General features: G+C 36.1%; 4 protein-coding genes across 4 annotated transcripts; all 4 read left to right on the top strand.

The window, feature by feature from the left end:
* The first annotated feature begins 19,177 nt into the window (after positions 1-19,177).
* Positions 19,178-19,659, top strand: LOC111878179 (histone H4). The gene has a single exon (XM_023874692.3). It carries the CDS (start codon positions 19,235-19,237, stop codon positions 19,544-19,546), a length of 312 nt encoding a protein of 103 aa, XP_023730460.1. The 5' UTR covers positions 19,178-19,234; the 3' UTR covers positions 19,547-19,659.
* A 24,886-nt stretch (positions 19,660-44,545) lies between these two features.
* On the top strand, positions 44,546-45,019 carry LOC111878180 (histone H4). Its single transcript, XM_023874693.3, has one exon. The coding sequence runs from the start codon at positions 44,596-44,598 to the stop codon at positions 44,905-44,907; it is 312 nt and encodes a 103-aa protein (XP_023730461.1). The 5' UTR covers positions 44,546-44,595; the 3' UTR covers positions 44,908-45,019.
* Positions 45,020-58,313: 13,294 nt separating this feature from the next.
* LOC111878178 (histone H4) lies at positions 58,314-58,800 on the top strand. Its single transcript, XM_023874691.3, has one exon. The coding sequence runs from the start codon at positions 58,372-58,374 to the stop codon at positions 58,681-58,683; it is 312 nt and encodes a 103-aa protein (XP_023730459.1). The 5' UTR covers positions 58,314-58,371; the 3' UTR covers positions 58,684-58,800.
* A 4,011-nt stretch (positions 58,801-62,811) lies between these two features.
* LOC111878177 (histone H4) lies at positions 62,812-63,301 on the top strand. Its single transcript, XM_023874690.3, has one exon. The coding sequence runs from the start codon at positions 62,870-62,872 to the stop codon at positions 63,179-63,181; it is 312 nt and encodes a 103-aa protein (XP_023730458.2). The 5' UTR covers positions 62,812-62,869; the 3' UTR covers positions 63,182-63,301.
* The last annotated feature ends 8,788 nt before the right edge of the window (positions 63,302-72,089 follow it).

Below are 72,089 nucleotides of genomic sequence, written 5' to 3'. Positions count from 1 at the left end.
CAATCCTTTAGTAGACAAGTTAATTCAAACAGTGATCAAGTGATTAAATTAACAAGTTTCCTAGTGTTCAGTTCGTATCAAGTAAGACTTATAATAATAATTAATCAAATTGGTTTAATTCAATCAATTCATGTATGGTTGTTCATCACACATGCTCACACATTGATTTACATATTTTATAGTTAACCCTAGTTTCATATTCACTATTCCTAGGCATGTAATCTTATATTCATAAAACTATATGAATCAAGTAATCAAGAAGATATTCATGCAACTCAATCACTTATTTGTTAACTAAAAACATTTATCATCAATACATAAGGATCTTTAATAAGCTTAACAAGATGAATAACCAAATTAATATCAATTCAACCACTCAATCAAACCATATTCATAAGATTATCTCATCCAAACAGAAGTAAAAAGCTTTTAGCTCATATCTAAAGCAAGTAATAACCTAAAATCAAAATCTAATGATTCAAACATGGTTCAAAACAAAGATTAAGAAAAGAAGAATGATTATTTGCCTTTGATTCTCTTCTAAATTGTTTCTTAGGTTACAATCTCGAAAATAGCAGCTCCAAGAACCCTTCTGATCTTCAAAAGTCGCAGCTAGCCTCCACAAAAAGTTAGGGTTCGAATGAGAAGAGTTTCTATATATAAATTCTGAAAACAGCGTCAACTCGACGAGTTTTCACTAAAAACTCTTCGAGTTTTTTCGATAATCCGCATATACAACGTGTACGGCAAGGCATCCTTAAATCGAGAATATTCCAACCAACTCGTCGAGTTTACTTGGAATCAACATTTTCTCAAAACACGAAAGTCGTCCGAAATTGTGTCTAGTTTTCAGAACATTTTGAATATCGTCAATCGGAGTTATGGTTCATGAGATATGGAGAAAACACTAACGATGGGTCAAACTGTCCAGCAACATCCTTCTTTCTTCAGTCTTCGATCTCCAAGCTTCCAATCACTCAAATCCTCTTCCTTTTTCACCTGAGCATGTCTTTTATTGCTGAAATTGAAATATTAAGCTAATTAGGTACCTTTTGTCCATTAAATGATATAATATCAACAATAATTAATAAGATAATGAATGGTTTCTATGACTAAATAAGCCCATATCAAAATACCCCACACTTGACTTTTGCTTGCCCCCAAGCAAAACCGAATTTTAGCACGCTAATATCACATAAGACAATCCCAATTAAACCCAACCATTATGCCAAGACCGCAACGCATGTATTTGTGTCTAAAATTTTTCCTAAGGACCCCCCCTCAATTCTAAATACTTACAATCCTCATAAACACTCGCCCACTTCTTTTGAACAACGCTCATTTTATGCATCCCTCCGAATCCATCCTCAGAAAACTTTCTTAACCTCAAGTCATTTTTGGTTAAATCCCCAAGCATACATACGATAAAATAACCTAGAAAAGAAAATTACAATAAAAATAAATACTACTTTTGATTGAATCTTCTATACGTTGTAGCTTTTCTTCATGATACTCTTCTTTGTCTTCATAGCTTTGTAGATTCTTTATTCAAACATTTCATCACTCTTTTTTTTTGCAACTTTTTTTTTCTTTTCTTTTCTTCTTTTTTTTTCTTTTTTCAACGCACTTTTTCCACTCAAAACTAAAAACCTAGAAAAACATATGCTTAAGCAAGGGAATTTAACTTCATCCTTTATTGGTTAAAGGCATTAGTCTCGTGTGCAATGACTACTTGAGCTTTCCTGGATACATTTCAAGTACATGATGCTAAACATATTGCGATCCTCAAACTAAGCGAGGTTGTGTTTTTGTCCCATGATTTCACTAGAATAAAGGGGGCCACAAATGCACTATAACGTATATTGGCTCAACTAAACATTTGGGTCCTCATAAAATCATCAAACACAATACTAGCATGGAATACTAATTGCTTTCCCAAAATTTTCTAAATTAGGCCCTAGCAATTTTTATGCAAATTTTTAAAAATTAAACCTAGGATTCTAATATAACTAATGTAATCAACCCCCTACCCCACACTTAATTTATGCAATGTCCCCATTGCATGTTATGCATGATATAGAACATAAAAGTAAAGAGAGAATTGGAACAGAATCCCCTGGGATAGAAGTTGCGAGGTTGATATTCTTCTTTTGAGCTCCTTCTTCAGCTGACTTTGGACATGGGAACAGCTCATCCATGCCTTGGGTGTCAAATCTCGTATGGTTACGCTCCAAAATATAGAGGAAAAAGATCTTGGAAATGCTCGGAAATAAAGAATGATAGCATAGCCAATTGCCTTCGTAGAATGTAATCAAATCACCAACTCAAAGGTAAGAGAAAGAGAAACTCGTCGAGTTGGGTCGCTGAAACTGGCACAGTCGGGTTTTTCCAAAAGAACTCGTCAAGTTTATATAGGGAACTCGAGGAGTTTTATGCACTGAGTGAACAAAATATACTCCAACTTCAGTTTCGTTTCTGGATTTTAAGGGAATGATTACAGCAATATTCCCCCTCATTTTTCTTCAGTAAAAGTTCATCCTTTCAGCCATTTATTCACCGGACTCGTAATTAGACTCAATTCTCCCACTCTTCTCGTTTTAGACTCGATCTCACATTTATTCCTCACGCTTTAACAATTTGATCGATTCTCGCCCTAACTTCTGCAAAGATCAAAATCAAAAACCAAATAATAAAAAGGAAAACAATCATTAAATTAAAATCCTACACTACCCTAATATACTAGAAGTTCAAAAAGAAAAAGAAAAGCAAACTCTAATGACGTGTTGCCTCCCGCAAGCGCTTCTTTTTGTGCGAGTCTTTAGCTGGACTCTCAACTTAATAAACTTCCAATAAACTCAATGCCAATCCATCTTCTTTTTGTGCGAGTCTTTAGTTGGACTCTCAACTTAATAAACTTCCAATAAACTCAATGCCAATCCATCTGTTGCATTGAATATCTTCTTTGGTGGACCAATTTGTAAAATTTGGCTCTTTGTGTCTATAATTGGCCAAACGAGCTTGAATATATAAAACCCAAGAATCTTGATAAGGGTTGGGACCGGTTGGATACTAATCAGAAATGGATCGCGTTTCAGAACTTTCTCCAAAGTTGGAATCGTCACCCCATCCTTCGAAACACAAACTGGGAAAATAGGTGGCCATGTCGTGATAATGGTCAAACCACGGCTTGGTTCCTGCAACTCAGCTTGTTCTTGTTCTTCATCTGACCCTTCTGCTAGCAATCTTTCCAGCTCCTCCAAATTTCTTTCTGGATTAAATTCTTCATCTTTTAACTCTAGCTCTTGTGACTCAGATTTCTCTTGTTCGTTAGACAAGATGTTATCTAACCATCTTCCAAATTTCATCAAATCTTCATCTGAGTCATATTCTTCATCTTCTTGCTCAATTTCCTGTGCTACTTCCTCAAGAAAAGCATCAAAAGCATCGAGACTTGGAAAATACATAATAATATGAATAAAAATTAAAATAGAAAACGTGTAACTTTATATGAGATAAATCTCACACAAAGGATCGATAACACTAGAAAATAAAATTAACTATTAGAACCGTTCCCCGGCAACGGCGCCAAAAACTTGATGTGTGTAAAACGCACTAGTTTTAATCCTATTACTTCAAACACAAATTAAACACACGAAAGGCAGTGAACCTATCGATTAATAGTATAGTTTAAGCAAGTAGGGTATCGAACACAGGGAACGGTAACAATCAAATTAAGTACTAGTATTACCTAATTAAAAACAATTAATAAAAGAGGGGGTTTCTCTAGTTTTGCAAGACTAGAAACTTAATCAATCAATTAACTTTCAAACAAAGACAATTAACAACTAAGAAGAACAAGAAAGGACAACTAGATTCAATGATAAAAGAGACTTTTGCTTAGATTCGATTCACTTATTCCTATGGTTGATTTCGTGGCAGGTGCAATGAATTAATATGTCAATGGTTACCGATTCCTAATGTGATTGGGTTCATGTTCATTATTACCAATCCTTTAGTAGACAAGTTAATTCAAACAGTGATCAAGTGACTAAATTAACAAGTTTCCTAGTGTTCAGTTCGTATCAAGTAAGACTTATAATAATAATTAATCAAATTGGTTTAATTCAATCAATTCATGTATGGTTGTTCATCACACATGCTCACACATTGATTTACATATTTTATAGTTAACCCTAGTTTCATATTCACTATTCCTAGGCATGCAATCTTATATTCATAAAACTATATGAATCAAGTAATCAAGAAGATATTCATGCAACTCAATCACTTATTTGTTAACTAAAAACATTTATCATCAATACATAAGGATCTGTAATAAGCTTAACAAGATGAATAACCAAATTAATATCAATTCAACCACTCAATCAAACCATACTCATAAGATTATCTCATCCAAACAGAAGTAAAAAGCTTTTAGCTCATATCTAAAGCAAGTAATAACCTAAAATCAAAATCTAATGATTCAAACATGGTTCAAAACAAAGATTAAAAAAAGAAGAGTGATTATTTGCCTTTGATTCTCTTCTAAATTGTTTCTTAGGTTACAATCTCGAAAATAGCAGCTCCAAGAACCCTTCTAATCTTCAAAAGTCGCAACTAGCCTCCACAAAAAGTTAGGGTTCGAATGAGAAGAGTTTTTATATATAAATTTTGAAAACAGCGTCAACTCGACGAGTTTTCACCAAAAACTCGTCGAGGTTTTTCGATAATCCGCATATACAACGTGTACGGCAAGGCATCCTTAAATCGAGAATATTCCAACCAACTCGTCGAGTTTTTGGTAAAAACTCGTCGAGTTTACTTGGAATCAACATTTTCTCAAAACACGAAAGTCATCCAAATTTGTGTCTAGTTTTCAGAACATTTTGAATCTCGTCAATTGGAGTTACGTTTCATGAGATATGGAGAAAACACTAACGATGGGTCAAACTGTCCAGCAACATCCTTCTTTCTTCAGTCTTCGATCTCCAAGCTTCCAATCACTCAAATCCTATTCCTTTTTCACCCGAGCATGTCTTTTATTGCTGAAATTGAAATATTAAGCTAATTAAGTATCTTTTGTCCATTAAATGATATAATATCAACAATAATTAATAAGATAATGAATGATTTCTATGACTAAATAAGCCCATATCAATACTTCATTCCAATTCTACAAGCTTAGATTGAGATTTTAATCAACTTTAGTCAAGAATATATATGAATGTTAGGTTGGAATGGTTCAACATAAGGAATTTCTATATATGTTGTTTTCTCAAAATTCGATTATGATTACGGCATCCCTCTTCGTAGTTCGAATTATGAGAACATGGAAAATAAAAATTTTATAGCATGAATCGTATCCCATATGCTTCGGATATAGGATCGATTGCATGTGTTATAATATTCATCCATTCTAAATTTTCCTAATGCTTAGGGCGTTAAGAAGGGAAAAGGGATTAGAACTGGATATGACTAAGATGATTAAGAAATTGTCGAGAACAATTTGGGGTTTTCCAAAGTTTGGTTACTCATGGACAATTGGAAGTATAGAGTAAGGATCATATTGACATATTTTGGAAAGAGGCAACTCTTGTTCAAAAGTGATGGTCAAGATGGGAATATGGAATTGTTTCCATAAGTGGAAGTTATTCTTTGAATCTGTGTAAGATTAAAGAACTTAATGCAAAGAAGGATGTTCAAAGGAATGTACTTTGAATTTGAGACTTCATCTCCATGGAATTGCTTTCCATTGGAATACTTTGTAATTTTTGTTGCCAAGTCTTTGTGACTTGTGTGAATATCATTACAAGAGGATCATTGCATAGATTACGGTAAATGACAAGAACTTGGTATTCTTACATTTACAATAAGGATTGGGATTGTGAAATGAGAATCATTGAAGTCATGTTCAATTGATATACATTTCACAAAGAGATGACCATATGTAAACATAGTATGCATACTTGGAGTATGACATAACTATTGTTTAGAGAAACATATTATGCATGCTTGGAGCATGGCATCACTACTGTTTCAATTCAAGTATTAAGTTGATTAATCGAAACATGAATAATGAGTGATCAATATGGTGCTTAGATAAAAGGTGTTTTATTTACGCTCAAAGTGTTGAGGCCATATAGGACTAGTATTATTTTGTGTTTCATTTTGCATGTTTTGACTTCCAGAATAATTAGGTGATGTGTGTGAAACAAACTAGTTTTAATTCTACTAACTTAGACACAAAATAAACACACGAAAGGCAGTGTACCTATCGATTAGTAATATAGTTCAAGCAAGTAGGGTATCGAACACAGGGAACGGTAAACAATTAAAATAAATGCTAATATTATCTAAATAAAACAAGTAAAAAAAAGAGTTTTCTCTAGTTTTGCAAGACTAGAAACTTAAATACTTTACTAACACGCAAACTAAGCAACTAATAGCTAAGAAAACAAAGATCAACTAAATTCAATGATTAAAAAGGCCTTTTGTTTAGGTTCGAATCATTTGTTCCCATGGGTGATTTTATGGTAAATATATCGGATTAATTCTTCATTGGTTACCGACTAAAGTGATTAGATTCACATTCGCTATAGCTAATCCTTAGAAAACATATTAATTCAAGCAATGGCCAGTTGTCTAAATTATTGAATTTCCTAGTTTGTTGATTCGGGTTTAGAAAGACTTGTAATTAGCTAATCAAATTGGTGATTCAATTAACCTCTTGTTGATGGTGTATCACACAAACTCACACATTAACTTACCTATCTTCAAGTTAATTATAGTTTCACATTTGTTATTCCTAGACATACAACTGTGTGGTCACGTAAATCATATGAAATTAGCAACTAAGAGATGTTCATACAACTTAATTACTAATTTATTAACAGAAGAATAGTTATTGTTAACACATAAGGTTCTTTAACAAGCTTAATAAAACATAATCACCAATTAAAATTAATCCTAATCAAATAATCAATCCATGTTCACAAATTCATCTACCTAAACAGAAGTTATGAGTTTTTAGCTCATGATTACAGCAGAAACAAGCTCAAAAACGAAATCAATTGGTAAAAACATAGTTCAAACAAGAGATTAGGTAAAGAGTAAACTTGATTTTGCCTTGATTCTCCTTAAAATTGAATGTAGGGTTGATTCCCTTGCTTCCCACGCTCCAGCAGCACCTTTAGTCGACAATTGGCCTCCAAGGGTTTCTCTATATCCTAGGGTATCGATCTGAAAGTCCCTTTATATAGATTTTCACAAAACAGAGGCTACTCGGCGAGTCCAGTGACCTACTCGTCACTTAAAATCCCATGTACAGCAAGGCAAAGTCAAGAATCGCGAAACTTCTGACCAACTCAGCGAGTTGATGGCCTACTCGCCGAGTACGTTTGGAATCAGCATTTTCTCAAAACACGAAAGTCGTCCGAAATTGTGTCTAGTTTTCAGAACATTTTGAATCTCGTCAATCGGAGTTACGGTTCATGAGATATGGCCAAAACACTGACAAGGGGTCAAGTTGTCCAGCAACATCCTTCTTTCTTCAAAATCCAAGATCCAAGCTTCCAATCGCTAGTTCCGCTTCCTTTTCCTTCCGAGCATATCTTTATTGCTGAAAATGAAATATTTAAGCTAATTAAGCACCTTTGGTTCATTATTTGAGATAAAATTAACGTAAAGTATTAAGATCATGCATGATTTTTATGACTAAATATGTCCATATCAAAATACCCCACACTTGACTTTTGCTTGCCCCCAAGCAAAACTGAATTTTAGTACACTAATATTACATAAGACAATCCCAATCGAACCCAGCCATTATGCCAAGACCGCAACGCATGCATTTGTGTCTAAAATTTTTCCTAAGGAACCCCCCATACTCTAAATACTCACAATCCTCATAAACATTCGCTCACTTTTTTCGAACAATGCTCATTTTATGCATCCCTCCGAATCCATCCGCAGAAAACCTCCTAACCTCAAGGTATTTTTGGTTGATCAACCCAAACATACATAATCTAGACAATTACAATTTATGATACCACTATGGAGCTCTTTTCGAATTTTTCACTTCTTTGACATTTGATCTTTAATTTTTGGGTATCTTCAACTTTTGAATTTCTTCAGAATTTTTGATCTTTGAACTTCATACTTTAACTTTGATGCTCCAAAAATTCTTCAATTAGTCAGTCGTCATAAATCAGAAATTGGGAAACAACAAATGGACAGAGAGAATGATTATAATCCATGCCTCAGTCCATATGATATCTAGAATGGAGGAATATATGATCACTTATCTAATGGACAAGTCGTTGACAGAGGTCAGAGTTCATCGACAAGGTCAGAGATCGACAGAAGCTTTTGAGAGCTACGATTGCTAGTCGGGTTCTGAAGTCATACTTGAAATAATAGTTTTAGACTTATCCAAGTAGGATACTGTTGGATTAATGTCTAAGTCCATAACTATAATTGGTAAGACTTGACCCGACCCGGCATGGTCCATTTGGGTTGCATGGAATCACGCACTTAGATAAACTAAAATGAGAGAAATAACACTTAAGGTTTATTAATATATTATAAGTTCTCATATACTAATAAGATTATTTAATTAGTATTGATCAATAATTAATTTAGAATTAATTATGTGATCAAAAGAAGACTAATTAAATATATGGGTTGATTGTGTAAATCATCCATACTTATATAGTGGGCTAATGCTCCATGGATTATCAAGTTGGGCTAAAACCCATTGGATGCTCCATGGTATATTTGAACCCATGGATCCATGGAAATGGATAGCCATGACAATTAGGGTCTACCCTAGTTGTAACACACTATATAATGATCTCTTTCTTGGGAAAATCTGGAGTATGATATGCATAGAGGGCAAGCCGATTCTTGAAGTGTTCTAATTTCTCTCTAAGTTATTCCAAGTGCTTATGGTGTTGTGTGAACCATTTGAGGTGTCACACTTGGGGCACTAGGAACTCAAGCTTCATGAAGACAAGCACCAACAAAAAGTATGTTATTCTAACTTGCGTTATTCAAAGTTTTGTATGCTAGAATAGAACAATACCTTGGAAAGTTGATATTTGCATGTATAATAGAGAAAACATAGATCCAAGGTATTTAGGGTTGCATGTACACTTAGGAGTGTTAGATTGCTCAAAACCCAACACCACTAGCCTTGACATATACACAAGATACATCTTCACTCCTCGAAAAGCCAAACTCTTTGACCTTCTCATTGAAGCAAAGGTTCCATCTGCGAGGTGCTTGCTTTAATCCATAGATGGATTTCCCAAGCTTACACACTCTATTATGGTACTTTGTACTGACAAAACCCTCTAGCTTACTCATGTAAACATCCTCAGCCAACTTTCCATTGAGGAAAGCGGTTTTGGCATCCATTTGCCATATTTCATAAACATGAAATGCAACAATGGCTAACATAACCCTAATAGACTTAATCTTCGCTACTGGTGAAAAGGTCTCATCATAATCAACTCCTGGAGTTTGAGAAAATCCCTTTGCAACCCGTCGCGCCTTATAAGTGTGTACATTACCATCCATGTCGGTCTTCTTCTTGAAGATCCATTTGCACTCGACTGTCTTGCGACCTGGTACATTGTCAACCATGTCCTATTGCCAGAACAGAGGCAGAAGTAGTAGTAGGAGTAGACACAACCGATTTGCCTTTAAGGTTGCTTTCTGCAGTCCTTAAAAGGTCTTGGAGCTTGCTAAGAGTGACCTCCTCCTTGTTCATATGATAGGTCATACGAAACTGATCATAACAAGAAGGTAAGGAGCGTAGAATTATATATATGACCAACTCTTCATCAAAATTGACATTCAATTTCAGCAAGCGATCCACATATCTCTGCATCTTCTGCAACTGGGCCGTGATGGGTTCACCATCCTTCATTTTGGTTGTGATCATGGAGGCAATGATCTCATACCTTTCCTGCTGAGCACTTTGATGGTATCTTTCCATCAAATCATGATACATTTCATAGGTATAGTAGTCCTCGTATGACTTTTGCAGCTCAACAGTCATGGTTGCAATCATAAGACACGACACCTTTGTCGCATCCCTCTCATGAGTGGTGTGTTCAATGATTTGTTCAGGATTAGCAGTGGTGACATCAATCTCATTTAGCTCTTTATCAAAGACATATTCTTTGTCCTCATAACAAATAGCCATTCTGATGTTACGAATCCAATCATTGAAATTCGAGCCATAAAAAATACCCTCCCACAAAGGTTCGTTAGGGAGAAAGAGCCTAAAGGAATTGGTGTGGAAGCATTGTTTGGGTTAGACATCTGAAAAAGAAGAAGAACAAAGTTTAGATTAGATGAAAAATCCTTAATATTACACCCAATATGAAAATATTAAGGCTAGACCCAACACAATATTCTACAATTACGAATAGGGATGCCGTAATCCAATTGCATAATATTTGAAGGTAGGTAAATGACAATTTTCATAGGGTGCCTCCGGAAAGGCAGATTGAGTTCCGGATTAATCTGGTTCCTGATACGGCTCTGATAGCCAAAACACCGTAGTTTTTAATTTTTTAAAAGAGCTTCGATGATTTAGTTGTTAAAAAAAATGATACATTTTATTTACAAGACGTCTTATATGATAAATAGACATGTTTGCATTTAAAACATGTATGACAAAACTAATCGGAGACTTAGTTTTTAATTGTGCAAAAGTCTATGTAAAAAACAATTGTTATTCTTAAAAATATAAAAATCACATAAAAACCAAATGAAAAAAAAAACTCTAAAAATCCAAAAGCTAAAAGCTCACAAAAGTTATCAAATGTTGTGCGACAAACACAAGTTTATAATAAACTAGGTGTAAAACCCGTGTATTACACGGGATGAATTAAAAAGAAATTAAATATTGAAGTGTAAACAATAAATATTTTTTCAAACAAAATTTTCAAATAAGAAATAAAGAAATGTATTAATTACAATTTAATATCATATTTATGACATTAATATTTTACATATATGAATATATAAATATTATGTGGCTTTTCAATTTTAAAATTTGAAAAATCTAAGAATTGACATGTGAATATTATTTTTTAACACCGTAAATTTCAAAACAAATTTTCTTTTGAAAAATTATAATTCTCGGTACATATTTCACAAAACATCATTATTAAATCATAAAAACATAACTCCATGTTTAATAAAATGATAATCCAGGATCCTCTTAACTCTTTCTCTGGTGTGTACAATCAAGCCGGTGCCGTGTCACAACTAGCATTTTGCTAGGAAATTCTACTCTTATACAATCATTCACCTAGTGTAATAACTTGTACTCTAAGTGAATACTCTACTTCATACTCATTCAAATACATCTCATATGTTCAACTAAGGGTTGGAAACCCTAGAAATTCATGTTCAAATTCGTTATGGACTATGAATTCTTTATTGGACCTTATTGGGCCGATAATTCCTCCCTTTGATCTACATTGGGCCGTGAACACACTTAAGGGCCCAATGGGCCGAAATTTTTCTTTTTTTTGAGCTTCATAACTTCAAACCAAGTCAAGAAAGGAGCCCAAAACCATTCTATCATTTTGTCAAGCCCATTCTAGGCCCAACTTATATAAAAAAAAATGAATAAATCTAACTAATTCATACAAAGACACCTCATTATGGACTATAGGATCTCTAGGCACATTACCCACCATGTAACAATAAATCCCATGCTTCCATGCTACCACACTTCTACATAATCTCCTTCTTTCCCTATTCTTCATACTCTCGGCCACCACCACCATCATTTAACTTTCAAAGATCTCTTCCATTTTACTCTCAAACTCAAGGAAATTTACTCACCTTTTTCCCTTCAAAATTTCGAGTAATACAAGTGTGAATCAAGAGGATCATTGCAAGTTTTTCTCTAACTTGGTAAGTTATTGTCAAACAAAAGTATATTCTTTCATCTTAACATGAAAAACTCCTTCTCACATGGTTTTATTCCATGATCACACCTTAGAAGCTTCATAAACTCGAGATCCACAACAAAGGTGTGCTAAGACCCAAAAATCTCTTCATTTAGTCATCAAAATCCGAAATCTTCAAACAAGGTGAGCTTCATACCCCCTATTTTTCGGTTTTTATATGTTTTGTGGGGGGAGAATACAAGCAAATGTGTAGATTTATGAGTTTATGTATGCTTTGTGTGATTTCTGTGTTTATTTACATGTTCTTAAGTGATTATGGTGTTGGATCTAGTAAAAAAGAACTCAAAACCGAGATCTACATTATGTTGAATGAAATAAGTATAAATTACATTATTTCATACAAATCAACTCTAGAAAAATAACCAAGTTGGTTAATATGAACTTCTTTGGGCTAAAATCTCATCTTTGGACTTTAAATGTTAAAAATATTAAGTTAAAGGGCCCAAAATGACAAAATACAAATTCTGATGGTTGAGATGAGTCAAAACAGTTTCAAGAGTGTATTTTCTGGAAATTTACTCTTTTGAAGGATTAAAATGTGAATTTTTAAGCATAATGGGCCAAAAAAATGAACTTTTCGGCCCAATAAAGCCCAAATTGCGAGATTTTCAAATTAGAGGGGCTGAAACTGTACTTTTCTGTAAAACAGGGGACTACTAGTGCTCCAAGTCCTTTTCAAGGGTTAAAAATACTTTTCATATTTAAAAGGGACCAAAGATGCAAAAAATTTCTATTTTGGGCCAAAAGTGTAAAGATTGCGAAAATAAAGGTTTCAGCCGAGAAAACTTCATTTTGAGGGACTAAAACTGTTTTTCAAATAACTTTGAGCTGAAAAATACCTTTTCTACAAGTTTTGATACTAAAGTGTCAAGAAAAATGGTTTAAGGACTAAAATAGAAATTCTTTTATACAAAGGGTCAAAAGTGTAAATTTATCCAAAAGAAAAGGGGCTGCAAAAAGTAAATTTCTAATGTTTTAAACAATAAACCCGACATGATGAAATACTAGTACCTCGACTATCGGTGAAATATAATACAACTTCAACACCAAAATCGTTATCAAACGAATTGATTCGGTCTCGAATCAATAACGAATCCGAAATTAATAACACGACAATACTTCAATACACACGCGGAAATTTCGGGAAGTCAAATACACATGTGGGAATACACCATACGTCGATACACCATCTTTGGGCCCGAAAGTTTCAAATCATGTTTGTTGGGCCTAGCTAGCCCAATGACATGATCTTTAGGCCCGAAGGAAACTCGCTTACATGTAGTTGGGTCTTTTATGACCTAATTACGTGTAAAAGGACCTTTACAGGCTTTGTGCTGTTGGGCCCCAAGGGTCCTCTGGTACTGCTAGTAAAGTCGAGAATTCACCAAACGAATTGATTCGGTCTCGAATCAATAATGAATCAAAAATCTATACACGACGATACTACAATACACACGCTGAAATTACGGGAAGTCAATACACACGCGGGAATTCACCAGACGTCGATACACCATCTTTGGGCCCGAAAGTTTCAAATCGTGTTTGTTGGGCCTAGCTAGCCCAATGACATGATCTTTAGGCCCGAAGGAAACTCGCTTACATGTTGTTGGGTCTTATATGACCTAAATCCATGTAAAAGGACTTTCACTGGCTTTTGTGCTGTTGGACCCCAAGGGTCTTTTGGTACTGCTAGCAAAGTCAAGAATTCACCAATGCGATTCGGGCCAAGGGCCTTTCGCATTCACGATAGCCTTGAACGACTTATGGAAATAGCGGGGGCTTCGCGCCCTCTTTTCTCCTCGGTTATGGGGCTATGAGAAGTTAGGGTGGTTGGATTAAGTGAATAGTACAGACGACGCCTAAGGGATCGTTTGTATAGTCGTAAACTAGTCGTTTTCATTAATGCGTGTTTATAACAAATCACAACCCATAATTAATCCAATGTCACCTGGAATTATCGAATACACACGTCACAACGGTATAACAAAATATAAAACGCGTAATTCAAAGTATTAGGAAAACATCAGGTTTTCCTAGGGTTTTCAATTCATACACCTACAAGATGCATACCAGGTCTAACAATTTTTTTTTTCATTTATAGAAACAAACAAGCATACTTACGGATCTTCACACTTTTTACACGATACTCTTTTCAGAAAATATCGGATTTTCTGGTGGTTTTCAAAACAATACAAAACATTATATTTCAAACATTACTTATGAACTCACCAACATTTCATATGTTGACGTTTTTCAAAATACTTGTATTCTCATGTAACAGGTAAATCGAAGGGAAAAATGTACTCAGTGATGTCTTGTTGTTTGTTTAACTAATATCGAACAATCTACCTTTTGGGAATGTAATGTTATGAAACAATATACTAAATGTAAACACTACCAGTTGTACTGTTTCAATGCATGGTGATGAATGATGTTATGTTTCATGTATATTCACTGTGATGGTATTCAATTGAGTCACAACAGCCCTCGGACGTTTCCGCCGTCTGGTTCGGGGGTGTGACATGTCGTCCCGCGATCCAAATAAGAAAACCTGAAACACATAACACGGTAAGCACGAAGCTTAGTGAATTCCCCAAAATACCACATATAACACATATTAGCCACTCGAGACTATAACTCTGTGGACCCTCTGGTCCTAACTCTGTGAACCTTCTGGTTCTAACTTTGTAAACTCTGGAACATACACAACATAAATCACATAGAAATAATGCAGTGTATCACATCATAAAAATAACATACAAAATGCTCTGTCACATAACTCTAATTACAACTCTAGGTAAAGTATAGTGAGAAGACTCACATCGGATGAAGAACAACTCCTATAATCACTGCTGCTACGTACCGGACTCTAACTCTGTGCCAAACCCACAATAAATCTCAATTATGAGCTAAGTCCAACCTCTTACTCATTGGGTCTAAAGATAGACCACCTAACAGCCCATTAATACCCTAAGCCCTTTGGCCCCACCAAAGCCCAATAATAAATGGGTCCTCACACGGCCCAATTGTTGGGTTTTGAGCATTCTAACACTTCCTAAGTGTACATGCAACCCTAAATACCTTGGATCTATGTTTTCTCTATTATACATGCAAATAAGAACTTTCCAAGGCTTTAATCCTAACTAGCATATTATGATGTTCTTAATCTACAAAGTACTAGTTAGAGGACATACCTTTTGATGTAGCTTGATGTCTTCAAGCTTTAAGAGCTTAGCCCCAATAGCGTGGAAGCCTCAAGTGGAATCACAAATCACCAAGACACCTTGGAAGACTTTAGAGAATATGAATACTTGGTTCTCTCTTAGTAAAATCGGCTAGCCCTCTTAGTGTATCCACACTAGTGCCAATTTCACCAACCAAGGACATCTTTATATAGTGTGGAGGATTAGGGTTAAACCCTAATACCCATGGCCTTTCATTTCCTAGGATCCATGGGTTAAACACTCCATGGACTATCCATCAAAGCTTAGCCCAACCTAAATGAACTTGGCCCATTCCATATATATAAGAGTCCATATTTAATTAGTTCCTTTTGATCACTTAATTAATTATAAATTAATTCTTGATCAATACTAATTAAATAATATGATTCCATATTAATATATTAGAACTTATAATATATTAATATTAATCATAAACATACTATTCTCAAAAGATTATCCATATAAATTGTGTCGGTGAAGTGCAACCCAAATGGACCATGCCGGGTCGGGTTAAGTACATACCAAATATAGTTATGGACTTAGACATTAATCCAACAGTCTCCCACTTGGATAAGTCTAAAACTATTATTGCGTATGACTTCAAACCTAACTAGCAATCGTAGCTCTTAAAGTCGTTGTCGAACTCTGATCTTGTCAACGAACTTGTCCATTAGATAAGGGATCATATATTCCTCCATTCTAGATATCATATGGACTGAGACATGGATTATAATCATTCTCTCTGTCCATTTGTTGTTTCCCGATTTCCGATTTATGACGACTGACTAATTGAACAAATCAAATCAGTCCTGGCCCGGCCGAGCACTTCCATTTGTCATCATCAAATCATCGAGGGGCCCACAGATATCGCTTTTATCCCGAAGGTAAAAGGAATGGATAAACTTCGACTCATATGGCTTGTTCTACTACTTGTTGAATCATACACAAAGGCACGTTTTATAGCACCGAGTTACCAAATGCGTTTTCGTGCAATCAATGTACAACCAACTCATAGTAACAACTCATATCTCTAGGTTTGAAGAATATAAGATATTATCGTCTCATGATCACTCGTGATAAAATCCATGAAGTGATTCCAATGAGCGCGGGTTGAATCCAATACTCAGAACTTATGAGCACTCATGAGTGTTGTAGCCCTTTGTCCAACACCTTAGACCTCTACAAGCCAACCCATGACAGTCTTAATTCATATCTACTTCCAACATATGACCAACTGTGGATGGTTTGAATAACTTAGTCATTCCGGAAGAATAACCCAGTTTATTCGGGAAGTCAAAACATGCAAAGTGAAACACACTAATAATTGAATCCAGTATGGTATCAAAACCTATGAACATAAATAAAACACCTTTTATTTATCACCATATGATTGCACATTATTCATTGTATACTGTTTCAGCTATCAACTTTATTCTTGAATTTAAAACAATAGTTGTCCCATGCTCCAAGCATGTACACTATGTTTTTCTAAACACTAGTCATGCCACACACCAAGTATGCATACTATGTTTGTCTATGATCTTTACTTTGTGAACTAGATCAATTGAACATAACTTCAATGATTCTCTTTTCACACTCCCAAATCCTTACTGCAAATGCAAGAATTCCAAATTCATGCCATTTACTGAAATCTGTTAGATTCTAAACTTACATGCATTGAACCTCTTGTAATGATTATGCACAAAGTCAGAAGGACTTGACAACAACCATTACAGACCATTCCAAAGGAGATCAGCTCCTTGGGAACATCCTTCTTGCATTAAGTTTCCTAATCTTAAACAGATTGAAAAATTCTAACTTTGAAACATTTCCAGATTCCATTTTGACTATCACTTCTGAACAAGATTTGCCTCCTTACAGATTATTTCAATATGGTCCTTCCAGAATTATCACTATACTTCCAACTGTCCTTGAGCAACCAATCTTTGGTAAACCTTAGATTGTCCTCGACAATTGTTTAATCCTTTTAGTCATATCCAGTTCTAAACCTTTTCCCTTCTTAATGCCCCAGGCATTTGGAAAATTTTAGAACGGATGAATATAGCACATGTAATCGATCCTATATCCGAAGCATATGGGACACGATTCATGATGTCTTACATAAAGACTAAACCAGTCTTTTGCTATAATATTTCCATTTCAATTTGCCAAGTTCTCATAATTCAGATTATGAAAAGGGATGCCGTAATCATAATCGAATTTTAGAACGCAAATAATGGACCTATATACAGAATTTCCTTATGTTGAGCCATTCCAACATGAAATTCATATATATCCTTGACTAAATGATTAAAACCTCACGATCTAAGCTTATAGATTTGAGATGAAGCATAATTTCCTCTCCCTTAATTATAGCAAAACAACTTTTTCCCAATTGAAACTTTTGTTTTCTATAATTAACATTGCTAACTTGCAATACTTATCATAATTATCATGCTCCCACTAACATGATGATTATTAGCATAACACTTATGCTCCCACTAGCTTTGACATGTACTCAGAAATCAGCTGGACAGTCTGAAATTTAGATTCACACACCCTTTCCGTAGATAGCTCACCTGTGTGTCTAAGCAATTTCAAGAACCATGAAAAGGGATACCGTAATCATGGTCTCAATTGCTTAGGCATTTGCCATTTCTCACAAGTCCATGTTAGTGTGCCGGTTAACCACACGCGCTCCACTAACGACTTTTGAAAATGCAAATAACACAATTGATATCTTCGTAAAATCTACTTAGTGAAAGCGTTTCCTCACCATCATTTTCATGAATCGGAGAGAAACCTTATGACACTTAGATTTATATGGTGTATGAGTTCCTACCCATATGAATTTGTCAAACCATAATCACAAGACAAAGATAATGACAAATCCAAAACCATATGGATTGAACTCAATCTTAACTTCTTGCCACCTGGCAGCTCAAGGGCCTGCCATTGCTTCCAAGTTGTTATGCAACAAACTGAGAACTCTAAGAACTCATATGCAAAGCCAACTTTAACTGGAATGGGCACAGATATGTCAACACGATAGGTTATAAACCTCAAGTCGTGTGCTAGTGAAGAACTTCAGGTTTTATTCTTGATTATTTCTTGAGACTTTCAAGACCTTTAAGACTCCCACTGTCCTCTTGACATATAAGACTCCCTTGTCAAACATCCAAGAGATAGTGCAGATTCTAATCAAGAAAAACACTTTACCCAATTGGCCTAAGTTGGTCTTTGTTTTATCCAAAACATCACAACTTACCAATTTCAAATGTACAAGAGTAGAAAACCTTTACTCTTACATTTGATAAGTGTTTTAAACCTTCTTTAAGACATGTCACTCAAATTACAATCTTGGAGTATGACTCTAAGACTTGTATTGGAACGAAGTATGACTCATCTTCTTGATTTAACCATTTCAACAATTCAAGATCCCTCTTCTTAGTCATAAGAATACACTAAGATTTCCTTAGAGAACTAATTGTTTTTTTTTATAATATTATATGTATTTTTACACTAAAAATATTTAATTAAACCTCATGTTATGTATTCTTTTTAAAATACCATATTTATGTTTTTTTACTTATTTATATTGTTTAAGAATATTAGATTTTCTGTTTAAAAAAATTTAATTATATCACAATTTTACATATATATACAAAAAAATTTAAATTCTGTAACTATTTAAAAAAATACTAATTAAAAAAATGACTATATCATTGTTCTTTGTAAATTGCACATATAAATTAATTTAACACTGTTCCACAGATGACCTGGACTATTCTAACTTCACTGTTAAAGCAAACCAATCAAAGCGTCTTGTTTATCATCACACAGATTATAATCCTGCGGCTATCTATGCTTCCTATTTAATCTAATCCAACGGACGAATACATACTTCCTTTCAAACTCAAACCCCAATATTCTATAAATCCTCAAATCCATTTTAAGCGCAAACACAAACAAAAATCAAATTCATTTCTAACGAGAGAAAAGTAGAGAGAAAACATGTCAGGAAGAGGAAAAGGAGGCAAGGGATTGGGAAAGGGTGGAGCCAAACGTCATCGTAAGGTTCTCCGGGACAACATTCAGGGTATCACCAAGCCGGCGATCCGCCGTCTGGCCAGACGAGGAGGTGTCAAGCGTATCAGTGGGTTAATCTACGAGGAGACCCGTGGAGTTTTGAAGATTTTTCTTGAAAATGTCATCCGTGACGCTGTCACATACACAGAACATGCTCGCCGGAAAACTGTTACCGCTATGGATGTCGTTTATGCTTTGAAGCGCCAAGGCCGTACTCTTTACGGATTTGGTGGTTAATAGAATTTTGCGGTTTCTCTCGTTTGGCACCGAGGTTTTCTTTGTTTTGTTATCTGTAATCGGAAGTGGTATTACCTGTAATTGAAGCTATTAATACAATATCACTTATCCAATTCATCTTTTCTGTATGATTATATGCTTATGCAATACATGATATTTGTCTTTTTTTCACCTCTAATTCAGTGGCTAGAATCTGTATTTGATTTAGAGGTTTATGTATGCTTCAGGAAAACTGTTAGAATCACTTGACCAGAAAGTTGGGTAATCTGTTAATCACACTTCTCTTCTGTCTGCCTAAAATTTCAAACGTAAGAAATTTGTGTTTCTAGTATTTTGCAGAATGCGTGTATGTACATTGAAATTGTTATCCGCATCACACCTTTTATTTGATAACTTAAAGGGTGTGAAGTTTTTGTTGGATGTGATAACTTAAAGGGTGTTAATTTAATGACTGGGTCGTTCAATCTGTTTACAAATTCAGCAAGGAAATTTGCTATTTAGGTTTGCAAGATAGCTGTAGAATATTACCTATAATTTGTATTCCATTGTGCTTTGTGGAAGCATTAACCATTATTTTTCTTTGATATGCTGTGTTGTTACTGTATACGAGAGAAAAGAGGAAGCTGAAAAACTGAGCACTTTAAGAATTTCTCCTCCATTATTCAGCAATAGAGGAAACAAATAAATAGCTAAAACTATCATAAAAAAATTTGGAACTTCTAAGACAATCACATGATTTTGACTTGGTTTGAATTAACACTAACATTCTCCCTCTTAATCTAAACTTTTCTACCAAACTTCTTTCTCAATCAAAGGTGATTGCTCTTTGATGCTTGTTTCTTCGTTCTTGCCTGCTAACATATGACAAGTTTCTGCCGCTTCTTTCTTCTAATCACCAAACGTGATCACCCTTGCTGTTTGTTTTCTTCCTTGACAGTCGTTTGCTGCCATCTATGGGATCGAACCACCACAGCCGAACCTTCATCTGTCAACACCACTATGAGCCATTAACGCTACATCAGAACTTGAACACACCATAGCTGATCCTGGTTAGCTCTTATACTAGGGTGTAGGATCATACCCTTCCGACCTGTTCAACCAAATGGGATTGAACAAATAGGCTAAAGCAAAACAATATGATATGTTGTGTTGCTATTGTATATGAGAGAAAAGAGGAAAAAGAAAAACGGAGCACTTATGAATTTCTCTTCCATCATTCAACAATAGAAGGAAATAAATACATAGCTAAAAACTATCCTAAAAAAATTAGAACTTCTACCCACTAATCAAGTTAGTGTCGTTCATGGTTTTTACTAAATCAAACATAAAGTGACTAAAATAACCCTAAGACAATCACGTGATTTTAACTCGGTTTAGATTCACACTAATAGTTGGAAATTACCAAATAAAGTAATAAACACATTGACTTTCAAAAATCCGAGTTGTTATGCCGAAGTAACCAATATTGTATATCTTTTTGTCGGTGGACCGGAAACCCAAGAACAATAATGCATCAAAATGATACAAAAAATAACATATTGATTTAGCAGAAAGTAAAATGACGCTTGTTTTGAAATCTTCACAAACACCCATGGCTATGAGGTGGCCTTGTTGCACACCATACTCTTTCACCTCTTTCACCAGTACTCTTTCTTCTTCTTTCTCTCCTTTTGCTTGTTTTTTGGCTATTTGGCAAATTCCCTCGACAAAGTGAGGTGGAGGCGAAGAATGCTGAGTTGGAGCTCAATGGTGTCGACACCACTCCCTATAGTCCTTCAGCATCGGTCGTGGCTTTGATTGCCACTGATACATCTCCCTGCAATAACCACATCATTAATAGTCGTGAATTGATCGGCATCTGCATGATCATGCATAATTTTCCTTTATTCAATGTGTTACTGGCATCCCTCTCTTCTCTTATGATTCGATGGCATTAGATGACACCACTCTCTAATAGAGACATGAAATGGCAACATTCTACGTGATGTCTATATGATAACAAATGTTGGAGACATGGAATGTCACGACCCTTTTTAACCTAACAAACCCGCGAGGGTGACCAAGTTAAACATTACTTAGCATGTTTAAAGCATTGTCAATAAAAGAACATTTAATAAAGTTTTTCACTAAAGAATTTCAAATGAAAAAAGTTTATTAACAAACCTCGTAATGACGAAGAGTTTTCCCTAAAAAGTTCAATTGAAAATTTTCATTAATATCTTTAAAATAAACATAGTTTATTATGTTTAAAGCATTCACAATAATACACATTTGAACTTTTTTTTATTAAAGAATTTCAAATAAAAAAGTTTATTAGTATTTTTGTAATAATAAAGTTATTTTGTTCATTAATATTCTTACACTAATAATATTATTTTGGATTTGCTTTTTATAATTGTTTATGGCAGTTGGGTGTGTTTGACATGGATATTTTTAAAAGCGTTTAGCTTTTAGATTAAAAAAAAAAAACTCAGTAAAAAATATTAGCAAAATCTTTTAGTTTTTTACTAAAACAAAAAAACTCTAAATCTAAAAGATAATTCAAATAGTTTTTATGAGCTTTTAGTTTTTAGTTTTTCTTTAATTAATTTTACACATTTGAAAATGGGTACTTTATTCATAAAACCATTTGTTTTGGTTTGGTTCAAATGTAAGTTGTCTCTATAAAAATAAATTTACTCGGACGATCCTTGTGGAATGGTTTAACTTGGCATAGTCTGTGAAACGTCAGTCAAAGGTTGAAAAATGAGATAGGATTTTCGTGAAAGGGTGAGGGTGAAGGGGAATCAATATCTTTGGAGATGATATAGAATGGTCCTTATGATGGTGGAATAAGCCGACGAAAGTGTAAGGTTGAGCTAGGATTTGTGTGAAAGGTGTAACATCTACAAAATTCATGAAAAATTTAAACTTTTTAAAACCAATCCACAATCATCATTTTTTACAATTTAGTTTTCAAAACATGTTTAATATCAGAGTTTTTCCCAAAATCACAAATCAAAGTAGTCGGGGCAGTTGCACTCCCTGTTCCTCCCCTCATCGTCAGCCTTCTTGTGGCCCACCTGATTGCAGTGAAAACATAATGGGCTTGCCCCCTATGGGCAGTCCCTGTTGACGTGACCATCCCTGCCACAGTTATAGCAGCCTGAATCTCTGGAATGACACACTCCCTCGTGCAGTTTCCCGCACGTGTTGCACTGACTTCGGCCCTGCCGACCTACCAATTGATGATCTGAAGTCTTGGGTCTATTCCCGGGACCCTCCAAGGTATGCATCTGATCTGACCTTCTCTTCACAATGTGCTCCAAACAAATCTCCCTCTCCCGCACAGTCTTGCCGACCTACCAATCGCTGATTTGAAGTCTTGGTGTAACACCGAAATTTTCAAACAATTTTTCACATTTTAAAAACACACTTTCATTCATAAATATTATAAAAATGTCATTGTATCACATATCAATCCATGGAAACACATCCCAAGATCATAATGTATAAAAACTCCTCATGTGTGTATTGATCATGTCGGTGCCTTCCCGCAATCCTCACTGGTACCTGAAACACATAACACCACACTGTAAGCATAAATGCTTAGTGAGTTCCCCAAAATACCACATATAACACATAATAGCCACTCGAGGCTATAACTCCGTGGACCTTCCGGTCCTGACTCTGTGGACCCTCTGGTCCTAACTCTGTGAACCTTCTGGTTCTAACTCTGTGAACCTTCCGGTTCTAACTCTGTAAACTTTGAAACATACACGGCATGAATCACATAGAAATAATGTAGTGCATCACAATCACATAAATAACATACAAGATACTTTGTCATATAACTCTAATTACCACTCTAGGTAAAGTATAGTGAGAAGACTTACATCGGGTAACTCGGTAAATCTCGAACTCGGTAAGAATCTAGTTTAGCCTCCGCCTAATCACATGGAATAACCACTCTAATCAATACAACTCTCAAGGATAGACTAATCCCTCTCTTAGCACTCTCAGAAGGGTCAAAGACCATTTTACCCCTCTCATGGCTCAATGACCCTAATATTGACCAAACCCTAAAAGTCAACCAAAAGTCAACTCTCCGGGTTACGCTGCACGTACCACACTTGTACGTTGGGCGTACCCGGCAACCTCACAAAAACGGGGAACGCGACCCCCTACGCTACGGGTACTGGGATTACACCCCGCTTAACTCCCAGTTTCAAACTCCTTAGCTTTTGGGGTCTTAAACGGTTAAGACCCACGTCCAACTTTCAGATCTGACCACCCCTAAACCTCTTAATCCATAAAGTTGGTGACTTTAAGCCTTTGCATGGTTGTAAAGGTCACCAACACCCATAACATTCCATTTACAACACTAAAAAGCTCATAACTCAAGCATGACTCCATAACAACGACCAAGTTGGAATTTTTATGGATCTACAACACACATATCACTGAAATGGGACAGATCTAGGTCCATGGAGTCCCTTATGTTCATAAAGTCTCCACCTTTGGGACTTTAACCCTAGAAATGGTCCATGCAACACCAAACCAAAATAAAGAGGAAAGTTCTGGGCTTTTTACCTCTAATTGAAGCTCCTCCCTCTGAAGAACTCAGATCCAAACTTGCACTTCAAACCCAAGCCTCCACAAGCTCCTCTCCTTCTTCTTCACTAACACACAAAGGCACTTTTAGCTCAAAACACTCACACACAAGTTTTACGACGAAGGAAATGCTCTCTTAGGGTTTCACTCTCTGATATGGTGGCCGAGGATAAAGCCTTAACATTCCTTATATAGTGCACAAGCCAAAAATTAGGGTTTGCATTTGGACCCGCTACGCCCCGCGTAACCCTGGGTACGCCCAACGTACCTAGGCGAGTCCGCGTCCAAACTAAGCGCATGAGTACGCGCAGCGTACTCCCCAGTACGCCCAACGTACTCATTTTCTACACTTTCCACTCAAGGGCTAATCTTGACAACTTGGCAAAAGAGAAGGGTTAAATAGTTGTGCCTGAATTTCGGGATGTTACAATTCTCCCCCACTAGAACGAGACTTTGCCCTCGAAGTCTCATGCTGAAAACAACTCTGGATGCTGCTCCCGCATCTCGAACTCTGGCTCCCAAGTCAGCTCGGACCCACTTCGATGTTGCCACTGGACCTGAACCAGAGGCACCTCCTTGTTCCTCAGAACCTTGATCTTCCGATCCAATATCGCGATTGGTCTCTCAACATAATTCAGACTCGTGTCCACCTGGATATCCTCCAACAGCACCACTGTCGACTCGTCGGCTATACACTTCCTTAGCTGAGACACGTGGAAGGTATCATGAATCTGGCTCAACTCCGCAGGTAGCTCCAAACGATATGCTAACCTGCCCACCCTCGTGGTAACCCTGAACGGCCCAATATACCGAGGCCCAAGCTTGCCCCTCTTCCTGAATCGAATCACTCCTTTCCAATGAGATACTTTTAGGAGCACGAGGTCTCCCACCTGGAACTCAAGCTCGGATCGTCGCCTATCCTCATAACTCTTCTGGCGACTCTGAGCCGTCAACAATCTCTGTCTAACCTGCTGTATCTGCTCTGTCGTTTGAAGCACTATCTCAATGTTGCCCATCACTCGTTGCCCTACCTCTCCCCAATAGATGGGAGTCCGACACCTCCTCCCATACAACAACTCGTATGGAGGCATACCAATGCTCGAATGGTGATTGTTGTTATAGGAGAACTCAGCCAATGGAAAATATGTGTCCCAACTCCCTCCGAAGTCCAACACACATGCCCGAAGCATGTCCTCGAGCGTCTGAATCGTCCGCTCACTCTGTCCGTCCGTCTGTGGGTGGTAAGCAGTACTGAAATGCAGCCTCGTACCCAACTCCTCATGGAACTTCATCCAAAACCTGGAAGTGAAACACACATCTCGATCTGACACAATCGAGATCGTTACACCATGTCGCAATACCACCTCCCTCACATACACCTCCGCCAGCCTATCTGCGGAAGAGCTCTCACTGATAACAAGAAAATGAGCGCGCTTTGTCAGCAGGTCAACGATCACCCAAATTGCATCGACACCTCTCGCAGTCCTTGGCAATTTGGTGATAAAATTCATGGTAATTTATTCCCACTTCCACTGGGGAACCTCAAGTGGTTGCAACTTTCCATGTGGACACTGGTGCTCGGCCTTAACCCTGCGACAGGTCAAGCACCTTTCTACAAACCGCGCCACATCCCACTTCATACAGGGCCACCAATAGTCTCTCTTCAGGTCCAAATACATCTTATTGGCCCCAGGATGGATCGAAAACATCGACCTATGCACCTCCTCCATCAAAATGGTACGTGCCCCGCCCTCAAATGGCACCCAAATCCGGCCCTTGAAGGTCATAAGCCCTTGGCTATTGGCAATGAACTTATATACCTGCCAGATCACTCGTTCTCTCTTGCGGTTCTCCGGTCTCATGGCCTCTACCTAGGCCTTCCGAATGGTGTCCAACACCGAAGTCATCACTGTCAACCTCATACCAACATCTCGCATCGGGGCAGTCTCCGCCCTACGACTTAAGGCATCGACTACAACGTTAGCCTTGCCCAGGTGGTACAGGATCTCGCACTGATAATCCTTTACCACATCCAACCATCTCCTCTGGCGCATGTTCAGGTTCGGCTGATCCATCAGATACTTCAAGCTCTTGTGGTCCGTGTATATGGTACACCGAACCCCGTACAAATAGTGACGCCAGATCTTGAGGGTGAACACCACAACCCCCAACTCCAGATCGTGAGTAGGATACCTCGTCTCATGAGGCTTCAGCTGCCTCGATGCGTATGCTATCACATGCCCTCTCTGCATCAGCACCGCACCCAATCCCGATATCGACGCGTCACAATATACCACAAAATCCTCCATCCCCTCCAGAAGGGCTAACATTGGGGCTTCGCATAATCTCTGGCGAAGAGTCTCAAATGAGGCCTGCTACTTCGGGCCCCAACTGAAAGCCACGCCCTTCCGGGTCAACCTGGTGAGAGGAACAACAATCCTTGAGAAATCCTTGATAAATCTTCGATAATAACCGGCCAACCCAAGAAAACTCATGATCTTTGAAGGGGATCTCGGCACCTCCCAACTCATCACCGCCTCAATCTTGGCCGGATCGACCAATATCTTATTCTGGTTGACGAGGTGTCCTAGGAACTGGACCTCTCGTAACCAGAAATCGCACTCGGAGAATTTGGCGTAAAGCTTCTCCGATCTTAGAACTTCGAGGATCTCCCTCAAATGCTCCTCATGTTGCTCTCTGGATCTCGAATACACTAATATATCATCAGTGAACACGATCACCTAACGATCCAACATCGGCCTGCACACCCTGTTCATGAGATCCATGAACGTCGTTGGTGCATTAGTGAGCCTGAAAGGCATCACAACGAACTCGTAATGCCCATAACGAGTACTGAACGTTGTCTTCTGGATATCCTCATCACGCACTCTCATCTGATGATATCCAGACCTTAGATCAATCTTGGAGAACCAAGACGCTCCCTGCAACTGATCGAACAAATCGTCGATCCTCGGTAAGGGGTAACAGTTCTTGACCGTCAGCTTGTTCAACTCCCGGTAATCAGTGCACATCCGGTGTGAACCATCCTTCTTCTTGACAAAAAGGATCGACGCTCCCCACGGTGAGCTACTCGGCTGAATAAACCCCTTCCCCAGCAGCTCCTGCAGCTATGAGGATAACTCCTACATCTCTGGTGGCGCAAGGCGATAGGGCGCTGCCTCTGGGACCAAATCGATACGGAACACAACCTGCCTCTCGGGAGGCACTCCCAGCAACTCCTCGGGAAAAACGTTTGGGAACTCACGCACTATCGGGACCTCATCGACTGACCTCGGTCTCTCTACATCTACTCTCGTATCCACCACATAATCCACAAACCCGCTACAACCCTGCTGTAGGCTCTGCCTCGCTCTAGCAGCCGAACAAAATGCTGACCCAAAACGGGTACCCTCGCCATAAACCGTAAGAACTCCCCCACTAGGGTATCGTATGGCCACCAGCTGTCGCTCGCAGTCGATAACCGCTCTAAACCTGCTCAACCAGCCCATGCCCACGATGACACAGATATCTCCCATCGCAATTAGGACCAGATCAATCGGAAACTCAACGCCGAAGATCTCGAGTACACATCCTCGAATCACATCATTTGAATACACCGCTCTCTTGTCAGCTATGGAAACTCACAAAGGTCGACTCAACGCCTCTCGAAAGATACTGATGTGCTGATTAAAGGCTAACGACACAAAAGACCGACTCGCATCCGAGTCAAATAACACCAAAGCAGGTATAGAACTAACAAGAAATGTACCTACGCATAACATAATATAAGCATAACACCACAACTCAAAATAAATACATGAAAGAATACATACCAGCCACAACATCAGGCGCTGCGCAGACCTCCTCCGTTGTCAACTGGAGGGCTCTCCCGCGAACCTTCAGCGCCTCGACCTTCACTGGACGACTCTCTGTAGCTCGTATGGCAGCAGGGCAGATCCGTGTGATGCTCCCTGTGCTGACCCCCGCAACTACGGACACTCGGCCTTCCGGTGTCTGGTCTGGTTACAGTGAAAACAAACTGCAAACCCCTTAGGGCAATGCTTGGCCATGTGTCGTTCCTTTCCACACTTGTAGCAAGACCCTGCTCTACAAACCCCCTCATGACTCTTGCCGCACTTGTCACAAGTGCGGCCCTTCTGGTTCCCTGATCTCGAATCGGCGGGCTTGGCCCGCTTGGCTGCCGGCTGGGACTGTGTCGGTCGCCGACCCCTCCCCTGAGACTCCGCCTCTGTTGGATTAGTGTCTAAGTCCATAACTATTTTGGTATGTACTTGACCCGATGGTGCATGGTCCTTTTGGGTTGCCTTCACCAAAGCAACTTGATAGGATGAATTATGGAGAGAAAGGATTAAATATGATTTAATAATATATTATGAGAATAATATACTAAAGGAGAAATCATATTGTTTAATTAATATTAGTCAATAATTAATTAGTAATTAGTTTTGTGACTAAAAGAGATTAATTAAACTTAAGGGACTGGAATTGTAATTATAAGATAATTGCAATTTGGGCCATGGATTGCCTTATATTATAAGGTGGACGAATTCTATGGGGGAAGCCCATATGAAATCGTCCAAGGCCTTAAGGAAAGGGCTCCATGGGTTGCTTAGGGCTTAAGCATCCAAATTAGGGTTTCCTTGTTAGATAACCCTAATTGCCTCCTATATAAAGAGATCCCTTATGACCAAAAACGTGGCTAAGACTTATTCTACAGTTTGTAGATGTTTTTGGGCAACCTCCATCCTCTCTCCTCTTCATCCTCTTGCTTATGGTGTTTGTGAACCATTAGAGGAGTGACAATTGTGACTCTATGCTTTCTAAAGTCAATACAAGGAGGAATTTGATTGTTATTGCTACATAACAATCAAGGTAATATTATAAACCTATTCTCATGTTAATATGATTACTTATATGCTAGAATTAGGGTTTATAGTCTTGGATAACTTGCATGTACAATAGAGAAACCAAGATCCAAGCGTTAGGGTTTGTATGAGCACATAGGATGTTCTTAGGACCAAAACCCATCAGTGGTATCAGAGCCTAGACTGGTTTCTATTGTATTGATGCTTCATTTGTTTGAAAAATTCGATTTTTTGGTTTCTGGAGGCTGGACTCGCCGAGTCCATAGCTGAACTCGCCAAGTCCATGCAGACTCGACGAGTCAACTCGTCAGATGGAGCATATTTCGCGATTTCTTATTGTTTTTGCTTATGGATTGTTACCTTATCACATTAGATCAATATAAATCCGATTTTATGATATATTTGACTATATTCTTGATCTAATTGAAGATATTTATCAATTAATAAAATATTTGTTTCCTTATGTGATAATTGATTAATTATTTTGATTAAATTGGTAAATTGTTTTGCAAGAAATCATTAAATAAATCAAATATGGATAATTATGTGATTAAATGTTAATTTAGATTATTTGTTATTTGATCCTTATGTTATGAAATGTTTCATATTTTCCCTTTTAGGTTTTATAGTTTAAATTTGAACCCAAAAAGTTTTGTTGTTTTGAAATTTAAATAGTTGAAACCCTAATGTTTTGAAAAAGGTTTCAAAACTTGCCCTCAAGTTTTGGAATTTAAATCTTGATTAATAGTTTAATTTTGATGTATATTTAAATTCTAAACCCTAATGTTTTGAAATGTTTCAAAACTTGCCGTCAAGTTTTGGAATTTAAAAGTTGATTAAAAGTTTAATTAGGAATGTTAAATTCTAAAACCCTAGTATTGTTTTGAAAAAGTTCAAATCACACCCTTATGGTTTTATTAATTAATTAAGGTGTATAATTAAAAGAGGTTTAATAAATCGATAAAGTTTTTGGTTTAAAATTTTATTGAATTAAAAGTATAATTGTTAAATTTGACCACCTAATATTTTAAAAGTATAAAATACACCCTATACTATATATAACATTAAAAGTCTAACATTATACATATGTATAAGTAAAAGTCAGTCTTACCATTAGTAGGCCTCATTCACGAAGCTGGTCTATAAGGGGTGTTTAAGGAAATTGCCTATAAAATGGCGATTGAATGGGTATCCACTCTTACCCACCGCACTCTTGACTAGTGGAGGGTCGTTAGCCGAACGGGTAGGATAGGACAAAACCTTCCATTATAAGTATAATGAAGTACAAAAGTAGCTAAATGTTTTCATAAAATTCTCTATCTTAGTTACTTTAGGCAAAAGTGAATTGATGCAATTTCATGAAATTACACTTTGTGCCCTTGCGAAGACGTTAGTGGAGCGTGTGTGGTTAACCGGCACACTAAATGGATCTAAGCAAAGGTAGCAAAGGGTGACTCAATGTTTGTCATAGTCCGATGGAGTGTGTGTGGTTTACCGGCACATCGAATAGGTGACTGTAACATGTGAGGGCACCATGTAAATTTGCATGGTTATTCACACCCGCTTTGTGATCCTTGGCATCCCAGTCACGAACTAGAGGGGCATATCAAGATTTATACATGCCATTGAAATGTTCAATGAATCTCATAGGATCTAGGAGTTTTCATAGATTTAAAACTTAATTTTTTTTTTTCGTTTTTCATGGTGGAAATTAGTGAATCGTCATTCACTTACCTTCAAATGTTCTGCAATTTGGGTTACGGCATCCCTCTCCCGAGTTGTAGAATATTGTGTTGGGTCCTAGCCTTAGTATCTCATTTGGGTGATTTACTAAGGACTCAATCAATCAACTAACTTGAATTCGTTTTTCTCCCGTTTTGTAGATGTCAAAGTTCGACAACTATGGTCTTCCCAAATCCCGTGGAACAAGCATTCCACATGAAGATGATATTCCACGATTCGATCGAGGAACAAGAAATCATGTTTCACTTCCTCCACCTCCTCCAATTATTCTCCCTAACCCACAAGTTCAAGGCTTGAAAAGTTCAAGATCACTCAAGCCCTTTTGGCAAGTAAACATAAAGAAGGAAAGTCGGTGTGTGCACACGTCCTAGGGATAAAGTCACACATTGATAAGTTAAGAATGATGGGATCTGTTGGTTGTTGATTGGGTTCTTCAGTCACTTCCTAACTCATATAGTGAGTTCTTAAGAGAGTACTATATGATAAACCGCGACGTGACCCTTATAGATCTCACCTATATGCTTATTGCTACTGAATCAGCAATGGTTTGGCGCAATAGAAAAGTAAAGTTGATTGGTGAATCTGCCTTCAAGACCTCTATGGATATAGACAATGGCAACGAAAGACATGCTATGATCGAAAAGTTTGATCATAAGAGAAAGGCAATGTCTGAAGTAGTTTCGTGTCATGTTCCAAAAGAGTCAATTTGCTTTTATTGCCAAGAGAAAGGGCATTGGAGACGAAGCTGCCCCATTTACCTAAGAGATCTAAGAGATGGGAGAGTCGAAACGTATGACTCTAATATAGGTAAAATCCATTAACTAACTCTTTTAAGCTTTTATTCTAGATCCTTAATACATAATGTGATAAGATTACAATTGATGTTTTGTAGGATCGAAGAAAAGAAAAGAAGCTTAAGGGAAGAAGTGAGCAGAATCTAACCGTGAAGGAATGGATTTCGATCGCATTTCTCGAAGATTAGATTCTTTAGCTACTACTTAGAGTTAGAATTAGATTGCTAAGAAAGATGTATTAGCATAGTTTTTCAATGAATTGCATTGTAAGGACAATTTTTTCCGCAATAAAATAAATTTTGATTTTAAATTTTATTTATTTATCCTTGCAATGGCGTGTATGAAAAATTGATGTTAAAATGTTTCTATTATTAACAATAATAGATTTGGTTCTTATTATGTTATTTATGGAAAGTCGAGAATTTACCAAATAGGGAGAGTTTCTCATCACCCAAGTTTCAATTGGACAGAAATTTGGAATCACGCAACTTGGTTGCATGATGAATGAGAAAGTTCATATTTGGAAATTAGACTAATTCATTGACAAAGTTTCAAGTGAAGGATTAGGAGATTAAGTACACAAAGTTGCGTGTTGATCAAGTCCACCATAAGAGTAACAATGGTATTCGTCATGATTCACTAAAGGTTTAGTAAATATGATTATACTTACAAGATTAAGTGTAATTATGAATTGATTGAAAAAGTTTAAATCAATAGCAAAACGAATAAGAAGAATCAAGTAGGCAGAAAGATAAAAGTTTTTCCATTCTAAGAAGAAGGGAGAGTAGCTTTTATGCTTTATTATAGGTCTTAATGATTAAGAACCATATCTCAATTGATCCTCTAAGTGAGTCTTAGTACAATTGTATGTTTAAGAAGAGGAATCAAGGATTGAAGAAATGGTTAAATCAAGAAGTCAATCATACTTCGTTCTAATAACAAGTCTTAAAGTTAAGATTGTGACATTGAGTGAAAAGTATTAAGAAGGTTTGTAACATTCATCAAATGTGGAAAGTTGTGATGCCTTGGATAAGACAAAGACCAACTAGGACCAATTTATGAAGTGTTTGATAAAAGCTACACTAACTCTTGAATATTTGTTTGTCAAGAAATGGTTGTTGACAAGAGAATCCTATATGTCAAAGAGTCAGTGGGAGTCTTAATGGTCTTGAAAGGTTTCAAGAACAAATCAAATAGACCTTATCGATCATCACTAGCACACGAGTTGAGGTTTACAACATATCGTGTTGACATTATTTTGTTTATGTGCTGTTCCAGTTGAGTTAATTATGCATGTGAGTCCTATGAGTTCTCATTTGAATGCATAAAAGGCAAGGATCTTGATCAATGAAAGGTACATTGATAGGAAAAGGTGAGCTGCTTAACTACTTGGAAGACATGGTGGGCAGCTGTGCTACCATAAGGCAAGAAATCGAGATCGAGGAAGTTCGATCCATATAAGTTTGAATTTGTCGTAAACTTTGGTTTTAACAAATTCACATGGATAGGAACACATACACCGTTTAAATCTAAGTGTCATAAGATTTCCTCCTTCATGAAAATGATTGTGAGGAAATACTTTCACTAAAAAAGATTTTAAGAAGATAGTGATTGTAAAATTGCATTTTCGAATTTGATTATGGTTACGGTATCCCTTTCCATAACTTGAATTGTGAGGTTTGGCAATTAGTCTTAAATGTTTAGACACACATATAAACTATCTAAGGCAAAGGTGTATAAGTTTAAGAGGCCTTGATAAAAGATTATCAAAGCATTAAGTATTAGAAACATGGACTTAAGAAATTCAATAGGTATTGTTTTTCTGGAAGTTAAGATGTTTATGAATACATGTCGAAGCTAGTGGGAGCATAAGTGTTATGTTTTATAATAATCATCATGATAGTGGGAGCATAAATGTTATGATTGTATGATTATTAAGGCACGTATTACAAGTTGGCAATATTAATTATAGAAAACAAGAGTCATACCTTGCAAAGTCGTAAGGGTTGTAAAGTTGTTTTGCTATAATTAAGGGAGAGAATATTATGATTCATTTCAAATCTAAAGGATTAGGTTGAGAAATGTTAATAAATTTAGTCAAGGGTACATAGTGTGTTCTTAAAATTTCGATTATGATTACGGCATTCCTCTTCACAATTCGAATTTTGAGAACATAGCAAATAAAACATTATGCGTCGTGTCCCATACGCTTCGGGTATAGGATCGATTGCAAATGCTTTAATGTTTGACCATTCTAAAATTTTCCAAATGTCGAGCGCATTTAGAGGGAAAAGGGACTAGAATTGGTTTTGACTAAAATAATTAAACAACTATCAAAGGATAATCCAAAGTTTGACGAGGATTGGTCGCTTGTGACTAGTTGGAAGCATGGTATTGGATGGACCATATCGACATTATTATGAATAGAAAAGATTCTATTAAGAATGAGTTGTCATATGGAAATTATGGAACTGTTTCCATACAAGATGGACCATATCGACATCATTACGAATAGATAAGATTCTATTAAGAATGAGTTGTCATATGGAAAATATGGAAGCGTGTCCATATTGGGAATTGAATATTGAAAATCTATGTCTAGATTAGAAACATTTATGCAAAAGGATGTTCAAAGGAATGTACTTTGAGTAAGAGACATCATATCTAAGGAATTGTCTTGTAACAATGTCCGATAGAGGACTTTGTAATATCATTGGCAATAGTCTTTGTGACTTTGGTGCAGTGACATTACAAAAGGATCATTGCATAGAATGTTAGAATGTAACATCCCCCTCTGGCACGTATCACAATATTGTCCGCTTTGGGCCACTCGGCACGAGGACTTCCCAAAGCGGACAATACTATGATACGTGCCAGAGGGGGATGTTACAAATGGTATCAGAGCCAGGGCACGGGTCGATGTGTTCGACGGGGACGTCGAACCCTATAATGGGGGGGGGGGGGGGGGTAAAAGTGGGTTAGATTTGATCCCACATCGGCTGGGAAGGAGAACTAAGCATTCCTTATATGGGGTGTGGATACTTTCCCTATAACAACGCGTTTTAAAGTCGTGAGGGCAGCAGGTCCCATAAGAACTCTGCAGTTAAGCGTGCTCGGGCGGGAGTAGTACCAGGATGGGTGACCCCCTGGGAAGTCGTCGTGCTGAATGGGCCAAAGCAGACAATATTGTGATACGTGTCAGAGGGGGATGTTACATAGAATCTAGCATATCTTATAAGTAACAATAATTTGATATTCTCACGCTTATGAAAAAGGATTTGGAGTTCTGAAATGAGAATGATTGGAAATGTGTTCAATTTGATCTATTTTACAAAAGTAAGAACCATAGGTAAACATTGTGTGCATGCTAAGAGCATGGGACAAGTGTAATAATTCAAGTAAGAAGTTGATTACCTGAAACGACAAATAATGAGTAATCGATATGGTGATAAATAAAAGAAGTTTTATTTGTACTCAAAGGTTTGAGGCCATATGGGATTAGTATTATTCTTGTGTTTCACATTTGCATGTTTTAGCTTCCAGAATAATTGAATTTATTAAGAATAATCGAATTATTCGAACGGGCCACAGTCGTTCATATGTTGGAAGTATATATGAATGAAGACTGTCGTGAATTGGTGTGTGGATTGTCTGAAAGAGTATTAGACATAAGCAAATGTTTGCTGCAACGTTCATGAGTGCTTATGAATATGATTTGAGCATTGGATTAAACCCACGCTCACTTGGATCACTCCATGAATTGTATCACGAGTGATTGGTGAGACGATAACATCTCATATTCTTGAAACCAAGATGTGTGAGTTGTATCTTGCAAATCGGTTGCACATTGATAATATGTAAACGCACTAGTAACTTGGTGTTATAAAACATATTGTTGTGTGTGATCCGGTGAGTGAGTGCAAGCAAGCATTGTATCAAAGTTTATCCGTTCCTTTTATCCAAAGTAGGATAAAAGCGATATCTTTGGGCCCCTCGATGATTTTGTGATGACAAACGTAAATGCTCGGCCGGGCTAGGGCTAATTTGATTTGTTCAATTAGTCGATCGTCATAAATCGGGAATCGAGATATAGTACAAAGAGAATGATTTGAAATCATATCTCATATGATATCTAGAATGGAGGAATATATGATCCCTTATCTAAGGACACGCGTATCTGATAGGATCAGAGTTGACAGCGGCTTTGGAAAGCTACGATTGCAGATCAGGATCTAAAGTCATACGCATAATAGTTATTAGACTTATCCAAGTGGGAGACTGTTGGATTAGTGTCTAAGTCCATAACTATTTTGGTATGTACTTGACCCGATGGTGCATGGTCCTTTTGGGTTGCCTTCACCAAAGCAACTTGATAGGATGAATTATGGTGAGAAAGGATTAAATATGATTTATTAATATATTATGAGAATAATATATTAAAGGAGAAATCATATTGTTTAATTAATATTAGTCAATAATTAATTAGTAATTAGTTTTGTGACTAAAAGAGATTAATTAAACTTAAGGGACTGGAATTGTAATTATAAGATAATTGCAATTTGGGCCATGGATTGCCTTATATTATAAGGTGGACAAATTCTATGGGGGAAGCCCATATGAAATCGTCCAAGGCCTTAAGGAAAGGGCTCCATGGGTTGCTTAGGGCTTAAGCATCCAAATTAGGGTTTCCTTGTTAGATAACCCTAATTGCCTCCTATATAAAGAGATCCCTTATGACCAAAAACGTGGCTATGACTTATTCTAGGGTTTGTAGACGTTTTTGGGCACCCTCCATCCTCTCTCCTCTTCATCCTCTTGCTTATGGTGTTTGTGAACCATTAGAGAAGTGACAATTGTGACTCTATGCTTTCTAAAGTCAATACAAGGAGGAATTTGATTGTTATTGCTACATAACAATCAAGGTAATATTAAAAATCTATTCTCATGTTAATATGATTACTTATATGCTAGAATTAGGGTTTATAGTCTTGGATAACTTGCATGTACAATAGAGAAACCTAGATCCAAGCGTTAGGGTTTGTATGAGCACATAGGATGTTCTTAGGACCAAAACCCATCAGCCTCCTCCCTGGCCTGGGTCTCGAGCTCAATCTCCCTCTTCCGGGCATTTGCCCGAAGCTCGGCAAATGTCCGTTACGACGAGTCTGCCACGAACTCGTGGATGTCTCTCTTTAAGATGCTCAAATATCGACTCATGCGTGCCTGCTCGGAAGACACGTGCTCAGGGCAGAACATCGCCCCTCATGGAACATCCTGGTGATCACTGTAACAGACTTGGTACCTTGCTTGAGGGTCAAGAGCTCCTGGGCCAAACGTTCCCTTTCCATCGGGGGAACGTACTCATCACGAAGCATAGCGGTGAACCTCTCCCAGGTCACCACGGAAAGCTCTGCAGAAGAATAGCGCGCTGTCATAAACTTCCACCAATCCTTCGCCCCCAAGCGAAGCTGGTTCAGTACGAACCGAACTCTCAGATGCTCTGGACAAGAACACGTATAGAAGCAACCCTCAATATCAGAAATCCATCTCATCGCAGGGATCGGATCCTGTGTCCCATCAAACTCTGGTGGCTTCGTGTTGCTGAACTCTCGGTACAGCAACAAGTCACCCCCTTTGTGGCCTTGCAGCAGCAACGACTGCGGTGGCCGCAGCAACAACAACATCAGTAAGAGTAGCGTAACGCTCGTCAAAAGTCTCGATAAGGGTGGTCTTGATAGACCCAAACATCTCTGGTATCTCGGCTCGGATGGCAGCAACAACTTCCTCGTGAATCAACCTGCGGATCTCCTCATCGCTAACACCACTGCTCTCAGGTGTGTGGCGCGTCCCAACCATGATGTCTCTCTGAAATACAACACAAAATATCAGAGACTCGCTCGAGTGTACTCACACTCGATATCCCATTCCTACTCGATCCCTGGTACCCTAAGGATTCTTACTTGGGCTGTGCACTGATCTGGTGCCTTTGGTAGTACGGGACCAATACTACCGTCCACACCGAATCAATATTCACCCCAAGTCCTCCTCCTAGGATCCCAAGTCCCAAGTACTCTACTCTCTCTATGCATAGTCTACTCTCTAGCAGATCTCTCATAAGCTCATCGCTGCTATCTACTCACTCTCAAGCATCTCCTAGTAGCAAAACCCCTAGGCTAAGGCATCACAAATCAGACAACTCTATCCCTAATAAGAATACCTAGCCTACTCTAGCATGCATAACATATTATCTCATATCTCATAATACATAATATAAATGTATTTTGGGAAATCACCGTTTGGGCGTTGGCTGATCGTACACACTACTCTGCTCTGCTCTTTTCAAAAACTTTTTACTTGTTGAGAAAATTTTGTTATTTTATTTTGAAAAATCTCTCAAATCCTCAGTTTGAGTTCAAATACGCCCGAAGGTGCACATGAATCCCTCAAACCAAGACTCCGATACCAACTTGTAACACCAAAAATTTCAAACAATTTTTCACATTTTAAAATCACACTTTCATTAATAAATGACAAAATTACATAAATGGTCCTCATGGTTGACAAAATCGACCAATTATGGTCCTTATGACGAATTCTTTACACAGATGGTCCCTGTGGTTTCAAAATCTTGCAAAGACGGTCCTTTTGACTAACGGCGTTAACTTTTTCAGTTAAGTCCTATGTGAAATGACATATTTTCCCTTCATGCATAAGGACGCTTTATGTAATATGTTTCTACCACAGGGACCATTTATGTAATTTTCTCTATTATTTATTACTTTTTTTATTTATTTTAATTATATATTTAAGGATTTATATTTGTTTAAATTTATTGTTTAATATATATATATATATATATATATATATATATATATATATATATATATGCTAACATTTTTTAACGTTTTGCTCAAATTATTTTTTCTAATCTTTTTGACATTTTCTTCAAGTAAATTTATTAATGTTTTTTATTTTGACTTTTTATTCGAATATTATTTATTTATTTATTTATTCTTTTGACGTTATGAATACATTTTTCAACTATAGAAGGTTGTATAATTATTATTTTTATTAACTAATTTATTAACATTTTTTTATAAAAAAGTGTAAAATGTTTGTTAAATGTGAATATGATTAATATAGATTAGGTAGACATAAGCTAAGCTGAGACCGCCTCACAATGTTGCCGAGAACGACCAAGTCATTTCACATTGAATTTAAATGTAATTATTTCGAGTTATTATTATTTTTTTTTGTTTTTAGCAGTGTTATAAAAAATCACAACGCAAGGGCCTCTAATCGGTCAGGTAGCGCTTAGGGATTAATCTGAGATTAATCGGGACCTAGTTGTGATTTTTTACAACACTGCTAAAAATAAAAAAATAATAACTCGAAATAATTACATTTAAATCCAATGTGAAATGACCCGGTCGTTCTCGGCAATGTTGTGAGGCGGTCTCAGCGTAGCCTATGTCTACCTAATCTATATTAATCATATTCACGTTTAACAAACATTTTACACTTTTTTATAAAAAATGTTAATAAATTAGCTTACAAAAATAATAATTATACAACCTTATATAGTTAAGCATTTGAATTAAAAAATAATAATTATATAACCTGATAAAAGAAAAAAAAAATGAAAACATAGGTGAAAGTGAATTAAGTTACGAATTATAATTACAATAGCCGTGAAATCCTTTAACAAATATAAACATACTACATGTTAAAAAATGTATTTGAACATAACGTCAAACAAAAAAAATAATATTCGAATAAAACGTCAAAATAAAAAACATTAAAAAATTTACTTGAAGAAAATATCAAAAAGATTAGAAAAAATAATTTGCGCAAAACGTTAAAAAATGTTAGCATGCATGTGTGTGTGTGTGTGTATATATATATATATATATTAAAAAATAAATTTAAACAAATCTAAATACTTAAATATATAATTAAAATAAATAAAAAAAATAATTAATAATAGAGAGAATTACATAAATGGTCCGTGTGGTATAAACATATTACATAAAGCGTCCTTATGCATGAAGGGTAAATATGTCATTTCACATAGGACTTAACTGAAAAATTTAACGTCGTTAGTCAAAAGGACCATCTTTGCAAGATTTTGAAACCACAGGGACCATCTGTGTAAAGAATTCGTCATAAGGACCATAATTGGTCGATTTTGTCAACCATGAGGACCATTTATGTAATTTTGTCTTAATAAATATTATAAAAATGTCATTGTATCACATATATCAATCCATGGAAACACAACCCAAGATCATAATGTATAAAAACTCCTCATGTGTGTACTGATCATGTCGGCGCCTTCCCGCGATCCTCACTGGTACCTGAAACACATAACACCACACTATAAGCATAAATGCTTAGTGAGTTCCCCAAAATACCACATATAACACATAATAGCCACTCGAGGCTATAACTCCGTGGACCCTCCGGTCCTGACTCTGTGGACCCTCTGGTCCTAACGCTGTGAACCTTCCGGTTTTAACTCTGTGAACCTTCCAGTTCTAACTTTGTAAACTCTGAAACATACACGACATGAATCACATAGAAATAATGCAGTGCATCACAATCACATAAATAACATACAATATACTCTGTCATATAACTCTAATTACCACTCTAGATAAAGTATAGTGAGAAGACTCACCTCGGGTAACTCGGTAAGAATCTGGTCTAGCCTCCGCCTAATCACATGGAATAAGCACTCTAATCAATACAACTCTCAAGGATAGACTAATCCCTCTCTTATCACTCTAAGAAGGGTAAAAGACCATTTACCCCTCTCATGGCTCAAAGACCCTAATATTGACCAAACCCTAAAAGTCAACCAAAAGTCAACTCTCTGGGTTAAGCTGCGCGTACCACACCTGTATGATGGGCATACCCGACAACCTCACAGAAACAGGGAACCCGACCTCCTACGCTGCGCGTACTGGGATTATGCCCTGCGTAACTCCGAGCTTCAGACTCCTTAGCTTTTGGGGTCTTAAACGGTTAAGACCCACGTCCAACTTTCAAATATGACCACCCCTAAACCTCTTCATCAATAAAGTTGGTGACTTTAAGCCTTTGCATGGCTGTAAAGGTCACCAACACCCATAACATTCCAGTTCCAACACTAAAAAGCTCATAACTCAAGCATGACTCCATAACAACGACCAAGTTGGGATTTTTATGGGTCTACAACACATATATCACTGAAATGGGACAAGTCTAGGTCCATGGAGTCCCTTATGCTCATAAAGTCTCCACCTTTGGGACTTTAACCCTAGAAATGGTCCATGCAACACCAAACCAAAATAAAGAGGAAAGTTCTGGGCTTTTTACCTCTAATTGAAGCTCCTCCCTCTGAAGAACTCAGATCCAAACTTGCACTTCAAACCCAAGCCTCCACAAGCTCCTCTCCTTCTTCTTCACTAACACACAAAAGCACTTTTAGCTCAAAACACTCACACACAAGCTTTAGGACGAATGAAATGCTCTCTTAGGGTTTCACTATCTGATATGGTGGTTGAGGATAAAGCCTTAACATTCCTTATATAGTACACAAGCCAAAAATTAGGTTTTGCATCTGGACCCGCTACACCCAGCGTACCTAGGCGAGTTCGCGTCTAAATGAAGCGCATGAGTACGCGCAACGTACTCCCCAGTACGCCCAACGTACTCATTTGCTACACTTTCCACTCAAGGGCTAATCTTGACAACTTGGCAAAAGAGAAGGGTTAAATAGTTGTACCTGAATTTCAGGATGTTACACTTGGGACACCCCGCAGTATTGCCACACTTCTCATGCTATTTGGCCACTGATTAATGCTACGGCTAACCCGCAGTCTTACAACACCTCCCTCGCCGACTGGCTACTAGTGAATGCTACGACTATCCTACAGGCCACAGTCTTACAACACTTTCCACGTGACCACGGTCTTTCACTAACTACTAATTTAAACACCCCCCATAATCGTGTATACAGGCACGATCTAGTACCCCAAGTTGTATTCATGTCCTGACTAAAATTCCCAACCTAATTTTTCTGAAACCTGCTATCAGACATCCGAGAATGTGATCTCACTATTGGCAAGTTTTTCGAACTTCAAATTCACATTATCCTCAATTCATACGGCCGCTTGGGGCGTCTTTCTCCCTAACAAGATTGCGGAACTTATCCCATTTTCAAAACTGCTTCTGCTTCTGAGTACATGATCGTTTCTCCCCCACTTTGCTTCGACTAAGTCTTCACGGCACGCGAAAATTGGAGGATTTCCATTCCTTCCTCCCTAACATGATAGACACGCTAACTACCAATGCCTAATCTTGCTAGCTATCAGTCACCAGTCCACTCCAAAGGTCGCACAACCACTAGAGACTAGATGAACGCTTCCTGAAATCCCGACACTAATGACTCCAAAAGCTTAACCTGATTTCACTCTCAACCTTAAAACACACTAAGGGGGATATGGCTTGCAAATACGTTTCAAAGGATGTAGGGGTTGAAAAGGTGGGGAGAAATGAGCCATAATGTTGCTTAAATACCACCCAAACCCTAAAAATTAGGGTTTCCTCCTGAAATTAGTACGCCCCGCGTACATAAGTGTACGCTCAACGTACTAGGGCGCGTCTTGCCGTCTACGCTTGGCGTAGTCCTCCTGCCCAATTTACAAAATTGTCACTAGGGCTTCAAAACATAATTCTTGGACTTAGGGACCAATTTGACATGAAATATAATTATATGGATGAACTTAGAAGTACCTAAACATTGAGATGTTACAAAAGGGCAAGGGTGTGACTTTTCAAAATATTATATTAACATTTATTCTAATAAACAGAAAAATAAAATAAAATTTCAAAGGAATCAATAAAAGGAAACTTAGTAATTTCATGTTTTATGGATCAAAATTGAAACAAAACCAAACCACACGGATCGTCCGAATGAAAATTTATTTATAAGGACAAAACCAATATGTTTAAACCAAATCACACGGACAATTTATGTATTTTACTACAAGGTTGGGAGTGGATCTTGACAAATATTGCTCCGTGTGTGTGGCATGACAAAATATCAAATAAGTTTTGCACCCCGTTACCCAGTCTCTCTACTCTATCTCTCCTCCTAAAATGTCACTCTCTCCATCTCTGCGCCCTAATGCCCTTACACAAAAAACAATGACAAATGGAACTAGATCTCAAGAAGTGCACCACGACTCCCCCATCCTAAACTATATGACATATCGTAAAATCCATTGTGAAATATCTTAATTTATTGTGAACCTTCATGAAATGAACTTTGACTTAGGACTCATATGTTGTTGTAAAATAAACTTTGATTTTACCGTGAAACTTGTTTAAAATACAATATTTATTTATGTTTTTTGGGTTAATGTCATAAAAACCCTCAAGTTTTCAGGGTTTTTTTGGTTTTGCCCAAAGTTAAATTTTATGTCCGTTTTTACCATAACATTTTCCAAAAAATGTACGGTTTTACCTTTTTACCGGTGATAACAGGTTACCATTATATTAACTTTGCAAAAAAAAACCCTTAAGTTTACAATTTTTTATACGTTTTTACCCTTAAGTTTATAGTTTTTTTAACACTTTTACCCCATTTTTTTTTCATATTATACGTATTCAAGCAGAAAAATCATATTTATAAACGAAAAAAATTTAATTAAATAGTGTATTTGCATTTTTTTAATGTTAATTATATATATATATATATATATATATATATATATATATATATATATATATATATATATATGTCATGTGTGTGAGTTTTTTTCTTGGATAAACCATTTAAGATGTAAAAAAACAAATTAATATGTTTTTAGAACTATAAATACATATTTTTATGTATTTAAAAATATACATATCAATAAAAAAACTTGTTCATTCATAAACATGTTTATATAAGTATATACATATATTTTTAGAAGTGTAAATATGTATTTTGATATATGTTTTTTTTAAGTATAAATATATTTTTAGAAGTATAGATACATATTAATAAATAAAAATGTAAAAATATGTATTTACACTTCTAAAAACTATATCTATAAAACACATATTCATAATTCTAAAAATATTATTTATCTTTTTAAATGGTATAACCATGCAAAAGCACACAAAACACACACAAACAAACAAATATATATATATATATATATATATATATATATATATATATATATATATATATATATCATTAAAAAAATATAAATACAATATTTAATTAAATATTTTTTCATATATAAATACGATTTTTCTGCATGAATATGTATATTATGAAAAAAATATACTTACGGTAAAGTGTAAAAAAAATTATAAATTTAAGGGTAAAAACGGAAAAAATGATAAACTTAAGGGTTTTTTTTTGCGAATTTAATATAATGGTAATATGGAAAACCTGTTACCAACGGTAAAAAAGTAAAACCGAACATTTTTTCGAAAATGTTTGGGTAAAAACGGTCATAAATTTCAACTTTAGGTAAAACCGACAAAACTCTAAAAATTTAAGGGTTTTTATACTTATTTATTCCGTTAAGAAGATTAGATTTTCCATTTAAAAAAAATTAATTTTGTTATACTTTTATATATATATATATATATATATATATATATATATATATATATATATATATATACACACAAAATTTTAAATTCTTTAACTATTTAAAAAATATAATTAAAAAAATGACTATATATTGATTCATTGTTCTTTGTAAATTAAACATATAAATTAATTTACTATTCCACATATGACCTGGACTACCCTAACCTGGATCCAACACTGTTAAAGCTAACCAATCAAAGCGTCTTATTTATCATCACACAGATTATAATCCTGCGGCTATCTATGCTTCCTATTTAATCTAATCCAACGGACGAATACATACTTCCTTTCAAACTCAAACCCCAATATTCTATAAATCCTCAAATCCATTTTAAGCGCAAACACAAACAAAAATCAAATTCATTTCTAACGAGAGAAAAGTAGAGAGAAAACATGTCAGGAAGAGGAAAAGGAGGCAAGGGATTGGGAAAGGGTGGAGCCAAACGTCATCGTAAGGTTCTCCGGGACAACATCCAAGGTATCACCAAGCCGGCGATCCGCCGTCTAGCCAGACGAGGAGGTGTCAAGCGTATCAGTGGGTTAATATACGAGGAGACCCGTGGTGTTTTGAAGATCTTTCTTGAGAACGTCATCCGTGACGCCGTCACATACACCGAACACGCTCGCCGGAAAACTGTCACCGCCATGGATGTTGTTTACGCTTTGAAGCGCCAAGGCCGTACTCTCTACGGATTTGGTGGTTAAGAGAATTTTACGGTTTCTACTTTCTAGGGTTCTTGTTGCTTTGTTGGCTTATCTGTAATCCGAAGTGGTATTACTTGTAATTGAAGCTATTAATACAATATCACTTATCCAATATTCCAATTCATTTTTTCTGTATGATTATATGCTTATGCAATACATGACATTTGTCTTTGATACCTCTAATTCAGTGACTGGAATCTGTATTTGATTTAGGGCTAAGCCACAATTAATCTTCAGTTTGTTTACATTTCGATTTAGCAGAGCTTTTACACGTGCATCGGTAAAACTGTTGAACTATTTGACAAGAGTGTTGTAATTCATGTAGTTGCATTGAAGTTGTAATCCAGGTTATAGCTTTTATTTGAAAACTCAGACAATGTTGTGAACTTACTGAGTGATTTGCTCATCTGTGCACAAATTCGATATGGTAATTCGTTTTCAAGGTTTGCAAGATTGCTGTGGAAAATTAACTTCTTGTGATTTCCGGAAGCGTTAGCCATTAATTTTGGTTTTGAGTACATGAAAATTATATTCGAAAAGATGCTAGAAATTATCAAATAAAGTGATAAACACATCAAAGCCCTTTTTTTGAAACCAAAGTAACCAATATTGTTTACCTTTTTCTAAGTGTACTAGAAACCGAAGAAAAATAATGGATCAAAATGAAACAAAAAAACTAGCTCCTTCCTCAATTTAGCAGAAAGCAAAATGAAATTTGTTTTGAACAAACACCCAAGGCTCTCGGTGGTCATGCTGTGGTGGCCTCACTGCACACCATCCATAATATGGGAAAAATGTATGACTTGTAAGGTTAACAAAGTATGAGATTTATACAAAAAATACCATTGAATTTTTTTTGGTACACAGATCACCAATCAACTATAACTTTTGTACATATATGACCATTAAACTTCACATTTGTTCAAAAAATACCATTATATTACAGGTAATAATAGGTCATTAGCCACGTAGCATGCTACGTGGCATGTCATGTGGCTGCTGACGTGGATTTTACTGTTTATTATGTACACATTATACCATTAAACTTTTTTTTGTACACATTATACCATTAAACTTTTTTTTGTACACATTTTACCATTAATGTTATATAATTTATTGAAAAAAATATCATTTCAAAAAATACATATTATTACATAAAAGTAGGTTTCCCATCACCTGATGTGGATTTTACTGATTTTCTAAATTTTAGTAACTTATCATTATAAGTCATTTTCCTATCGGTAAACAACCACATAATTTTAATGCACTTTTTTAATCATCAACCTTAATCAAGAAGATGGGAGATTATAGTAAGGGAACATGTACAAAATGTTTCATGAGTTTATAAGTATGCCTCAAACGTAGTTTCCTAAGAAAATGACTTATAAGAATATGTTTATTAGACATTAGCTAAAATAATGAACAATTGAGTATTTCTTTGCCGCTCCAGATAAAAGTCACAAGTTCAAACCTTGTGGGTTTCAATTGATGTATGACCAACATAAATTACAATGTAATTGTAAAAAAAAGTCCTTAGTATCATTGTAAAAAACAAACGGTTTCCCCCGAACCTTACAAAATCAGGGAGTCACAATAGGTGATGGAAAACCCATTTTATGTAAAAATATGTATTTTTTGAATTGATATTTTTTGAATAAATTATATAAGATTAATGGTAAAATGTGTACAAAAAGTTTAACGGTAAAATGTACACAAAAAAAAGTTTAATGGTATAATGTGTACAAAAAATAGTTTAATGGTATAATGTGTACATAATATATAATAAAACCTACGTCAGCAGCCACACGGCATGTTACATGGCTGGTAACCTACTATTACCGGTAACATAATGGTATTTTTTGAACAAATGTGAAGTTTAATAGTCATATGTGTACAGAAGCTATAGTTGATTGGTGATATGTGTACAGAGAAAAAGTTCAATGGTATTTTTTGTACAAGTCTAATACTTCGTTACCCTTAGAAGTCATTTTCCCTCCATAATATATATATATATATATATATATATATATATATATATATATATATATATATAGTTTTATGGAGAAACTTATTATATCTAGGAGTGTTCGTTTGGATGGATCGGTTTGATCCGATACGATCAAGTAAGGGGGTGCTAGGATAATTAGTTATTAGCTTATTGTTTATTTACTTATTGCGGTGGGAATAAGCAATAAGCAATAAACATTTTAAGTGTTTGGCAAACAAAACAGCTTTGAGTAAAACAAGCAATAAGCAATAAGCATTCACCTTCTTGCTTATTAAAATCAGCTTAGTTTGCTTATTCCTACCGCAATAAGCTGATTTTTATAGACTCCTATCCAAACAATTAAATTTGCTTATTGCGGTGGGATTAAGCAATAACTAATAAACGGCCTATTTTTTCCCTATCCAAACATCCCCTAAATCTAAATGGATTTCAGTTTTGAAAACACGGATCCGAATAGTTCAAACTAAATTCAAATCTCATCCGATCCAACCAAATAATAGTTCGGTTAGATCGGTTTTTACAATGCGGTTTTTAAAAGGCAATACATTTTAATAATGAATAAATTAAGTATTAGTCAACTCTTTAAAAGTAACTAAATAAAACTTTTTAGTTATGAAATATAATTTATAAACAACTATTAAGACATTTCGTTGATAAAAAACTTTTGATAAGAATGACATAGTAAGGTACTATACTGGTTGAAAATTTATAATAATTAAAAGTATAATTTTATAAATTTTTAAATGATTAAATATAGATATTAAAAATAAATAATAAGTTGTTATTCAGTTTTTATGGACTATTCGGTTATTATTTTATAAACCAAAACCAATCCGAAATCTAAAAATAATTCGGTTTAACTTAAAATCAATCCAAAAATCTGAATATCCAAAATAGTTGTACGCCCAACTTAGACGGATGTACGCCAAGTGTACGCGCTGAGCGTTGACTTTCTTTTACTTTTGGGGTTTTGGTCAAGATGTGGACTTTTGAGGGGCAAAATGGTCTTTTACCTTCCCGAGGTTTAGTAGAGGAACTTGGTCTAACATTTTAAGGGTTGTTCATGTCAATTATTAATTAGAGGTATATGTGACATATGTTAGGCAGAGACTAGACCAACAGTTTGGGTGAAGGATTTACTTGCTTTACTTGCGAAGCAAGTCTTCTCACTATACTTACCTGTGTGGTAATCTATGTGTAACCGAAGGGTCTTATTCGTGTTATTAACCAAAGGGTCCTATTTGCTTATACTGAGATATGTGTTATTGTGAATTATGTCTTTGTGATTTGTGTTGTTACATTATCATGTGCATATTTTGAGTTATGACCGGAGGGTCCATACCGAGTCGTGAGACTGGAGGGTCTTCATTGAGACATATGATCGGAGGGTCCATACCAAGACGTGAGACCAAAGGGTCCTCACCGAGACTTATAACCGGAGGGTCCTTATCGAGACATAGCCCTAAGAAGTTAATTATTTGTGTATGTGGTATTTTGGGGAACCCACTAAGCTTAGTGCTTACCGTGTTTGTGTAAAATGTGTTTCAGGTACATCTGAGGATAGCGGGAAGGCGCCGACATGATTGTACACACCAGCTTGATGATTTGTGTTTATGTGGATTCTGGGATATTTGACAAACAATTTATGATGTTTTGTGTTTGGGAAAATTTCAAATTTGGCATGAGAAATGTTAAACTATGTTTTGTGTGAAATTTTTTAAATGAAAATTTGCTCTGAAAATTTAGAGTGTTTCAAGTTGTATTAACCTAATTTAACTTTTTGACTTTGACCAATGTTGACCAAGTTGACCAAAGGGTATTTTGGGGTATTTTGAGTGGTTATTGACAATGGTCATTATCTGATGAATATGTTACTGTTTGAGCTGATATTCAGAGTTGTGTCCTGTTCAATGATCTTTTTCAGACTGTGAGATAAGTTTTCCTCACTGTACTTGCGGGTTGAAGGGATCAAGGCTGACCCATTTTATTGATATCCTGTTATATATTGATTGATTATATGTGGAGTATGCGATAAACCTATATGATTATGTGATAGCTGCTGATAGGCATTTTATTGGTAGATTTGTAGGACTGTTATGAACACTGGTTGTATGGTTATTTGCCTGCTCAATATGTTTGTTATTTGTTATATGTCGACATGTTATGTTGTGGTTGAAACTACTGTTTTGTGTTGTCAATTAACAGACCGGGGCAATCCAACCAGGAGGTTATGGGCCAGGCTATTCCAACCGGGAGGTTGTCGGCTAGTGTAATCCAACCTCAAGGTTGTGGACCCAGTACGTGATATGTAGGGTAATCCAACCAGGAGGTTATGGGTCGGGGTAATCCGACCAGGAGGCTGTAGACCCAGCATGTTGATATGTATTTGTTATGTGTTGCGTGATGGTACTTTGGGGGAACTCGCTAAGCTATGGCTTATAGTTTTAGTTCATTGTTTCAGGTACTTCTGATGATCGCGGGAAAGCAAAGGCATGATCATTCACATCTTCCTATTTTTATGATATTGGGTCTTGGGAAAAACTCTGATGATGTTTATACTTTTAAAACAATGGTTTTGTAAACACTTTATGGTTGAAATGGGTTGTTTTTTAATTTTTTTTTTATGATTTTTGAGATGTTACATATAACATCACATAGTCCATATAATAAGTACGTTCATGAGAACTCACATACAATATCACATAGTCCGAATGATAAGTAAGTTCATAAGAACTCACCTGAAATAGCATGGAACAAAATAAATCCACTAAAGTTGTCGAATGGTTGTCCAGCTCCCTGAATACCTACACCGTGTTCATAATCTCTATTTAGCTTATATCGCATGTAACATCCCGTTTTCCAAAGAATGTGTGGCAAGACTTGAGGAATCAAATTAGGATTTTTGGAGTAGACCCTCAGCCACGATGTGGGGCTTGGATGCCCACGACATGTGATATTATTGAACGCGTTTTTTGAGGGTCACCGCGGCGTGGCAATGGATGGCCATGGTGTGTCGCCTGTTCAGGCCCAAGCCCAAGTATATTAGGGTTTCATCCATCTTTAAGCATCTTAACCCCCATTTTAGGTCATCTTCTTCAGCCTCCATTCCTTCATCTCGAAACCCTAGCCTCTCTTCCATGGAAATGAGCTTGGTGGCTACATCTTGAGGTTTTTTCCATCATTTGGTAAAACTTGAAGAAGAAGGTGGTTCATTTTGGTGCAAGGAAGCAAGGATCAAGCTTGGATCCAAGATCTTCTTCACATTTATGAGTTATTGGATGTATAAAGTTCATATCTTGACCTTTGTGTTTCTTGTTTGATGTTTAAGCCCATTTTTTGATGATTTCGTCCCATTCTTGAGTGCTCTTGAAGTATGAGGAACTCCAGAGTTTGATATGGTTCCCATTTGGTCATGAATTTATGAGCTAGTGAGAAAAAGGTCTTAGCTTGAGTGTTCTTAGCCTCATGTTTGAGTTTTGGTCACATTTAGGACTTAATGGACTTAGGGTTTAAGATATTGTCCTATGGTGAGGTCCTGATTGTAGATACGTCGTGGGACAATCATCTACCCTTAATGGAACTTTCTTGCAACAATGACGACCTTTCCAACATCATGGTTGCGTCGTTCGAAGCCCTCTATGGTCGTAAGTATAGATCCCCTATGTGCTGGGTTGAGGTGGGCGACACGCAACTAGTCAAGACTCAAGTCCACGACAGTACCCTCACGAGTTCTGAAATCATACGAAGGCGACTGAAAAGGGGTCGTACGAAAGGGCTACGCCGATAAGAGACAAAAACCCTTGGAATTCCAAGTTGGTGACCCTGTCCATTTAAAAGTCTCACCCTAGAAAAGCCTGATACACTCCGAAAATCGTAGCAAGCTAAATCCAAGAGTACGTTGGACCGTCTGAGATGCTTTCTAGGATCGGTCCCGTAGTATACAAACTCCAGTTACCTCGAGCGCTTAGCAGTGTTCATCCCGTCTTCCTCATGTCGGACCAAAGAAGTGTCTGTCCGATGAAACACTTGCGATTTTCACTTGACGGTATCGAGCTAGACAAGAGTCTACGTTTCATTGGACACACGAATTGAGAAGTCAAGCGAGTGAAATAACGTCACGTCCTGATAGTGAAGGTCCGCTGGAATGCCAAGCGGGAACCTGATTTCACTTGGGAGGACGAGAATCCAAGGAAACAGAAGTACCCCTAACATTTCCAAGTCCAGGAGTGACATCTTTATTCTTGAATTTCGGGATGAAATTCTCTCTAACGGGGGGATGATGTGACAACCCGAAACTTCTACCTGGTACATCTAGTCGGTTAATATAAGTTAAACTCGTTTCTTTTAACACCTAACACTGATTAAGAGTTCATTTAAGCTTTCTAAACCTTAGTACAACCAATGTCGAGATTAGGAACGAATCAGCAAGTCATATAGTGACGAAATCGGGCCATACACCCCTTTTGGAGGAGTGTACGGCCGCACACATGGGTGTACGGCCGTACACACCCCTCATGGCCACACACCCACCCTATATAAAGGGTAGAACCCTTTCCTTTCATTCATTTAAAACCTTGGTAGCACACAACACCATTTCTCTCAAGCTTCTTCAACCACAAACCCTCCCAAGGCTTCAAAAACACGAGTAATCCATCCCTTAGCTTGTTGTGCTTGAAGAACCACTTAATCTAAGCCTTGAAACATTGAGACCCGTCATGTTCATCATCTATTTGAAGGAGTGTAGCCTCACACCCACATAAGGTGGCCTCACACACCTAAAAGACCCTCCAAAGTGAGAGTTAGACTTCTATATTCGAGTTGGACATGAACCTAGCTTTGCTACACCTTAGAATTAGCATTATTGGACATCATCATGTAGGGTGTACGACCACACACACCTGTGTACGATCACACACACCCTTGTGCGGTATCACACTCCTTGTGTGCGGCAGCACACTCCCGTGTACGACAACACACACACCCTAGGACCACAAACTCATTTCTAAGACCCTAAACTTGTACTACAACTTAGTATGGACCTATAACACTTCATGGATGGAAGTATGGACCTTGAAAACACCTCAAAAGCACCTTCCATCAGAAGTGTACGACCGCACACCCATTGGGCCGCACACTTATGGTCGTACACACCTTTAAGGTGGCCATACACCTCCCTTATGCAATCCTTTAAGGTTCTAGCACTTAGTGTAGGTAGTCCCAAGTTCTTAGAGTGGTTCTCCATCACATTTAGTAGAGAAATATCTTCATTTGACTCCTTTATGTGTCATTACATGTTAATTAGGATCAAATCGCGTTCAAGGATTCACTTGAACATCCGACATTCCGTATCGATCTTTCATTCAAATCGCCCGATGTAAGTTCATACCCCTACGCTTTTCCGAGTTTTTCATGTTTTCATGGGGGGTATAAGCAAAAGTACAAGGAAACTTGTGCTCAAAGTATATTATTTTGTTTAAGATAATTATATTTTCAGAATGCTTTTAACACGGAAAACAATTTACCAAATGATTAACAAATTAACTCGTAGAAATAGTTTTCAAAACTAGAGCAATGAACTTATGAATCATGTAGCAAAATGTATCATTTTATAAATGATTCACGTTAATCACAAAAGGATTTTCTATGTTATTACTTGTAAATTTTTTAGTCTAAGTTGGAGACACGTCCTTAGTAACACTCACCACAAGAATCAAAGTGTAGGACTAGCACTTGTGACCATAATCTCTTGTAAGGAGAGCGTGAGAGTTATGTATAGATCTATACGGGAATGACAACCCCGCACCTGGCTGCTAGCTACAGTCGGACTGACAGGTCTACGGGTGACAAAGTCATAAAGGATACCGTCCGTTGCGGGCCATATCCAGTCAGTTATGGTTATAAAACTCACAACCTAGATAGCAGAGATTTACTTTTGTAATAATGAATCAAGTGAACTAACCTCATAGTTATAATCGATTTGATTACTGGTGGGTATTAATAGTACCTTCAGGATTTAGTTCATCACGTTCTCTTTTATTAGTTTTATTTACGTAATAGGGCTAATATACCTCACTGGGAGTAACCAGGGGTTTTAAATGAAAACTACGTTTATCGATATAAGTATGGTAGATACTTGTACACCTCAGTTTAGAACGGATAACCAACCATCAACTTTTAGGGAAAATATAGGATTTTCTCGGGATAACTCGGCTTTCCATAAACAAATTGTTTAACATGCAACTAACGAATATTCATATTCATTCCACGACCCTTGGATTGTACATACCTTGTATGAATCTGGAAGTCATGGAAGGAATGGGCTTTCAAACACGTTTTTCATAAGAAAATATAGGATTTTCTTGAGTAACACTTTTCAAAAAGATCAAAGAAACATTTTCCCACCAAAACTAAATGCTTATGAACTCATCAGCTTTATGCTGATATTCTTTCAAAATTGCTTGTATTCTCATAGAATTAGTAGACAGGTACTTCCAGAAGTTTTGGAGAAGTCGGCGCGTTAGTGTCACGTCTTTCTATTTTACTTTCGATAAGAACAAATCTTTGTATGAAGACAGTGTAAACCCTTTTCATATATGTATTCAATGTTTGGTTGTGTTTACTGTGCTTGCTGTGATACAACTGTTATGATACCACGCATGACGTTAACAACCCCCAAACGTTTCCACCGTTCCGGTTTGGGGGTGTGACATTTTGTTTGCCTATATTATGTGCCTACTTGATCCTAATTATTTATTTGTCGACATACGGTAGTAGTGCGTTGAGGCGGTCCTGCTTTGTGTTGTAGGCTAATATACCCGTTGTGGGCCAACTGTAAGTCGTAGGCACTGGGGATCGGGAAGAACGGTTGCGTTGAGGCTGTAGGCCAACAAAACCTGGGTATTCCTGCCCGATAGCTGATTGGACTCGTTGCATGTTGGCATTCCACTCTAAGGACTGATTGGGATTGGGCATTCAAACCGGGGGTTATGGGCCGTTATGCATGCTTTTATGTTAATCGTATGTGGTATTTTGTGGGAAAATCACTAAGCTTTATGCTTAACTAGTTGTTTATTGTTTCATGTATCATCGGTGGCTATGAGAAGGCGAAGGTGATATTGTACACACTCATCGGCAACGTTGAGGATTTTGCATTCATTATAATACTCTGATTTTTAATAATTATAATTGGGAACAGATGGTTTTCTTAAAATGGTTTTATAATTGGGAATTTTACTTTAAATAGAATGAAAAAATGGTATAGAAAATGGGACGTTACAAGTTGGTATCAGAGCCCTGGTTTGAGCGAATTGGAGGAACACTTGTGTGAATCCAATCTCAAACTAGGATACGAGATTTTTCATAAAATGCTTTGAAAACAAATTTATAATAAAAGTGTTGGGTTAGCGACATGGACTTGGCCTCTTGTCATGTTATTTTTTGATTGTTGGTTTGGGATCAGGAACATGGACATTGACTTAACTTTGGTTTTATAGGAAGATGTGGTGTATACAGTCAACTAGAGCACGAACAAGAGAGCGGTTACCAAAATACCCATACTTGTTATATGTACTGAGTTTTTATGTTTTTGATATGTGAACTATTAGGAAAGCATGTTACTGGATAAGGTAAGGTTTATTTAATAATTGTTGGATAGAAATGCCTGATTTATGTGATGCTTTATGATATAGGGAGTTTCTTGCCTGGTGTGTATATATATATATATATATATATATATATATATATATATATATATATATATATATATATATATATATATATTACTTGATTTGTGATTGTTGCGTGTATGTTGATTAGTTGTATATGGTTGGGATTGAACAGCCTTAGAATGATCGACTTAGCCTTACTTCATGTTCGTTGTTTGGTTGTGGACTTAGAGTTGAGTCGATTATTCAACAGTCTGTTTGATCTCGTATTATGTTCAACAATAATGCACAAAAGTAACCGGTGGTGCTAGAGCAAGGATAATACTAGGAAGAGTGCCTAGGAAGTTATTTATAAATTTTAGGAGAAGCGTGTGTTAACACACCTAGGAGTGGTCTAGTGCACTAACTTATGACCTTGAGATGAATTATGAATCGACTACGGAAAGGTGTGGAAGGTAGTATGGGCTCATACTACTAAAAGCACATGACCCGTATGAGATTCAGGAGGAACATCGAGATTACTAAGGAACTAATAGGAGTGTGGCCTGGTGTGTTGATCACCATGTTTTGATGTCTGATATTTCCTTGGTATATTCTTAGTATGGAGGCTTTTGGAGGTTTAGGATCAGGTGTTGGTGGCACTAGGAGAGCAGGTATGCATGAGGAGGAGATCCGCATGATCATTGTTGCCGAGTTGGTAGAGGCGATCAGGGAGGTGATTCCATAGCTATTTGGGTTGGTCAAGATCACATTGAGTGAGGAGTTTGACCGGCGCTATACCAAGATAGAAGACCGAGTTAGTGACAAAGATCACCAAGATATTCACTGAGAGGGCTTTTTTATGTCCTGAGTTTGTTGTTTCAGAGCATGTTTAGATGACTCAGTACTTAAGCATGCTCAAGACGAATATTTGTCAGTTTATGTCTACCCATCGATGTAGTACCCTCGCTGAGCTTCAAGATGCTGCGAGGAGGCGAGAGATTGAGATAGATACCTAGACGAGGGAGCTGGTTCAGGCTTCAGTTCAGTCCCAACCAACACCAAAGTTGTTCAGCTACACTGGCCTTTATCGTAATATTGCATTACATTTTTGTGATACCCGATTTGAATGATAATGACGCTCACATTTTTTTTAAACTTAGATATGAAGTTGTCTTGGTTTTAATTCTTTAAAGTAGCAATGGAACAATGCAACAGAAATTGTGAATATTAGATAACATAAATATAGGAAAGTAAAGGGAGTAGTCGAGAACTGAAAGTGTAGGATATAATATCCCATATCGCTTGATGCAACAATGCTTGAATGTTGTTTAACTTATAAAGGAAAAGGCGCCCTATTGATTTCCCACTACAACAATAAGGCTTGAATTGCAAACTTTAAACGGGTTGGAGTATTTGAGCTTGCTGTGAACATAAAAAGTTTTAAAAATTTCAAAACAATGAGTGTGAGGTCTCAAAATATGGGCATATGTTAAGAATCCCATTACCTTTGGCTTAAAACAGTTTAAAAGTTTTTAGCAAGCGGGTACCCGGAATCGGAACCGGTTCCGGTGGTTATGGGAGCGGTTCTAAAATTGTAGGAACTGATGTAACCGATTCTGGTTTTAGTTCTAACATTTTATGAACCGGCGGTTCTGGTTCCACTAAATTTAGTCAGGTACCCGCCTATGCTTACCCATAGTTTGATATAGCTTTCTTAAAAAAAAGCCAATGCCCAATCATATTTTTCACAGAACTGACACCTTTATGTATGTGACTCAAATGACATCCTCAATCCGAATATGTAAATTGTTATTTTATGATCAAAATTTTAATTACACTAACATAACAATAAAATTACACTATCTGTCATAAAATCTAGGGGTGAACACGTTAACCAAAAAACAGAACCATAACAAAATTAACCGATATAACCAAATCATTTTAACAAAACCATTAGTAAAAGATATGGTGCGGTTTTTAATTTTAATTAACCGAATACATATGGTTCAATTATGGTTTTCATCTAAAATTGAACCTCATAAACCGAACCGGCTAAAACCCTAACCAAAACCAATATTAACCACTGCCAATGGTTATCGAAATACAATAACCAATTGTAATGGTTATGTTTCAGTTTTAACCAATAACCGAACCAAACTGCCTCATACATTTTATCCGTCAAACAAGGAAAATACAATAAAATTATACGATAAAACATTATACATTTATCGTTAATACATCAAAAATAAAATCCAATAGATATACATTTTTTTATTAGGACCGGTTAAAAACCAAAAGTACTAAAATCTAAGGATTTCAGGTTTATTATATTTTTATATAAACAATTATCATGTTTCTTTTATCAATTTTTATTAAAAAAGTAAAGCTATGATTTTATGAAGGGTAAATGGCACAAAAAACATTTTTTTTACATAGAAATTCGATTTTGACACCGTGTTTTTTTTGTGTCAATTTTGACACTGTGTTTTCTAATTTGTTACAATTCTGACCATTTGACCGGTTAACCAGGTTACATGCTGACGTGGCATGATGATGTGTCAGTTTTGATGATGTGGCATGTTGACATGATATGCTGACGTGTCAAAATTGATTTTTTTCCCACAAAAAACACTAAGTTTTCAATTTTTTTCGATTTTGACACTAAGTTTAATTTTTTATTTCAATTTTGACACTATGTTTTTTTTGTTCCAATCGAACATCACTTATTAATTTTTGTTCAATTTTGTTTATTTTCCATTTGAAACCGTGTAAATATATTTTTTTATTACATTTTAAACCGTATAAACATATTTTTTTTCGTTTAAAAACCACGTTTTTATTTAAATACAATGTGTTTTTTTCTTACATTCAAAAAAAGTTATATCATGAGAATCAAACTAACCATAAACTTTTAATAAGATGTAAAAATTTGATGGGTTGCAAACTTGATATCCGAGTTTTGATCGACTACATGTCTCCAAACCTCCAAACACATTTTAAAGTTGCATATTTAATATAAAATATAATTTTTATATAACTAATACATATTTATACATAAAAATATAGTTTGAATGTAAAAAAAAAATGTATTTATACAAAACTATGGTTTTTAAATAAAAAAAACATATTTATACGGTTTAAATTATTAAAAAATATTTATACGATTTCAAATAGAAAATTGTCAACACTGAACAAAATTGGAAAAAAAATGTTCATTTTGGAACAAAAAACATAGTGTCAAAGTTGAAATAAAAAATTAAACTTAGTGTCAAAATCGAAAAAAATAAAAACTTAGTGTTTTTTGTGAGAAAAAAAATTAATTTTGACATGTCAGCATATCATGTCAACATGCCACGTCATCAAACTTACACGTTATCATGTCACGTCTGCATGTAACCTAGTTAACCGGTCAAGTGGTCAGAATTGTAACAAATTAGAAAACACGGTGTCAAATTTGACACAAAAAAAAACATAATATCAAAATCAAATTTTTATGTAAAAAAAATGTTTTTTGTGTCAATTATCCTTTTATGAAGTTAATTGGTGAAAAAAATCTCTTCAATTTATCCGGGACATAATCTTTACCTAGATCAAGCAATAGTAAAACGAACCAACCAAAACGTTTTGTTGCTGATCACACGGATTACAATCGTACGGCCAACAATCCCTTGTATATTATTGGATCCAACGGCCACAAAAACATATACCCTTCCCACCTTTACTTACAAAAGCCCTACCAAATCTACGACATTTCAATCACAATCACAATCGGAATTCAATTTCATTTTTAGAGAAAAAAAAAATAAAAAAATGTCAGGAAGAGGAAAGGGAGGCAAGGGATTGGGAAAGGGAGGAGCTAAACGACATCGTAAGGTTCTCCGGGACAACATCCAAGGTATCACCAAGCCGGCGATCCGCCGTCTGGCCAGACGAGGAGGTGTCAAGCGTATCAGTGGCTTAATCTACGAGGAGACCCGTGGAGTTTTGAAGATCTTTCTTGAGAACGTCATCCGTGACGCCGTCACATACACCGAACATGCTCGCCGGAAAACTGTCACCGCCATGGATGTCGTATATGCTTTGAAGCGCCAAGGCCGTACTCTCTACGGATTTGGTGGTTAATAGAAGTTTAGGGTTTCTAGGGTTCTTGTTTGACACCAGAGTTTAATTCGAAGTGATATTACTTGTAATTGAAGTTCTTAATATAATATCAGATAGCAAGTCAATTTATGGTTTAAATTTCTTCTTTCTCGAATGATTTATCTATATCTAGCACATGGAATTTAGTTTTGTCCTTGAATTTGAATGCTTTTTAGGGCATTTGCATCTGGAAAATAGTGTAATTATTCTATCAGAGTATGCAATATTGCTTGCAGATCAAGCAACGTATTATCATTTCTAGGGTTCTAAAAGCAGTAGGATGATACTTGGTCAATTGATTTAGATATTGAATTGTTGAGAGGTCTACATAGCTTTCACTGATCATGTATTTTCCCTTTGATGTAGTCATTGCAAATAACGTATCACTCATTTTTTTAAAAACAAATCTGGACTTAGAATTTAGTAATTTGTATGTTTGACTTTTCTGGATCTGTAACCTGATCAATGAAACTCTGTGTTGCAGTTTGTGTAATCGTTCTCGAATTCGTTGATGTGTTTTTGATATGTTATTTTTTGCAATCGAGTTAAATACCACAAGATTGTATATTTTGTCTTAAAAGGAAGGATCAAATCAATAATTGAACACGGGATGCAATAATGACTCTGTTAATCCTTGTAAAAAAAAGACATGTTATTGTTAAAAGCTAAATAGCTGTTTGGGATTGTTTTTTAAACTTCAGTGTTTTTGAACAAAACTGATTATTGATTTATGGTGATGATAAAATGTGTTTTTAAAAAAATGTTAAGATCAACTTTTATGGTGACAACTTTTTATAATTGTAAAATAACTAAAAAAATACATGGAAAGAGAGGATGGAAGAAAATTTTTTATAAGGGTAAGTTATCCCTACCCTTGAAATTTTAAACCTATCCTTTTCGTTATTACTTTTCTGATGAAAAGATTTCAAATTCTTCATTAACTGTGTTTTTTAATATGTTCGACCAATAAATATAAATTGTTACAACTTCCAAGACATTGAAAATATATCATGCATGTCATCAGATTCTGTCCAGTACATTGTATATTGAAAAATGCGCGTCACTTAATTCGGGCATAAACCATCAAAATAAAAACCAGTTAACAATATACAAAATAGTCTTTTAAACAATAAACTAACGCCGACGACATTCACCCGCCACTCACCAACGGCGGCAACGCTACCGCCGTTAAGATCGAAAAATAGACATAATAAGAGCAATTACGGCTACCGTCAGAATCCCGACCACCAACCAACATTCAGATCGAGCGAAAGAGAAAGAATATCGTGAATCACTGTCGGATCTGCCTGTGCACCATTTTGAATCATCCATCGGGCTTCACCGCCGCCGCACACGACCAACAACAACTTCGGCTGTTGCTGGTTTTCCTGCCATCATTGGCGAGCAACACACACCAGTTTGAGGATAAGAAAAAAAAGGGATCGGAGGATGAGAGAAAAGAAGGAGTAGCAACTAAGGTTTATAACATAACCAATTTCATATCCTCTATTTTACATTACACTCTATCAATACTGATAATATTACATTTACACCTTCTAATATTATATTTATTTTAATTCATATATACATTGATATTTGAAGATTTTTAATACACCAACATAAAATAAATCACATAAATGATGATTACTATTAATATTTATGATTTATAGATACGATATCATGATTATTATTAATATTTATGTATTACTGGTAAATAAACTAAATAAAATATAAAATATGTTTTATGTATAAATTTTAAAATATAAAAGATATTTTAGTAATTAAATATAAAAAAGTATTAATCATTACATACTAGTAATTATAAGTGCAATCATAAGCTAATTAATTAGAATAATGATTAAATAGTAGGGATAAGCAAGAAAGGGATATAGATAAATGAAGTCTTCTATAATTGTAAAATAACTAAAAAAACATGCAAAGAGAAATAAAGAAAAAAAAGAGTTTATTACGTATAGTATTGTCATTTTCAGTTTAAAAAGCAATTATGCAATATTCAATAATTTTTTAAGCTTAATGGTTTTTTAAATAACCAATAAATCAATAAACTGTTTAAAAAAAACCAAACACCCTCTAAGTAATAACTTCTTATATGCGAAAACAGCTTAAGAGCATTTTCAATCCACTTCAATTTTCCATTTTTCATCCATTTTCTTTCCCTATTTCTCTCCAACCCTACCTTATTTATTAGGGGTGTGTATGAGGCGGTTGGTTTGTTTATTGTTCAAAACCGAACCATAACCATTACAATTGGTTAATGTATTTCAATAGCCATTGGGTAGCGGTTGATATTGGTTTTGGATAATGATTTCAGTCGGTTAATGGTTATTAAAGTTGTAAAAATCGTTCGACGTTAGCTAGTCGGTGGACTGGGGTCAATGGATTAATCGGCTAGGCGTAGATTAATCGGGTACCATTAATTGCTAATTTGTTGAATTTTAGAAAAAAAATATGACTAATATCATATCAAAGTTTGTAAATATCACTAATATGATAACAAAATAGGATAATATGATTAATACAACACTAATCATGCCTCAAATAGTTTCCATTGGAATAAAATTTCTTCAAAATGTTAAAATTGTATCATTTTATAATGTTTTCACTCATTATGTATGCAGTGATTAATCGATAGGCGCCCTCTAATCGACTGAGTAACGCCTAGGGATTAATCGGAGATTAATCGGGACCTAGTCGAGATTTTTATAATAGTACTTAACCATAATAGTTCGTAGGGGCATTTTTGTCTGCAAAAAAGTCTCATCAATTTAGAATCCAAACCAAGATCTTCAAGATTTTGAATAAAAAAAGGGACCGTCTGTGTGGTCGTTTGTCGACGGATAAGTAATGTAACGACATATATTGCATAAAGACGTCGATAAATGACTGTTGGTGGTGCAATGGTGGAAAATGGGTGGCGGTGCGTTGCTGGTGTGATAGTGGTATGAGACAAAGGGGGAGTGAGAATTAATTCGTAATGGGGGCTTTTCTGGTTTATGGTGTGTGATGTATGGTGGTGATGGTGTTTGACGGTGACAACAATATAAGGGTAGTGTTTCTCGTCTCAACATAAGGTAGAAGCACGACGACATGGGGGGTTGCGGACCCCAATGGTGGTAACCGCGACGTCTAGAGGGTGGTAGTAACAGATGGATACTAGAGATTGAAGAAAGTTGTGTGATATAAGAGATGTTGCTGGAACGATGGTATGTTTTTAGCGAAGACGATTGATTTAGGGTTTTGGTGAATAATTGTGAGTCGGGGAAAAATAGAGAAATGAAATAGTGTTTAATTCCCATATTAATTATCAAAACGGATGTGTTAGTAGGTGTGTCAGATAATTACTTGTACATGAGGCAATAAGTGTTGTACTTCTTAAATTTAAAGACATATATAAAATGTTTAATAAGATAGTGGGCATTCCTATTACTCCATGAGTGATATAGAGCTACCGAAATAATGTTATTTACCAAACGATTTCCTTCGTGAGAAGCACCTAATATTTTTGTTTGGTTGGTTTGACAATAGAAAGATTACAAAATCCGATTCTAAATATTCACATGTAATTTTTGTCCATTTGAACTCCTTGCTATATTTTTAATTTATGTTTGTTAATTTTTTTTATATATTCTAATTTTAGTTTTAAATTTATATATTACACCCGGATAGTTCGAAAAAGTGTTTTAAACATTTTACGTGAAATAATAAAATACTACATAACATAATAAATCAATTAAGCTTACGTTTACATATTAAATAAAAAAACACCATTATATGTCTACACAAACTAATTATTTCCTCGTTAAATCCAATAAATAAAATGATACAACACCTTAATCGATTATTCAATTTAAATACACTTTAAAAAAATATTAATTACTCTTACCCACTTATTTAGCACGTTGCACAATGGATGACCCGAGTTACCCTCACCTAGATCCAGCACATGTCAAACGAACCAATCAACAGCTCTAATAGCTCATCACACGGATTGCAATCGTACGGCTCATATGGCCCTTATTTCATCTCATCCAACGGATGTATACAAACATACGATCATATTCCACCTTTAAGTAGAAACCCTCACGCCGGTTTCAAACACAAGCGAAAATCGAACTCATTTCTAGAGAGAGAAAGCGAGAGAAAAAAAATGTCAGGGAGAGGAAAAGGAGGCAAGGGATTGGGAAAGGGAGGAGCCAAACGACATCGTAAGGTTCTCCGGGACAACATCCAAGGTATCACCAAGCCGGCGATCCGCCGTCTGGCCAGACGAGGAGGTGTTAAGCGTATCAGTGGGTTAATCTACGAGGAGACCCGTGGAGTTTTGAAGATCTTTCTTGAGAACGTCATCCGTGACGCCGTCACATATACCGAGCATGCTCGCCGGAAAACTGTTACTGCCATGGATGTCGTTTATGCTTTGAAGCGCCAAGGTCGTACTCTCTACGGATTTGGTGGTTGATAGAAATTTGCTATCTTTTCGTTTCTGGGTGTAGGCTTTTTATTAGTTAGATTATGTAATCTGAATTGATATGATGTGTAATTGATGCCTCTTAATACAAATTCAGTTACTTTTTATCAATTTCTTGTCGAATTCTTCATCTCGAATGATTCTCTTAATACAAATTCATCGGATATCACCGTGTATCGGATGTGTAATTGATGCTCACGAATCAATTAGTTTTTAATTTCTTGTGGAATTCTTCTTCTTGAGTGATTCTATGTTTATGCAATAGATGAGATTCAGTCAATTATTGGACTCAAGTTTGTCTACTTATGTTTATTCAAACTCCATTATTTTTTTTGTCTAATTTGATGCTTTCGAGTTTGGATTATTGTTACTGTATACGCATATTGGTTTACGGGAGTTTGGGATTGATTTTTTTATTTTGTGTAAAAAAACTTTTTTGAGGGGGTAAAAGTCAAACGATCACCTTCAAAAAAGTGAAAAATACCTGTTTGTTTAATATTTTTTGATTTTTGAAGTTAATTTATGTTTTAAAAAGGTTTGTTTAATATTTCTTGATTTTTAAAGTTAGTTTATATTTTTAAAAGGTAAAAGTTGTATTTTAAAAAAATAACCATCTATTCTTATGTAAAAAATAATTTCAAATCTTTTATAATTTTTTAACTTTTTGAAAAAATCAAAAGTTAATAGTTCACTTAAATAAAATGTCCTACTATGCACACGGTGTTGTTATTCACATTTAATTTATACAATGTCAAAACCATTTTACAAAAGCAAAACCATTTATCTTTTTATGCTTACAAACATATAAAATAAAACATTTTTTTATTTTATAAATTATTTATATTCAATTTTTAAACTCATTTTTGTATTGATGATATAATGTAACATTTGGAATCCTGGTATGTTCATTATTGCCCCTTGTGTATTGATTAATTGCATTTTGGTCTTTGTGTTGTACGCGGGGCGTACCACATGATACGCTTGGCATACAAACTGCAAAGCATGTACGCGGGGCGTACCACATTGTACGCTTAGCGTACTCATGCGAGGCTTGGACGGGGTTCCGGACACGTACACGAGGCGTACATCCATGCACGCGGGGCGAATGTGTGCTTTAATGAAAACCCTAATTTTGGGGTTGGACACTATATAATCATCTTTATGGCTCATGAAACCCTTATTTCTCAACTTCCTCTGACCTTTTAGCCTCATATTCAAAGCCCTAAGCATCTCCTTTGTGTTTTGAGCTCATTGTGTCCATTTTGGTGTGTTTTGGTCCATATTCAAAAAGTAGAGGCTTGGTGCAAGGTGGTGGATCAAGGAAGAGCTTGTGGATCTTGATTATTTGCTTAATTTCCAACTTGTTTAAGGTATAAAGCTACGAACTTGTTCATTTATGGCTTAGATCTATTATATGAGTTTTGGTCCCTTTTTGGCCCCAAGAATGAGATATAGTTGTTAATACCACTCCAGGAGCTATGAGTTGCCACTCTTGGTGTTTCTGAGGTTTAAGGTCTATAAAGTTGGCACCTTTAGGGTTTAGAATCCCCATGCATGAGTTTATGTCCATTTGGTGAAAGTATTATGCTATATCTTGAAGTTGGGCCTTTATGGGGCATGCAAAGTCACCAAGTTAGTGACTTTATGGTTCTAGATGTTTATTAGGGCTGAGATCTGTGATTTAGACTTTTGGACTTAAGCATTAAGAGCTTAAAGAGAAATTTGGTTTAATGGGTATGTACGATGGGCGTACAAGTTTGTACGCACAACGTACAAGTCTTTTTGCATGTACGCTTGGCGTACAGCTGAGTACGCCCCATGTACTCAGCGAGGTGAAATTTTGCATGTTGGGCTTTGAGTTTGGGCTTTCTTTTTGGCTTGGTTGTTTGAGTTCTTATTGGGCCATCCGAGTGTAAGTGTTTTGGACTAGGAAAAATGGCTGGGTTTTAGGTTAACGCTCATGTAAGGCGTTTGGGCCTAATTTGGAAAATTAGGCCATAATTGGGCCTTGGTTGATTAATTGGCTTTTGGGCCTTAGTCTTGGACCAAGCAAAGTTAGGGGTAAAATGGTACTTTTACCCCGAGTATGGATTATTGGATATGGTTTGGAACCTAAATGTTAATTGGGTGTTATTTTGGTATTGATAGCTCGGGGATTTGTCGGACCAGCAACCAGGATTTTTTAGTGAGATTCGGCAGTCGAGGTGAGTTTCCTCACTGAGTTTAGCGGGTCTAAGGCACCAATGCCGACCCTTATTGTTTATGTTAGGATGCTAGAAGTCTGCATGACCCTTGCATGTGTTATGTGCTGCTATGTATACCGGGCGAGGCTCGATGTCGGGTGAGGCTCGATAACTGAAACGTATGCTATTGTTTATGATCATTGTATGTGTGAGCATGATTATATATATATATATATATATATATATATATATATATTGTATGTGATGGGTTTTGAGCACTCTAACAACCTTATGGTGCACATGCAACCCTAAATGCTTTGGATCTATGTTTTCTCTAATTATACATGCAATTTGATTTTCCAAAGCATTGTCCTAACCAACATACAAAGCATGGGTACTTGAATAACAAAAACTAGTTAGATGACTTACCTCTTCTTGTAGCTTGTTAACTTGGACCTTTAAGAGCCTAGCGCCCCAAATGTGATGCCTCAAATGCTTCACAAAACACCACCAACAATGGAAGACTTGAGAGAGAGAGAGACTTGCACAAAAATCGGCTCTTACGATCTCCTAGAACCACTAGTGTCGATTTTAGGAGCTAAGGGGCTTCTTTTATAGTGTGACAAAGTCTAGGGTTACATCCATGTAAACCCTAACGGACATGACCTTTCATATTACTTAGGCTCCATGGGTTAAACCTCCATGGACTATCCATGTACTTATAACCCATCCTAAATAACCATTGGTCCACACTATAAGAATAATTGATTTACCAAATCAATCCCCATACATTTAATTAGTCTATTTTGATCACCAAATTAATTCCAAATGAATTATTGATCAATACTAATTAAATAATATGATTTCATATTAATATATTAGAACTTATAATATATTAATAAATCATAAATATCCTCTTCTCAAAAATGCATTCTGTCAAATTGTTCAGGTGAAATGCAACCCAAATGGACCATGCTACTCTCGGGTCAAGTACATACCAATTATAGTTATGGGGTTAGACACTAAATCCAACAGTCTCCCACTTGGATAAGTCTAATAACTATAGCTGCAAGTACGAGTTCAGGAACCGACTAGAAATCGTAGCTCTTAAAAGCCTCTGTCAAATTCTGTCATGTCATTTAGACAAGGCATCATATAATCCTATGTTTTTCAAGATATCAGTTGGACAAATACATGGAACAATGTCATACTAATTGCCCGACTGTTTGTTTCCCGGTTTCCGATTTGTTTGACATAAAACTTAATCGAACACATCAATTGAGTTCTGACCGGGCCCATAACATAAGTCAAAACAAAATCATCGAGGGGCCCAAGATATCGCTTTTAATCCTCCAAGGACTAAAAGGAACAAATAAACTTCGACATTATATGCTTGTACTAACTACTTGTTAAATCATACACAATAGTGTGTTTTATAACATCAAGTTACTAATGCGGTTTCGCACTATCAATGTACAACCAACTCATAGTCAATAACTCATATATCTTGGTTTGAAGACTTATATGATATTATCGTGTCACGATCACTCGAGATAAATTCCATGAAGTGATTCAAGTGAGCGTGGGTTTAATCCAATACTCAGACCTTATGAGCACTCATGAATGTTGTAGCAAACTTTGCTATGTCTAATACACTTCAGACAATCTACAAGCCAAATTCATGACAGTCTCGCCTCAATACCTACTTCCAAAGTATGATCGGCTGTGGACAGTTTGAATAATATATTTATTTTGGAAGTCATAACATGCAAAATGAAACAATAGTAAATGATTTACACAAAATAGTAACATTACTTATAAATAAAAAACACCTTTTATTCAATCATCAAATGTCAATTACATTTCAACTATTACAACTTTCTAAAATTCTATACAGTCATTAAAACTAAAATCGTCCTTCAGCCCGATGTACCTCGCATCCTGTAAGTGCTTAACCCTACTCAGTCCCTTCATGAGGGGATCTGTTGGGTTTTCCTATGAGGATCCCCTCTTTGCTACAGGGAGCCCTTCTTCTATTCGATGTCTTATGAAGTGATATTTTTTGTCGATGTGCCTGGGTCTGCCATGATCCCTTGGTTCCTTAGCTAAAGGAATCGCACTATCGCTGTCATAGAAAATCTCAATAGGCTCCTTTATAGCTGGTACAACTCCAAGGTCTCCGATGAAGTTCTTTAGCCATATTGCATCCTTCGCCGCCTCGCTTGCTGCTATGTACTCTGATTCGCAAGTTGAATAAGCTACAGTGTCCTGCTTGGAACTTTTCCCATTTATTGCTCCTCCATTCAGGGTAAATACCCAGCCTGACTGAGAGCGGAAATTATGTCTGATGGTCTGAAAGCTGGCGTCACTATACCCCATTACTCTCATGTCATCACTCCCACCGAGGGGATCAATACTTAGTCCTCCGCAGGTACTTGAGAATGTTCTTTACCGCAATCCAGTGAGCCTTACCAGGATTTCCTTGATATCTGCTGACCATGCTCAAAGCAAATGCCACATCAAGGCGAGTACAAGTCATAGCATACATGATCGAACCAACTGCGGAAGCATATGGTACTCGAATAATCTCAACTATTTCAGCCTCTGTACTCGGACTCTGAGTTTTACTCAGTTTGGTATTGCCTTGGATGGGTAAGTCACTTTTCTTGGAATCCATCATGTTAAAACTTTTCAACACCTTATCCAAGTAGGAACTCTGACTAAGTCCAATTAGTCTTTTACTCCTGTCTCTCAATATCCTTATCCCTAGAATACAAGCAACTTCTCTGAGGTCCTTCATAGCAAAACACTTCCCAAGCCAGGACTTTGTAGGGTTTTAAGCATTCTATGTTTGACTACAAGGTATGTTCCCTATGGTGTTCTTCACTCTACCTAGCCAACTCGTCGAGTGCAAGAACCGACTCGCCGAGTTGGTTGCAGATACGCTTGGACTCGTTGAGTCCCCCCATGGAATCGGCGAGTCTCCTGTGCAGACAACAAGAATTTCGACTTTTTCCGCTATTTTGCAACAAGTATCAAACAAACAAGCCTAGGCTCTGATACCACAGTAGGGTTTTGAGCAATCTAACACTCCTAAGGTGTTCATGCAACCCTAGAAACCTTGGATTTATGTGTGACTAAGATATATGCAAAAATTGATTTCCAAGGTTCATAATCCCATCTATCATACATGGGGAACTTTTCAATATAAAAGTTAGGTAGAGAACATACCTTGTAGTAGTTTGGATTCCTTGGAAAACCTTGAGAGCCTAGCACCCCAAGTGTGATGCCTCAAATGTCTCACACAACACCAAATACACTTGGAATAAACTTTGAGAGAAATGTCACACTACTAGAAATCGGCTAGCCCTCTTCAGTCTTGCTTTTCGTGCCGATTTTGGTGAACATAAGGGTCCTTATATAGCGTGTTACAATTTGGATTACACCATGTAAACCCTAATTGACATGACCTTTCATTTCCATGACCCATGGGTTATATAACCACCATGGAGCATCTTATGAGTTTTATCCCAACTTGATAATCCATGGAGCATTAGCCCACTATACAAGTATAAATAATTTACACAACCAACCCATATATTTAATTAGTCACCTCTTGATCACTTAATTAATTCTAAATTAATTCTTGATCAATACTAATTAAATAATATTATTAATATATTAGAACTTATAATATATTAATAAACCATGAGTGTTATTTCTCTCATTTTAGCCTATCCAAAGGCATGATGCCATGCAACCCAAATGGACCATGCCAAACCGGGTCAAGTACATACCAAAAATAGTTATGGACTTAGACACTATATCTAACAGTCTCCCACTTGGATAAGTCTAATAACTATAACTGCAAGTATGACTTCAGGAACCGATCAACAATCGTAGCTCTTTCAAGGTCTCTTGGAACTGAGATGATGATGATACGCCATTTAAGATAAGTGATCATATAATCCTGTGTTCTAGAAGAGGAATCAAAGATTGAAGAAATGGTTAAATCAAGAAGTCAATCATACTTCGTTCCAAAACAAGTCTTAGAGTTAAGATTGTGACATTGAGTGGAAAAGTATTAAGAAGGTTTATAACATTCATCAAATGTGGAAAGTTCTGATGTCTTAGATAAGACAAAGACCAACTAGGACCAATTTATGAAGAGTTTTGATAAAAGATACACTAACTCTTGAATATTTGTTTGTCAAGAAATGTTTTGACAAGAGAATCTTATATGTCAAGGAGTCAGTGGGAGTCTTAATGGTCTTGAAAGGTTTCAAGAACAAATCAAATAAACCTTATCGATCATCACTAGCACACGAGTTGAGGTTTACAACCTATCGTGTTGACATTATTTTGTTTCTGTGCCAATCCAATCGAGTTAATTATGCATGTGAGTCCTATGAGTTCTCATTTGAATGCATAAAAGGCAAGGACCTTGATCAATGGAAAGTACATTGATAAGAAAACGTGAGCTGCTTAACTACTTGGAAGACATGGTGGGCAGCTGTGCTACCATAAGACAAGAAATCGAGATTAAGAAAGTTCGATCCATATGAGTTTGGATTTGTCGTAAACTTTGGTTTTGACAAATTCACATGAATAGGAACAAATACACCGTTTAAATCTAAGTGTCATAAGATTTCCTCCTTCATGAAAATGATTATGAGGAAATGCTTTCACTAAGAAAGATTTTAAGAAGATAGTGATTGTAAAATTGCATTCTCAAATTCGATTATGCTTACGGTATCCCTTTCCATAATTTGAATTGTGAGGTTTGGCAATTAGTCTTAATTGTTTAGACACACATATGAACTATCTAAGGCAAAGGTGTATAAGTTCAAAATTCCTTGATAAAAGGTTATCAAAGCATTAGGTATTAGAAACATGGACTTATGAAATTCAATAGGTATTGTTTTTCTGAAAGTTAAGATGTTTATGAATACATGTCGAAGCTAGTGGGAGCATAAGTGTTAAGTTTATAATAATCATCATAATAGTGGGAGCATAAATGTTATGATTGTATGATTATTATTGCAAGTATTGCAAGTTAGCAATATTAATTATAGAAAACAAGAGTTATACCTTGCAAAGTCGTAAGGGTTGTAAAGTTGTTTTGCTATAATTAAGGGAGAGAATATTATGCTTCATTTCAAATCTAAAGGATTACGTTGAGAAATGTTAATAAATTTAGTCAAGGGTACATAGTGTGTTCTTAAAATTTCGATTATGATTACAACATTCCTCTTCACAATTCGAATTTTGAGAACATAGCAAATAAAACATTATGCGTCGTGTCCCATACGCTTCGGGTATAGGATCGATTGCAAATGCTTTAATGTTTGACCATTCTAAAATTTTCCAAATGTCGAGCGCATTTAGAGGGAAAAGGGACTAGAATTGGTTTTGACTAAAATAATTAAACAACTATCAAAGGACAATCCAAAGTTTGACGAGGATTAGTCCCTTTTGAGTAGTTGGAAGCATGGTATTGGATGGACCATATCGACATAGAAAAGATTCTATGAGTTGTCATATGGAAATTATGGAAATGTTTCCATATTGGATGGACCATATCGACATCATTACGAATAGATAAGATTCTATTAAGAATGAGTTGTCATATGGAAAATATGGAAGCGTGTCCATATTGGGAATTGAATATTGAAAAAAATCTATGTCTAAGATTAGGAACTTTTATGCAAAGGATGTTCAAAGGAATGTACTTTGAGTGAGAGACATCATATCTAAGGAATTGTCTTGTAACAATCTCCAATAGAGAACTTTGTAATATCATTGGCAATAGTCTTTGTGACTTTGGTGCAATGACATTACGAAAGGATCATTGCATAGAATGTTAGAATCTAGCATATTTTATAAGTAATAAGAATTTGATATTCTCACACTTATGAAAAAGGATTTGGAGTTGTGAAATGAGAATGTTTGGAAATGTGTTCAATTTGATCTACTTCATAAAAGTAAGAACCATAGGTAAACATTGTGTACATGCTAAGAGCATGGGACAAGTGTAATAATTCAAGTAAGAAGTTGATTACCCGAAACGACAAATAATGAGTAATCGATATGGTGATAAATAAAAGGAGTTTTATTTATACTCAAAGGTTTGAGGCCATATGGGATTAGTATTATTCTTGTGTTTCACATTTTCATGTTTTGACTTCCAGAATAATTGAATTTATTAAGAATAATCGAATTATTCGAACGGGCCACAGTCGTTCATATGTTGGAAGTAGATATGAATGAAGGCTGTCGTGAATTGGTGTGTGGATTGTCTAAAAGAGTATTAGACATAAACAAATGTTTTCTGCAATGTTCATGAGTGCTTATGAATATGATTTGCGCATTGGATTAAAACCACACTCACTTGGATCACTCCATGAATTGTATCACGAGTGATTGGTGAGACGAAAACATCTTATATTCTTGAAACCGAGATGTGTGAGTTATATCTTGAAAATCGGTTGCACATTGATAATATGTAAACGCACTAGTAACTTGGTGTTATAAAACATATTGTTGTGTGTGGTTCGGTGAGTAAGTGCAAGCAAGCATTGTATCAAAGTTTATCCGTTCCTTTTATCCAAGGTAGGATAAAAGCGATATCTTTGGGCCCCTCGATGATTTAGTGATGATAAACGTAAATGCTCGGCCGGGCTAGGGCTAATTTGATTTGTTCAATTAGTCAGTCG

Source organism: Lactuca sativa, chromosome 5 (assembly GCF_002870075.4).
Source record: "Lactuca sativa cultivar Salinas chromosome 5, Lsat_Salinas_v11, whole genome shotgun sequence".
Classification (NCBI taxonomy): Eukaryota; Viridiplantae; Streptophyta; class Magnoliopsida; order Asterales; family Asteraceae; genus Lactuca; species Lactuca sativa.
Note: the sequence above shows the minus strand (reverse complement) of the source record. Positions and strands in the feature narration are given on the sequence as shown.

Coding starts and splice junctions, on each gene's coding strand:
- LOC111878178 (XM_023874691.3), top strand. CDS start 58,372: ATGTCAGGAAGAGGAAAGGGAGGCAAGGGATTGGGAAAGGGAGGAGCT.
- LOC111878180 (XM_023874693.3), top strand. CDS start 44,596: ATGTCAGGAAGAGGAAAAGGAGGCAAGGGATTGGGAAAGGGTGGAGCC.
- LOC111878177 (XM_023874690.3), top strand. CDS start 62,870: ATGTCAGGGAGAGGAAAAGGAGGCAAGGGATTGGGAAAGGGAGGAGCC.
- LOC111878179 (XM_023874692.3), top strand. CDS start 19,235: ATGTCAGGAAGAGGAAAAGGAGGCAAGGGATTGGGAAAGGGTGGAGCC.